Source organism: Siphateles boraxobius, unplaced genomic scaffold (genome assembly GCF_051911475.1).
Source record: "Siphateles boraxobius isolate OS27281-9 unplaced genomic scaffold, OSU_SipBor_1 119, whole genome shotgun sequence".
NCBI classification, from domain to species: domain Eukaryota; kingdom Metazoa; phylum Chordata; class Actinopteri; order Cypriniformes; family Leuciscidae; genus Siphateles; species Siphateles boraxobius.
In genome coordinates, this window is record NW_027508721.1 from 1049014 (window position 1) to 1109961 (window position 60948).

The window sequence follows — 60948 nt, forward strand, 5'->3', positions numbered from 1 at the left end:
GGTGATATAAAATTAAACATTTGGCCATTAAGTTTCCCGTAGACACTGGTCCCGCCCAGCTCTAAGTTTCCTGCGTCTATAATGGTCCAACCAAGAATCCCTCTCCTGCCTCCTCTACCAACGCCACCCAGTCCTTTGGCCCTGCCTCCGCTGACTCCCTTCAGTTCCTCGGCTCCTCTGTTTGCTTCACATACATCTGCCTCTGGTTTTCTGGTCTCCAGCTCCGCCATGGCATGTGGATCCCCTGGCCCGGCTGCCGAGATCCTCACTCCACCACGGCTCGCTGACCAGTCGGCTCCACCTTGGCTCCTCCCTCCCTCGCCTCCACCTAGAAACATCATCCTTACGGCTCCACTGGGCTCCCTCGTCCTTCCATCCTTACGGCTCCACTGGGCTCCCTCATCCTTCCGGCTCCACCTTGGTCAGTAGTAACTCTTCAGGACCTTCTGCTGCACTTTGCACTTCACCCCTTCGGCTCTGTCGTGCTCCATCTCAGTCCTCAGTCCCACAGGTTCCGCCTCGGTCATGTGACACCCTGGCTCCACATCGGACGCTTGTCGCTGTGGCTCCGCCTCTGTCTCCAGATCCGTCGGTGTCGCTCATCGGCTCTGCCCGGGTCTCCACTTCTTGTTCTGTCAGGTGAATGCTTTGATTCTGTTTAGTTTGAGTGTGTTTTAGTTTGGTTCTCCCTGTGCCCGTTTGCCTGTGTTCATGATCCGTGTTTGTTTCTATAGTTACTGATTACCTTCACATGTTGTTCTTTGAGTAACCTCATTACTCCCTGTGTATTTAAGGGTACATTTACACGACAATGATGTACTGAAAACAGACAACAAAGTTGTCAAAACAATCCCCGTTCACACGGATATGCGAAAATTTAAAAAAGGACTAGTTGGCAAAGTCACTTTGTGAATAAACAACCCGTGAACAGGTCTGCGTGAACACGTAATACGCATGCGCTTGACGTCACTGAGCCACAAGAAAGAATGCAAGGACAATATATATATATATATATATATATATATATACACTACAAAATTGGTTCACAGTTGGAAATTCCTCAAAAAAAAAATGTCACTTGTATTTTTGCTTTCAAATTGTATTATATCCAAGGTAAACATTTTTGGTAATTGTGTAGTTAATTCTCATACTGTATTTTCAGAAAGTTTTGGAAATGTATCCTCTCCCCCAAATTTGTCACTAATAAAACACAATAAAAATAATTTAAAGAGAAGGCTTATATTGACCTTTTAAGATACCTTGTAAATATTTTCTTTGCTATTTTATTAAAAAGGTTACAATTACAGCAACAATTAAAATAAAAATATTTCAAGTGTAATCTTTCTTTGTAAAAACTATGTATACATTTTATCATACGTATTTCAAAGTTAAGGATTCATTAGTTTGAATAAACCCTACATTGGAACAAACACTATAATAACATCTAAGTTGATTATTTTTGACAAAACATAATATATTTAACATATGAGCAGAAATTTGCAAACAAAAGCTTATTTGATGTGGCAGTAATATATTTTACAGTAAAAACTTTATAATCTATCTGTCACAGTGTTGGGTTTGTGTTCCCCTGATGTCCACTAGATGTCCTCCTTTCCCACGGTGTCCTTCACTTATGAACTACATTTCCCACGATCCTTTGTCTCATCATTGCACTCAGCTGTTTCTTATCACTGATCATTGCACTCAGCCAATTCCCCATTATCATTGTCGATTCCCTGTGTATATAACCCTGTCTGTTTCAGTATGTGTCACGGAGTCCTTGTATTATGTCCCCACACTTCCGTTATTTGTATCATTCTGGTTCTCGTTTGTATTTTATGTTTTGGATTGCCTTATTGGACTTTTGACCCCTGCCTGGATGACTAAGAGTTTGGATTGCCCTTTATATTAAACTACTGCTTTTGGATTTTCTGCCTCCAGTGTGTGTTCCGTGACAGAAGGACTCCGTCACACAAGATCCAGCGGTATGTTTCTCAATATCTCTTCCCCAGCCACCGAGCGGGAGAGAAGGGAGTTTTTTAAGGGGACCCGATTAGTTAAGTTTCGTGGAACCCGTGGAGGTCGCAGTGGAGGAGGTGGTCGAGAGCCTGTTCACGTCCCGTCTGCCCAGCGAGAGACTGTTCACGTCACGTCTGCCCAGCGAGAGACTGTTCACGTTCCGTCCGCCTTCCTGGGCCGGGACTATCTGGAGCGTCTGGCTCGGATCCTGGACATGCCCGTGTCTGCTGTTCCAGAGCCGGAACCAGTGTCTGCTGTTCCAGAGCCGGAGCCGGAGGCAGAGCCAATGGCCGTTCCAGAGCCGGAGGCAGAGCCAGTGCCCATTCCAGAGCCGGAGGCAGAGCCATTGCCGGTTCCAGAGCCGGAGGCAGAGCCATTGCCGGTTCCAGAGCCGGAGGCAGAGCCAATGCCTGTTCCAGAGCCGGAGGCAGAGCCAGTATCCGTTCCAGAGCCGGAGGCAGAGCCAGTGCCGTCTGCCTTCTTGGATCTGGACTATCTGGAGCGTCTGGTTCGGATCCTGGACATGCCCATGTCTGCTGTTCCAGAGCCGGAGCTAGTGTCTGCTGTTCCAGAGCTGGAGGCAGAGCCATTGCCCGTTCCAGATCCGGAGGCAGAGCCAATGCTTGTTCCAGAGCCTATGCCTGTTCCAGAGCCGGAGGCAGAGCCAATGCCTGTTCCAGAGCCGGAGACTGAGCCAATGCCTGTTCCAGAGCCGGAGGCTGAGCCAATGCCTGTTCCAGAGCCGGAGGCTGAGCCAATGCCTGTTCCAGAGCCGGAGGCTGAGCCAATGCCTGTTCCAGAGCCGGAGGCTGAGCCAATGCCTGTTCCAGAGCCAGTGTCTGTTCCAGAGCCAGTGTCTGTTCCAGAGCCAGTGTCTGTTCCAGAGCCAGTGTCTGTTCCAGAGCCAGTGTCTGTTCCAGAGCCAGTGTCTGTTCCAGAGCCAGTGTCTGTTCCAGAGCCAGTGTCTGTTCCAGAGCCAGTGTCTGTTCCAGAGCCAGTGTCTGTTCCAGAGCCAGTGTCTGTTCCAGAGCCAGTGTCTGTTCCAGAGCCAGTGTCTGTTCCAGAGCCAGTGTCTGTTCCAGAGCCAGTGTCTGTTCCAGAGCCAGTGTCTGTTCCAGAGCCAGTGTCTGTTCCAGAGCCAGTGTCTGTTCCAGAGCCAGTGTCTGTTCCAGAGCCAGTGTCTGTTCCAGAGCCAGTGTCTGTTCCAGAGCCAGTGTCTGTTCCAGAGCCAGTGTCTGTTCCAGAGCCAGTGTCTGTTCCAGAGCCAGTGTCTGTTCCAGAGCCAGTGTCTGTTCCAGAGCCAGTGTCTGTTCCAGAGCCAGTGTCTGTTCCAGAGCCAGTGTCTGTTCCAGAGCCAGTGTCTGTTCCAGAGCCAGTGCTTGTTTCTGTGTTTGTGTCTGTTTTTGTGACTATTACAGTTCTTGTGGCTGTTCCTGAGCCGGTGTCTGCTGTTCCTGAGCCGGTGTCTGCTGTTCCTGAGCCGGTGTCTGCTGTTCCTGAGCCGGTGTCTGCTGTTCCTGAGCCGGTGTCTGCTGTTCCTGAGCCGGTGTCTGCTGTTCCTGAGCCGGTGTCTGCTGTTCCTGAGCCGGTGTCTGCTGTTCCTGAGCCGGTGTCTGCTGTTCCTGAGCCGGTGTCTGCTGTTCCTGAGCCGGTGTCTGCTCCGCCCTGGCCGCCCGAGGGGTCTTCGCCGCCCTGGCCGCCCGAGGGGTCTTCGCCGCCCTGGCCGCCCGAGGGGTCTTCGCCGCCCTGGCCGCCCGAGGGGTCTTCGCCGCCCTGGCCGCCCGAGGGGTCTTCGCCGCCCTGGCCGCCCGAGGGGTCTTCGCCGCCCTGGCCGCCCGAGGGGTCTTCGCCGCCCTGGCCGCCCGAGGGGTCTTCGCCGCCCTGGCCGCCCGAGGGGTCTTCGCCGCCCTGGCCGCCCGAGGGGTCTTCGCCGCCCTGGCCGCCCGAGGGGTCTTCGCCGCCCTGGCCGCCCGAGGGGTCTTCGCCGCCCTGGCCGCCCGAGGGGTCTTCGCCGCCCTGGCCGCCCGAGGGGTCTTCGCCGCCCTGGCCGCCCGAGGGGTCTTCGCCGCCCTGGCCGCCCGAGGGGTCTTCGCCGCCCTGGCCGCCCGAGGGGTCTTCGCCGCCCTGGCCGCCCGAGGGGTCTTCGCCGCCCTGGCCGCCCGAGGGGTCTTCGCCGCCCTGGCCGCCCGAGGGGTCTTCGCCGCCCTGGCCGCCCGAGGGGTCTTCGCCGCCCTGGCCGCCCGAGGGGTCTTCGCCGCCCTGGCCGCCCGAGGGGTCTTCGCCGCCCTGGCCGCCCGAGGGGTCTTCGCCGCCCTGGCCGCCCGAGGGGTCTTCGCCGCCCTGGCCGCCCGAGAGGTCTTCTTCGCCCTGGCCGCCCGATGGACTTTACGTCTCGCCCTGGCCGCCCGATGGACTTTGCGTCTCGCCCTGGCCTCCCGATGAACTGTGCGTTTCGCCCTGGCATCCCGATAGACTTTGTGTTTACCCCTGGATGCCCGATAGATTTTTTGTTTTGCCCCGGTCCCCGGTTAAACCCTCACTCCTTGTTCCTGTCTCCCTTCATGGACCTGGCCCACCTTCCCTCCCCCTGATCCTCCACCGTTCCACCTCCCTCCTGAACCTCTTGTATTATATTGTGTTGTGTTTTCTGTGTTTCTTGTTGTTGTCATGGAGCGTCTGGTAGCCGCTCCGTAGAGGGGGGGTTATGTCACAGTGTTGGGTTTGTGTTCCCCTGATGTCCACTAGATGTCCTCCTTTCCCACGGTGTCCTTCACTTATGAACTACATTTCCCACGATCCTTTGTCTCATCATTGCACTCAGCTGTTTCTTATCACTGATCATTGCACTCAGCCAATTCCCCATTATCATTGTCGATTCCCTGTGTATATAACCCTGTCTGTTTCAGTATGTGTCACGGAGTCCTTGTATTATGTCCCCACACTTCCGTTATTTGTATCATTCTGGTTCTCGTTTGTATTTTATGTTTTGGATTGCCTTATTGGACTTTTGACCCCTGCCTGGATGACTAAGAGTTTGGATTGCCCTTTATATTAAACTACTGCTTTTGGATTTTCTGCCTCCAGTGTGTGTTCCGTGACACTATCCAAAAATAATCAACGAAATGTTGTCTTTCATATTTCGTCTGTAACATTGGCATATCATTTGTTGTTTTTATGATATGTTAGGGCATAAATGTTAATTTGCAGTTTAATACGTTGCTTATACAAAGACATTTTATTTCAACATAATTCAGTCGATTTTTACTCATCTCAGTATAGCAATATAGTTTGGTAAAAGCTATAGGCCTACACACAGTATGCGATTCATATTTTAAATAAATAGTTTAAACAGTCTTTTTGCGCCACATCTGTGCCATTCATTCACACACATACACGCGATTCATATTTAAACAGTCTTTTTGAGGTTTACATAAAGTTACACTAAGATATCTCGCGAGAACAATAATAAAAAACGTACTATTCTTCTCAGATGGATCCGTTGCTCCTCGAAATAAATTTAAACCAGCACTTCTGAGGTAAATTTCCCAGGATTATTCCTCACAGCCTCATACTGTAATCTGATTAAATTTGGTGTGTTTTATCGAGTTGTTGTGGGCGTTAACACGTTTGCATGGATCGCCTCAGATCATTTGCGTTTGAATAGCACTCGCTCTCCGCGGGTGTTTTAAAGGTCCCGTTCTTCGCGATTCCATTTTCCAAACTTTAGTTAGTGTGTAATGTTGCTGTTAGAGCATAATACCTGTGAAATTATAAAGCTCAAAGTTCAATGCCTAGCCAGATATTTTATTTAACAGAAGTCCCCTTTCAAAGCCTACAGGGAACGTCCGGTTTGGACTACATCCCTCTACTTCCTTTTTTAATGACGTAATTAGAACAGTTTTTTGACTAATCTCTGCCCACAGGAATACACAAACAAAGGGGGCGTGGTCTTGTTGAGCTCCCACAGAGAAGAGGAAGAGTATCGTTTGTAGAGTGTGTTTGTCGCCATATTGTCGAGACGCTGTTATCTTCATGCCGGAGTCAATTCACCTTTGTTTGGCCTTCCCAGGGACGCTGTGCTTAGAGATTAATGGTTACAATTTATGTTTAACTTGGTTCCCGAAAAATATAATCCTCATTTAAAACTATGTGCAGCACATTTTGCCGAGGACAGCTTCCTAAATCTCAATCAGTTTAATGTTTAAAGATTGTTCTTGAAAGATGGAGCAGTTCCGTCTTTGTCTGGAGAAGGCGTTGTTTATGGACCACAACCGGTAAGTGTATTTTATTATTTAAGTTGATGCGTTTAACCGTTTCTGTAACTAATTACACAAAGTGCAACGCTGTTTAGCTTTGTTAACTAGATGGGAATTGAAACTAATCCAACAAACCTTTTACTAATCAAAACTCGTGCACACGTGTAACTAAGGTAGGAATAAACAGTGGACTTATTTTAAAAATTCAACAACACCATCGTTAATTCGACAGACGGAAAAAACATATACCACAAGCTTTTATAACAGTTTGTAACATTTAACATTACATTTTAACCAATTAAAAGTACAACAGCTACTAAATAAACAGCTTAACACTCTGAAACATCCTGCAAAAGTCGTGTTTGAACAGGTTCTACTCGATTCTCTTCATCTATGTTCTCCGGGTCTGATTCAGGCTCAAATTGATATGGTAATATGTTTGACATTTTTACAATAACAATCAGCGCATGCATCTCCAATTTATGGTAAAATGCGTGACCTTTCCGGGCAACGTGTGATAAAATGCTATCGAATCACAACACAGGAACCGCTGGCACAATCAGAACTCGTTACGTATTTCTGAAGGAGGGGCATCATAGAACAAGGAAGTCATCGGCCCGTTTTTTGGACATTGAAAACAGTGGTATACAGATAAGTAAATTGTGTGAAAAATACTGTTTTTTTACACGCGAAACATGAACACATGTAATATTGCACACTGTAAACACAATCAAAGCTTCAAAAAAACATGAAGAAAGGGGACTTTAAAGATAATCTGCTATAATGAGCTGAAATGAGAATGACTGACATCGCTCTATTTTCATATAGATTACATAAACAGAGAATATTTGTTTTTATTATGAATTAGATCATTTAAAAGTACACACTTAAATGATTATAAAGATATATTGCTCATGCCTGGGTGAATAGTTTTCGCTGAGTTTTGTTTAAAGGGATAGTTCCCTTTGAAATTAATTTTTGATATGTTTTAGCTTACCTCAATGGCATCCAAGATGTAGGTGTCTTTGTTTCCACAGTATTTTCAATTTTGATATTTTTAGGTCAAACCGTTCTTGTCTGTCAGTCATATAATGCAGGTATATGGGGTCCACCTCAAGATTACAAGAGGTAAAAACGATATAAATACTGTTCGTTTTCTCACACAAACCGCTCGTTTCGTGTCTTAGCCCATCAATGTGTACTTACATTACGAGTCATTAAATCATGTTCAATTTGGACTTCTCTGTGCATGCTCTTTGAGGTGGACCCCATATACCTGCATTATATGACTGACAGACAAGAACGGTTTGACCTAAAAATATCAAAATTGAAAATACTGTGGAAACAAAGACACCAACATCTTGGATATTCAATTGTTTATTTTTTCATATTTCTTAAGTCTGTATGACCAAAAATGATGGAGTATTTTAAGTCTATTTTGCTACCATGTGAAAAAAATCTTGCAAAACGCATCGGCGCCTTAGCCCCGCTGTGACATTAGCAGTGCATGAATCAATTCAAAATGTTGATTCACTGATTCATTCGCATTATCACTGAAAATGTATCTGCTTTTCATATTTCATATGCAGTACAAAATATATATGCAGGTAAATATTGTCATTCATTTGAGCATATTTACATTCATTACATTAACATGTATTCATTAAGCAGATACAAATAACGAGCATATACACGCATATACGTTTGAAGTACTTGTGCTAAATGTTACGCTCTTAGATGCAAGAAACAAATCCATATTATCTCTAGCCTTGGCTACCCTATATAGACCTCCAGGGCCCTATGCTGATTTCCTAAAAGAGTTTGCATACTTTCTCTCAGATCTATTGGTCAATGTCGATAAAGCAATAATTGTTGGAGACTTTAACATACACGTAGATAATACAAATGATGCGTTAGGGACTGCGTTTACAGATCTATTAAACTCCTTTGGGGTCATGCAAAACGTCAGTGGTCCCACTCATCGTCTAAATCATACACTAGATTTAATTATATCATATGGAACCAATCCAACTGATATAAATATTGTACCGCAAAGTGATGATCTCACTGATCATTACATGGTAACTTGTATAATACGTACTGCTGAAATTTGTCACGTTGCGCAACGTTATCGACCAGGCAGAACAATCCTTCCAACCACTATAGATAGATTCTCAAATAGCTTACCTGATCTATCTCAGCTGCGCAGTGCACCCAAACAAACAGATGAACTAGAGGAAATGACTAGCAGTTTGAGCACCATGTTCTCTAGTACACTAGATATTGTTGCACCAATTAGATTAAAAAAGGTAAGAGAGAAAACTAAAGCACCATGGTACAACAGTGCTACGCATGCAATCAAGAGAGAAACTCGTAACTTAGAGCGTAAATGGAAACAAACTAATTTAGAGGTCTTTAGAATCGCGTGGAAAGACAGTATGTCACATTATAAAAAGGCTCTAAAAGCAGCAAGAGCTGAGCATCTCCGCAAACTAATAGAAAATAACCAAAATAATCCAAGGTTTTTATTCAACACCGTGGCTAGACTAACAAATAAACAAACATCACCAGAGCAAAATATTCCATTACAATATAGTAGTAATGATTTTATGAATTACTTCAATGAGAAAATAGAAAGCATCCGAAACACAATTGTAAATATACAATCCTCTATGATGTCTTATGATTCAGCCTCAATTATGGCCCCTCTAGAACAACTACACCGCTTTACAACTATAGGACAGGAAGAGCTAAATAAACTTATCATTGCATCGAAACCAACAACATGTTTATTAGATCCAATACCCACTAAACTACTGAAAGAAGTGTTACCTGTAGTCGAAGAGCCTCTTCTTAATATTATTAACTCGTCTTTATTTTTAGGTCATGTTCCAAAAATATTCAAGCTGGCAGTAATAAAACCTCTCATTAAGAAACCGCAATTAGATCCAAATAACTTAGCAAATTACAGACCCATCTCAAATCTTCCATTTATGTCTAAAATACTAGAAAAAATTGTGTCCGCTCAATTGTGCTCTTTCTTACAAGAAAATGATATCTATGAAAAATTCCAGTCGGGATTCAGACCGCATCATAGCACAGAAACTGCGCTAGTTAAAATTACAAATGATTTACTTTTAGCTTCTGACCAAGGCTGTATCTCAATACTAGTTCTACTCGATCTAAGCGCTGCGTTCGACTATCGATCATAAAATACTCCTGGATCGACTACAAAACTACACTGGTGTTCAGGGACAGGCATTAAGCTGGTTTAGATCTTACTTATCAGACCGTTACCATTTTGTCTGTCTAAATGGGGAAAAATCAAAGATAACGTCAGTAGACTATGGAGTACCGCAAGGATCGGTGTTAGGCCCTCTGCTATTCTCAATATATATGCTGCCACTTGGTAATATTATAAGAAAACATGGAATTAATTTCCACTGTTATGCTGATGACACTCAATTATATATCTCATCACGACCAGATGAAAACACTAACTTATCTAAATTGACAGAGTGTCTAAATGATATAAAATGCTGGATGACGTGTAATTTCCTGCTATTAAATTCAGATAAAACGGAGGTATTACTTATTGGTCCAAAAAACTACCCACAAATTCCCTTACAATACAACTTTAATTTAGAAGGATGTCCTGTTACTTTATCCACTACAGTAAAAGACCTGGGTGTTATACTAGACCGCAACTTGACTTTGGAAAATCATATTTCATATATTACAAGAACAGCCTTTTTCCACCTTAGAAACATTGCTAAGCTACGTAACATGCTATCTGTTTCTGATGCAGAAAAGTTAGTTCATGCATTCATGACCTCGAGACTAGATTACTGTAATGCTTTATTAGCTGGCTGTCCTACATCCTCAATCAACAAGCTACAGTTAGTGCAAAATGCAGCTGCTAGAGTTCTTACTAGATCAAGAAAATATGATCATATAACACCTATTTTATCATCTCTACACTGGTTACCTATTAAGTTACGTATCAATTACAAAGTATTCCTACTGACCTATAAAGCCCTAAATGGTTTAGCTCCTGTGTATTTAACAGACCTTCTATCGCCATACAATCCATCGCGCTCTTTAAGATCACTAAATTCGAGGCTTCTGGTCATTCCTAGGATACTTAAGTCCACTAAAGGAGGGAGGGCGTTCTCGCATTTAGCTCCTAAACTCTGGAATAGCCTTCCTGATATTGTACGAGACTCAGACTCGCTGTCCCAGTTTAAAACTAGATTAAAGACGCATCTCTTTAACCAAGCATTCACTTAATGCTTAACCTTTGATACTGCTGAATCAGTTCGAATGCATTAACATTATGAACATCAGCTATGCTAATTATTTCCCATCTGCCTTTCTGCTGTTATCTCGGGACGCTAGTCTCGTGAGACTAGCGCACAGAGGACGAGAGCACCTGTGCCCCAGGGGTAGAGCTTAAGTCTAGGTCATAGAACTTAATAAAAGTATGCGGTGAAGACCATCCAGCCGCATCACAAACATCACTCAGGGAAACCCCCGACAAAAGAGCTTTAGAAGCAGCCATACTCCTGGTAGAGTGAGCTCGGACAACCAAAGGTGAAGGCTGGCCAGCCGACTCATAAGCAAGTGAGATAGCCTCAACCACCCACTTGCTCATTCTCTGTTTAGACGCCGGACACCCTTTCCTGGGTGGCCCGAAACATACAAAAAGTTGTTCTGATTTCCTCCACAGGGCAGCTCTGTGGACATAAGCGTCTAATGCCCTAACAGGGCAGAGTGAATTAAGTTTCTCCTGGTCCGATGACATAAATGGAGGAGGACAGAAAGCCTGCAGAACCGTAGGTCTAACAATATTAGTAGGAACCTTAGGAACGTAACCTGGTCTAGGATGCAGAAAAGCTTTAACCATGCCAGGTGCAAATTCCAGGCACGAGGGTGAAACCGACAGAGCCTGCAAATCTCCGATTCTTTTTAGTGAAGAGATAGCAAGCAAAAAGATAGTCTTAAAAGTGAGAAACTTCTCGGGAACTTCTTCGATAGGTTCAAAAGGAGCTAGGGAAAGACCTTCTAATACAATGGCCAGATCCCAAGTCGGCACCCTCGTACGAACTGCTGGCCTCAGCCTCAAAGTCCCACGGAGGAAACGAGTTATAAGCGGGTGTCTCCCAAGAGAAACTCCACTGAAAGGGACGTGGTAAGCAGCTAGTGCCGCCACATACACCTTTAGTGTGGAGGGGGATAACCCTGTGGAGAAGCGCTCCTGCAGGAATTCCAGCACTGCACCCACTGGGCAGTTAACTGGGTCCTGCAGGTGTTCTCCACACCAAGAAGTGAAAAGTTTCCACTTCAAGGCATAAAGCTTCCTCGTGGATGGAGCTCTGGAGTTAAGAATGGTCTCAACAACCTCGGTTGAGAGACCGGAGTCTATGAGCTGGGCCCCCTCAGAGGCCAAGCCCACAGTTTCCACAATTCTGGGCGGGGGTGAAGTATCGTGCCCCCCGCCTGGGAGAGTAGATCCCTCCTGACCGGGAGCTCCAAAGGAGAACCGTCCAGGAGAGAAATCAGGTCCGCAAACCATACTCGGGCCGGCCAGAACGGGGCTACTAGTAGTAGACTGACCCCGTCCCGGCGGACCCTCTCCAGAACTCCTGGTAACAGAGCAATCGGGGGAAAGGCGTACAGACGTGACCTCGGCCACGGCTGCACCATAGCATCCAACCCCAGGGGGGCTGGAAGAGTGATGGAGAACCACCGATGACAATGAGTGGTCTCCTTGGAAGCGAATAGGTCCACCTCGGCGCGACCGAAACTCAACCAAAGGAGCTCCACCACCTCGGGGTGGAGTCTCCATTCCCCTGGCCTCGGCCCCTGCCTCGACAGGGAGTCTGCTACCACATTCAAATACCCAGGGAGATACATTGCTCTCAGAGATAGTAGCTTCCCTTGGGACCACAGGAGGATCTGACGGGCCAACTTGTAAAGCCGGCGAGACCGCAGGCCCCCCTGATGATTTATATAAGAGACCACCGACGTGTTGTCTGATTGAACTAACACATGATGGCCTCTCAGGTCTGTTAGGAAGTGTTTCAGAGCCTGAAACACAGCCAACATCTCTAGACAATTTATGTGCCACGAAAGATGATGATCCTGCCACAGACCTTGGGCTGGGCGACCACTCATGACCGCCCCCCACCCTGTGAGGGAAGCATCCGTCGTTAGCGTTATGCGACGACAAAGAGCCCCCAGCACAGGACCTTTGGATAGGAACCAAGTTTCTCTCCACATGACCAGAGCACGAAGGCAGCGCCGCGTGACTTTGAACGTGCGGAGCGGATTTCCCCTCGGGGAGAATCCCTTGGTCCTGAGCCACCACTGTAGCGGTCTCATGTACAACAGGCCGCAAGGTATAACGTTGGACGCTGCTGCCATCAGACCCAACAGTCTCTGAAACTGCTTGACAGTGAGTAGCTGGCCTAGCTTCACTTGTTTCACAGCTGAGAGAATCGAAGCGATGCGGGTCGGAGAGAGTCGCGCCCGCATCGATACCGAATCCCAAACGACACCCAGAAAAGTGGTCTTCTGGGAAGGAGATAATACACTTTTCTTTGCGTTCAGCCTCAACCCCAACTTTCTGATATGAGCTAGGACGACATCTCGATGCCGAACCGCCATCTGCTCGGTCTGGGCTAAAATCAACCAATCGTCGATGTAATTGAGAATACGAATGCCCTGAAGCCTCAGAGGCACTAGTGCTGCATCCATGCATTTCGTGAAAGTGCGGGGAGATAAAGCTAGGCCAAACGGAAGAACCCTGTACTGGTACGCCTCGCCCCCGAAGGCGAACCTCAGGAACTTCCTGTGTTGTGGAAGGATGGACACATGGAAGTATGCGTCCTTCAGATCTATCGTGACAAACCAGTCCTCGGACCTGATTTGAGACACGATCTGCTTGATAGTGAGCATCTTGAATTTTAGCTTCCCTACCGAGCGATTCAATATGCGCAGGTCTAAAATTGGACGCAACCCCCCATCCTTCTTTGGAACGATGAAATATCGGCTGTAATAACCTGACTCCAAACTGGGAGGAGGAACCCGTTCTATAGCCTCTTTTTGAAGGAGCGTTTTCACCTCTTGTTCCAATACCAGAGCCTGCTCGGGGCCCACCACTGTGTGCAGAACCCCTCTGAATTTTGGTGGACGACACCTGAACTGGATAGCATAACCCTTTTCTACTGTCTGCAGGACCCAATGAGATATTTTTGGAAGGCTTTTCCACTCTGCCAGAAATTCTACTAAGGGTACCAGCCTCTCGAGACTGGCCTCTGGTGTAACTTGAGCAGCAGACGCAGCGCCCTGTAACGGCGCACCGGCAGGGAACAACTGGTCTGACCGCTCTGAGACCCTCCTCAGAGGGAGCGAGCGTCCCTCGGGAAAGCGCTCGCTGGGATCGTCTGTGCCCCGGCATAAAGGCGGGGTTGGCAGAACGAGCCCCTGAGGGCACCGAGGAGGAATGGGCACCGTAAAAAGAGGTGAACACCTTTCCGCCTCGGTGGGGACCACCCTCAGCATCCTGAACGGCTTGGCGTCAGGACTTCTTCTTAGCCGAAGCCTTCTTAGCCAATATAACTGTCCTCAGATCAGTTCTACTGGGAGAAGGCTTCGGCTGAGAGTGTCGCGGCTGAGCCCACTGTCCAGCAGGGGGAGCACGAGACGCGACACTCTGCCTCTGCTGCGCTCTATGTGATGAGCTCGAAGACGGCCGGGGCTGCTCCCGCCCAGCAGCCCCAGGGACATGAACTTTAAGGGGAAGAAACTTTTTAAAAGCTGCAGTTTGTTTCTTTTCTTCTTGGAATTTATCGATAACTGAATTCACAGCATCACCAAACAACCCCATGGGAGAAAGAGGAGCATCTAAAAGAAAAGCTTTTTCTCTCTCTTTAATATTAGTCTGATTTAACCACAAATGTCTTTCTGCGGCCACCAGAGCTGCCATAGAACGACCCATTAATTTGGCCGATTCTCTGGTGGCACGCAGGGATAAATCAGCAGCCTGACGCAGTTCACGAACTACGTCAGTACTGACCTCCTCACTCTCACTCATGTCCCTTAGCAGATCAGCCTGGTATGCCTGCAAGATTGACATAGTATGCAGACATGACGCAGCCTGACCTGCTGCCGAATATGCTTTACCCACTAAAGCCGAAGTGTTTCTTAAAGGCTTGGTGGGTAATGCCGGTGCCTTAAAAGATGATGCTGCTTCGGGGGAGAGATGGCTCGCAAGCGTCTCTTCCACACGAGGCAAAGCACCATAACCATGAGCCTTGGCTCCCATAATATTAGCGTATGTTGAAGTCTGGGGACTAAACACTCTATATGACACCGGTTTTCTCCATGATTTCGACACCTCGGTGTGGAGATCATGGAAAAACGGCAGGCACCGGCGTGGAGGCTGCACACGTGACGGCAAAAATCTCTCATCCAACTTTGATTTAGAAACAGACTCCTGTCTAGTCACTGGCCATTCAATATTAAGTTTTTCAACAGCTCTTGTTAACACCTCCATAAGCTCATCACTCTCAGGAGTGTGGGGTGGCGAATCCTCCACATCTCCCTCAACACTAACAACATCAAGTTCCTCAGAACTGGATAGCTGCAGCATTGGTGCCTCAGCCCGAGCGGAAGAAACCGCAGCGCGTGCTTCCGAACCCGGGACTGAGGCACTGGATCTCACAGGTGAAGGGAGAGATAAGGCAGAGCCCGTCTCAAACCCCGCTGTGAGATCCATCTGCGATCCCCACGATAAGCGCCGCCGCTCTGCCTCGGCAGAAGCGGGACCCGAACCGCGGGGAGCGCGCACCGAACCGCTCTCCTCAAAGAGCGACCGGCGGGAGCGGAGCGTCCTTAACGGCAAACGCTCGCAATGCTCACAGTCTGCTCCCTCGAGAGCAAACTGGGCATGCTGAACTCCCAAACAAACAACACAAAGATCATGTGTATCCCCGCTCGTTAAATAACGCGAGCAGGGAGGAACACACTTTCTAAACTGCTGTTCGTCCGCCATAATCTCTCAATATATATATATATAGGGATAAATTGTTTGTGTGGTGCAGGGTATGTAAGACAGACAATATCACACAGGGACAGATTCACATGTAGCGCGACTGAAAGCACAGAAGCTAATGCGCTTGTGTTTTTGGGGTGCTTTATAGTTTCCTGGTCGATGACGTCACCCGCCTATGACGTTTCATCTCTCCATTGGGCTGATTCCATACGTGCTTCATGACGCACAACGCAGGGGCGTTCCCGCAGCGTTTGACGCAGCTCGAAGTTCCCTTGAAAGGGAACAGAGGAATTCTCACCCCAGAGCACAGGTCCTCAGGGAGAGCCTTATCTTCCTCCATATCTGAATCTAGTTTCTACAATTTAAAGTCAAGTTAATCTTCCCAGAATGCGAGAGAGAGAGAACTAAAATAAAAAAGTCGTTGAAGGGCTAATCATCTACCTTAAAGTCCCTGTAAAGGCAATTCAAAAAAAAAATTCTAAGCACATTATAAATGTTAGAAATGTATTGCTAAAACATATTACAAAGACTGTGAACCGTGAAGTTCTGAATTGTGGAGTTAGACCGTTAAACAGATTTTCACCATTGCTATTTTCCGGATTTTTTGGGCGGGTCTAAAACAGGGCTTGATGACGCACTGGAGCCCCTGAGCTCCTGGACACGCCCCTACTTGATGACGCACTAGAGCCCCTGAGGCTGGCCGCTCCACTAACAATCATAAATAGAGCACATTCGCATCAGTTTGGCGCTCAATCGCGAGTTACTGTCAGTACTATTATTAGTTGCTACAGCCTACAGTTTGCTAGTTAGCTATGTCTTCGTCACGGAAATGCGTACTACCTGGATGTGATCATGTACAAAACAAATCGGTGTCCTTATTTAAATTTCCGAAAAACAATCACATCAAGAAGGTGGATTAATTTTGTGAAGAGCCACCTTGATAGAGAGCTGAGGATCACAACTAACACTACTCTGTAGTGATCATTTTACACGGGATAGTTTTATAAACTTTCGTCGGAGACAACTGGGATTCACTGATAATCCGCCGTTACTAGTGAATGGACTATCTCCCGCCTCTGCCTTCATCCTCCCGTCGCGCAGTCAACTGGTGCCATCATCGGCAGTGCGTGCCCACCAATGAGTGTAAGTTGGCTTGTGTGGTGTGCTTATGTTATACAGTAATTATTGTAGGTAGTCCACAGTAACTCGATGGCAGCTTTCCCACGAGTGGGCGTGGTTACAGTGCAGCCAGTGGACACGCCCCCAGCGCTTGAGAGCAGAGACTACTGCTCATTTTTTCAAGATTTTGATAGCTTATTTTATGTACTTGCCGGCTTTTTTATCATTCAAATTTGGCTGGGTGGCTAATAACACATTTTTGTGTGGTGTGACAAACTCAGAACAACAGAGAAAACAACACATGAACTTCACTTCTTTGCTCATATGATTGAGATACTCTTGATCCCTGTCTTTTATGTCATGAGATCTGCCTCTGCTTTTCCTCTTCCCCCATCCCTCCTTCCATTGTTTTCTATCCTCTCATGCTGTGTTCAAATTCCAAAAACTCAATTAACCTTCATAAACCCAGGCATTTATATTGATGATGTCTTATGTTTCCTCTTTAAACTTGTTTTTAAGCCACTGCTATAAAACATGACTATTTTAAGAAGTCTTCCCATCAAAATAGGAGGCTGAAATTTGGATATGTTCATCTCAGAGAAGTCCTTTTATACTTGATCATTCTATAAACTTTAATCAGGCTACACTGAAAATGATATTTTTATTTTTGTATTGAATTATTTATTTAATGGGCCAAGGTGCCAAGCTTTGGCTTGTTAGCATGGTTATACCTTGCTGTTAGATGGCTGCAGCAAGCATCTTTTTCTTCATCAAACAATCCTGAAAATATGCATCACATTTTCCACAAAAATATTAAGCAGCGCAACTGTTTGCAACATTGATAATAATTGTGTCAGAACATTAGTGTCTGAACATTAGTGTCGTTTCTCGTTTCATTAGACCACCTGAACGCCGTTCTGGTGGAGGTCAAGGCGGTCAGAGGAGCGGCTAGTTGGCTGAAATTGCGAATAAAACGCCGGTAAAAAGACGTTCGAAGACATCAACGGCAAAGGATAAGTATTCTTTACCGTGATGTTGTTCAGCCCTAGGTAGTCAATACATGATCGCAGAGAACCATCCCTCTTCCCCACGAAAAAGAACCCCGTGCCAGCGGAAGACGAGGAAGGCAAATGAATCCGGCTGCCAGAGAATCAGAATTATATTTCTCCATGACCTCCCTTTCTGGAGCAGAAAGCGAATATAATTTCCCCTTAGGCGGAGACGTACCTGGTAATAAATCTATAGCACAGTCATAGGGACGGTGTGGAGGAAGAGAAGCAGCCCGGGACTTACTGAACACTTCCTTCAGGTCGAGATACTCCTGCGGCACGTTTGACAGGTTCACTGGCTCCTCCTACAACACAGAACAAGAGACAGATGGACAAGCAGACACAAGATAAAAGGCATAACACTGGTCACTCTATCCCGAAACAAAGTTCTGACCCCATTCAATCTTGGGTTCGTGCTTCACCAGCTACGGATGTCCCAACACAATCGGCGCGAATGGTGACTCGGTGATGAAAAAGGAAGTTCTCTCAGTGTGATTCCCCGCTGTGATAAGGGTGAGAAGACCGGTAGACTGTGTGATACGCGGGAGTTCCTGTCCGTTCAGGGCGTTAACCGAAATCCTGTGATTGAGGGAAGTGATAGGAATCTGAAGATGCCGAGCCAAGGAGTAGTGCATAAGATTTCCCTCCGCTCCAGAGTCCACCAACGCCTGGCAGGTGTGAGACTGGTCTGCCCATTGCAGTCTTACCGGGAGGAGAGTCATTGATGAGGATTTTGCCGAAGTATAATCCACCCAATAGTAACCTCCATACTACTGTTGGGCTTGGTCTTTTACTGGACAGTTAATCAGAAAGTGGCCAGCCCTGCCACAATAAAGACAGAGTCCTCTAGCTCTCCGACGCTCCCTCTCCTTCCGGGAAAGCCGAGCTCTACCAACCTGCATGGGTTCTTGATCGATCGGGGGGCTGACCGTGTTCTCACTCCTGAGACTGGAATGCACAGGGAATTCAGGAAAAATAGCTTGATGTAAACAATTCTCCCATTGCTGAAGGTCCGCCAGAGTCCGGAACTCGATGGAATAGTCGGAGACGGGTCTGATGTCCTGGTGAAGGTCAGCGAGTTTGCAGGCCGCCTCGCGAGCCGCTACCGGACGATCGAACACCCGTCTCATCTCCTCCTCTAGTGCGAGGAACAGCAGGGATGTTGGTTCTCCCACACCGGCGTTTCCCACAGAGCATCACGTCCGGACAGTAGTGTCATTACCAACGCCACCTTGGACTGCTCAGAAGCGAAGGTTAAGGGTTGGAGAAAGAAAAATATTGAACATTTATTTAAGAATGTTCTACAGAGGTTCGGCTCACCGTAATATCTCTCTGGTCTGGGAATGCGTGGCTCATGCTGGTTGACGATGTTAGGTGGATTGTGGGGAACAGGCGGCGGGAGTGGGACAGTGGGCAACCTCAGTTGTTGTAGCCGGGTGGTGAGCTCGGACGCCTGCATTACCAGAGCCTGTACTGCCCGACCAGTAATCTCGCTGAATCCATTGGTCAGATCATTCTGTCAGCGACTGTAACGTAAGAAGGCAATAGGATCCAAATTTAAGTAAATGAAGCAGTTTATTTGACAACAGTTAGAACAGAGTAGAAGATGCAGGTAAGACACGTCAGGAACAATGCTGGAAGGTGACTCAGTATGCAGGGACGCAATGGGAAGATGAAGTCCGGGCAGATCCAGTCAGGTACTCCAGGTACACGGGAAACGAGAATCAGAACAAACCAGGAAACGGAGAACCAGAGAAGCACAGAACAAACTCCTGATGAGATCCCAGGACAGCCTCAAATGATCTGACAAACACGGGACGAAATCACAGACAATAAATAGGACGCTACATGAGCAACAGCCGGCACTGATAAGCTCATCAGCAGCGATAACAAGCCACGACCACACACACGCACGCATATAAATACAGAGCGAGGGTGAGTCAGTTAACCCATGAACCCTGACAATTAGCTGTTGCTATTTGTTGTTTTACTCGTTTTTAATTGAAAAATTGTCATTAATTGCTTCAAAAAAGTAATGCAATTTTCCAACAGTGAGTCTCTGGGGATTAAAAGTTAATTCAAAAACAAACTCACTCATTTAATCAGCCGTTGACGGTTCTAGTTTCTGGGAACAAGGGCATAAATTCTTCAAACTCAAAGCCATGTCTTATTAGTTTTAGATATTTTCCTTCTAAAACCGCCTCACACACTCCAACTCAGACATTGGACTTAATGGTTTTTGTTCATGCCCACTGGGTCTGTGGTTAGCCACAAGCCAATCAAGGAATCAATGTAGTGCTGCCTCATAAGACAGACTGACAGGCACACACTCATCGTATGAACTGCACTGCTCAAGATAGCACAGACACAATGATTAAATACATTCTTATTGAACATCTCTGTGGCGAGCAGGACGAGGCCGAGGGACGTGAGAAAACGGCGAAAGGCCGGTGGCGTGAGTGATAAGGAACGTCACCTGTGAGACGCACCGGTCTCACATCTCTCACGGAGGAGCGGAAGCATAAAAGGAGGAGTGACGACTCTGATGATCGAGAGAGGAACAGGCCTGATTTTATGTTGTGTTTTGTTTCTGTTTTGTGTGGCCAGCAGTCGTCCGTGAGGGGCTGCAAGCTGATACTTTTGTTTTTGTATTTGTTTTATTTTATTATTAAAAATTGTTGATTGTTCACCGGTTCCCGCCTCTTCTTTCCTGAATCTTAAACCCCGTTACAATCTCATTCAACAATACACACTTTACAAATTGATATACACACATAATCATACTAAAGATGGAGTTAAATTTATCAACAAACAAATTGTAAAATTGCTGTAATGAAAATCCAACTCCAGTAATTATTTAGTCTCTGTCTCACACTCAAAGCTCTAAACTATAAACCAACATAATAATTTCCATATTTATAGTTTTAAATCAAAACTGTTTCTTTCTCTGTCTCTCCTCTTTTTTCTTATATCTTTTTTTGTTGCTTACTTTTTAAGGGGTTTTGAAAATCATAGGCACAATCACACTGTTTGTCTGCGTAATTTCAGCAATAATTGAAAAAAGGGAAAGAATAGGAGAGCGTTTTTTTCTGATACACACCTGCAGTCAGTGCTTGGATCCAATACATGTCTAATTTTGATTAATGAGATATTCGAATAGTTCTGAGTGTTGAATTTGTAGCTAAATACAAGGAACACACACATGGACAATTAAATGATGTTGATCAAATGTGGTCAGAGGTGACCGTGTGTGTGTGTGTGTGTGTGTGTGTGTGTGTGTGTGTGTGTGTGTGTGTGTGTGTGTGTGTGTGTGTGTGTGTGTGTGTGTGTGTGTGTGTGTGTGTGTGTGTGTGTGTGTGAGGCATTCCATAGGCGTAATGGTTTTTATACTGTACAAACTGTATATTCTATTCCCCTACCCTACCCTTAAATCACAGAAAACTTTATTCATGTTTACATTTTTAATAAAACACTGTTTAGTATGTTTTTAAAGCCAATTGAGATACGAGGACCCAGTAAATGTCCTCATAAATCACAAAGCACGTTCACGTTGTAATACCAGTGTAATACCCATGTCATTATACAAATTTCTGTCCTCGTAAATCAAAAAAACAAACAAACACAAACACACACACGTCTGTGGATTTCAGCATACCAATTTAATTGAATTAATTAATTATTTTTGGATTCCTCATACACACATAATAAATACACATATACATAGAGACATTAACCTTATTAGGTGACCATGTGTAGAGAAGCTGGCAGACTCGGCTGAGCTGAGGAGTTAAGATCGTTGTCGCCATCCAGTGGCCTCTTTATTTCAACTTGTTATAAAGAGTGTGACAGTTGGGTTCCGATGGTTTATGATGCTTAACCATCATACTATTAGCTAGCAAAGCATAAGCTATGTAATAAGATGATTTGAGTGGGTATTTTTAATAGCCTGAATGAAACTCTACAGTTCAAATAAGATTGCATAGCCTATGTGTTTTGGCTTGATGGACACTGATATTTTATGGGGGGGGGTTTGTTTTTGTTTTTTGCTGGACTGTGCTGGTCATGTATGGTCATTCGCTGGTCCAAACTGATTAAAATGATGGATCGGATAGATTAGTACCTGCTCTTGCTGAGATAAGGTAGGCCTTGATAACGCATTACTAAATTCAGATACAAATTTTCTTAGCATCTAATACTAATTTTATACAAACATTTTTGCAGTCACTGTCACTGTCAAACTTTTATTAATAATCTGTCCCACTTACACCTGAAACAGTTCATGTGAAACGCAAAGCCATCTAGGCTACATTTAAATCTATTATCACATACTGTAGAACATGCAATACATTAAACAAATAAAATCAAATTACATTTAAAGGATCACAAAGAATATTTAAGGGATAATCCACAGTTAGCTAATGATTTTAAAGCACGACATGGAGGCAAAGAACCAACCACCCGATACGAAGCGGATCTGTGTGCGAGTGACATCAGTGTGTGTGTGCTTCAATGAAAAAGGTGCATTAATATAGAGGTGATTAAACTGACTTGAAACTACCTGTGCATTAAAGGTTTTATTGCACACCTTCCAGCGAATCAGAATCGAGTATTCAGACAGACCATGGTATAAAAATCTTTAGTCAGTATTCTATCCTATAGTGAATCTACCCCCAAAAAATTATATTTTCTTAAACCAATTAAGCTTGGCAATACAATATTCTGTCTCTTGGATCAAATTTACTTGCCATGCAATTACTGTGTTCTTGGGTAAGGTTCTAGATTTGAGTTTTGTGTTTGAGCAGACTTGGATCATGTTCCTGAAACCAGTATGGCTTGTTTAATTTGTGGAATTTGTAAATTAGTGTGTAAACAGAGGCCCAGTTTACAGAGTTAGGACCAATATGAGGAAGGAGGTGGTGGGGTGCAGTCAAAATGGATGTAAATGAAAGGAGATGTCTGAAAGCTTTTCCTCAGACAACTCAATTACTTTCACTATAGGTCAAGACAGGACACAACAAGTTTTCGCAAACACGACACACACAAGTCATACATTAATCATGGGAGATCCATTCAAGAGTCAGTCTCTGAGAAAGAGAGAGAGGAAAGATGGTAAGATGTCCCGGTGCATAAAAAATACATACACAGATGAGTAATCAGGTTTTTTCATTTGAGTATTTCAATGTAATATGTGTGCATTTGTGTGTATAAGTTGAGTATGTGTTTCAAACTGGACTTTAACTGGACTTTAACTGCAGTGAAATGAAAACATAAAATGCTACTGGCTTTGGTCGCCTCACCAAACAGCATAACACAAACCAGGTGCCTGTGTCTCTTGTTCTCTCCCAGTGGCATCTTTAACCTAAAACATCTGTTTGCTTTCTCATTTTAAGGCTTTAATTTCAGTCAATATAAACCGAAACAGGCAAAAAAAAAAAATCTAAGCATAAAATTAAGCAATAACCCATTAAAAAGTCTTAGAGCTTCACACTTTGAAGATTATTTCACTGTTTTGATCTGTCAGAATCTGAGTCTGGACGTGTGAGCCAATTTCCACCACTTTTCTGAAATATCTGGAAAGCTCAGTGCCAGCACATGGGGGTCCTAATGAGAAAACATTGATTTTCTACAGGAAATGGAACAGAGGAGATTAAATGGTTTATTCCACCAGCGATGTTTGCACGTTCCTTCACACACCACAAAGTTCTTCTCTACTGCCAAACATTTTATCTATCCACAGCAGAGCTGTTGAGTGATTTATACCAATGTACCGAACCACCCCACCACCACGCCAAATAGAACCAAATTATTACTATTATAAAATACAACAACAGACTTGATATAGTACAAACATCTTCATTTTTTCTAACATGCATGAATCTGGATAGTGAGAGTTATCAAAACCTTTTGGAAAGCGTTAAGTTGCTTCATGGAAATGAGCCTGTTGTGCAGAGAGCTCTAGAGTCCTCGTGTGTTTGCCAGACGTTTTAAAAAAACCACTTAGCACTGAAAAAATGCAAGTGTTAATGGATTCACTGCCAGGGATAGTGCCTAAAAACCCGTTAGCAAGTATCCAATTACAACAGTGCCATTATTATTTTAACATACATCAGCAACCAAGTTTTTTTTTTAAAGTCAGAAAAATCATAAAGTCAGAATACAGCAAGACAATATTGTAATCGCCATATTCACTCTCTTATTATTTGTATGACTGACGCTATAGGCTGAGTTCTATAACGTCCTTGTTAAAGGCCTGATTAAAGGCTTAAGGCCTGATTAAATATCCTAATTACGACGGCTGAATTAATGACACGATAAAATTAGGCTTGTTTGAGATTAGCAAAATCTGCGCAGAACCGATCACCGGTGATCAGTGCGTAATGCATGCCGGTTAGAAATGTGTCCGAGTGCGGTCCGCCTTGCTGTGATGTCATGCTGACGTGTGTCAAAAAACTCTCGCGAGCGCAAGGCGCACGTGTCGGATTCTGCAGTCACGCGCAGTTGCTCTCCACCGACTGCGCTGATCAAAAGCATGATGGGAAACGACTTGCTGACGACACAGCTTAATGTTGATTGGTTTAAACAACCGTGATGTATTGTTCTCTTTTAAAATGTTTGATTTTAAAACTCGGATATCATGTTTTATGTGTATATCTTATGTGTGAATATTCCCAAACTCTCGGATAGTGTGATCTCTATGGGTTATGCAATGTCATTTTATTATATATATTAAAAAAAAACACAAAAAAAACACATAACCTATGTCTGTATTAAAGAAAAAAATGACTGATAAACACTAATTTGGAATGGAATTAAATCAGTACTTTGGGTGTCTTGTTCATTATATTTATTTTCATAAAAGCAACAGAACTTAAAATACATCCAGTTTATTAGCAACACTGTGCACTAGCGTGAATCCCGCGATATCCATCATTGATCTCGCAGGTGTCAGATCCACTGCGAGAAGAGAAAACTGTACGGCTTGCCTGCGCTTTTTTCACTCCTCCTCTCACTGCAGCCGCCTACTCTCGACTACATTTCAGGCGAGGCAAGGCGCATCTCAAACAAGCCTATTAACTGTGTTTGCCATGACGTTCAAGTTCAACTGGCCTCAACAACTCGCGAGATGTCCCAACAGTCTCTCTCGCTCTCGTTCTCTTTTATTTTTTATTTTTTAATCACATTTGATAAAGATATTAAAGTAGTGTTTCATTTTTTCTTGTTGTTCAAATTCAAAATTGTTTTCAAATATTATTTGTCACTTAATCTTAAAGATTTTTTATAGTGTATGTTTGTTCCCACCAATCGCTGCACAAGTGAAGGATACGTATGATGACGTAAGCACGTTAGTGCGAGCCCTCCCGGAAGCGTGATTTTTTTTCCCAAACCACTTCAGCGGAAATCCCGCCCTGCAGCCGATTCTAAAGTTTTCATTGGTCATGTCAATCACTGTACTGATTGCCTACACCAAACACTGATCCCTAAACCCACCCGTCACTGTAACCTAAACCAATGAAATCGGCTGCAGGGCGGGATTTCCGCTGAAGTGGTTTGGGGAAAAAAATCACGCCTCCCGGAACCCATAGAGAATAGGCTTGTTTGAGATGCGTAGTCGAGAGTAGGCGGCTGCAGTGAAGGGAGGAGTGAAAAAAGCGCAGGCAAAGCCGGACAGTTCTCGCTTCTCGCAGTGGATCCATAGACCTGCGAGATCAATGATGAATATCGCGGGATTCACGGGATTCACGCTCGTGCACAGTGTTGCTAATAAACTGGATGTAATTTAAGTTATGTTGCTTTTATATGAAAATAAATATAATGAACAAGACACCCAAAATACTTGTTATTTAATTCCATTCCAAATAAGTGTTTATCAATAATTTTTTTCTTTAATACAGACATAGGCTATGTGTTTTTTTTTATATTAAAATGACATTGCATAACCCATAGAGATCGCACTGTCCGAGAGTTTGGGAATATTCACACATAACATACACATAAAACATGATATCCGAGTTTTAAAATCAAACATTTTAAAAGAGAACAATACATCACGGTTGTTTAAACCAATCAACATTAAGCTGTGTCGTCAGCAAGTCGTTTCCCATCATGCTTTTGATCAGCGCAGTCCGTGGAGAGCAACTGCGCGCGACTGCAGAATCAAACACGTGCGCCTTGCGCTCGCGAGAGCTTTTTGACACACGTCAGCATGACATCAGAGCAAGGCGGACCGCACTCGGACACATTTCTTTTTTCTTTTTTTTCTTTTTTTTTTCTTTTTTTTAATTGACATTTTTGTATAACAATAACAAAAGGACATTCATAGATTAATCTTACAAACAAACCTGAGCTTACATACAAATATTACAACACAATATACATATCATTCTCATCAGTAGGCTAAGTAAATTAAAGAAAAAGGTAAAATAACAAAGATAATATAATAATAAAAAAATATATAATTTTTTTTTTTTAAAAGTAGGGGAGTAGGAAGTTTTTCAAATTATAAAACCAAAATCTTCCAATAAGGAGTACAAATACACTGCTTTAGGGCTTTTCATCCTTTTCACTGTCTCCAAATATATACTAAATTCCTTCATAAAAACCAATAACCGTGGAGGGATTTTGAAAAATTTACATTTATGTATATAAAATTTCAACTGCAGCAACAAATTATTAGTTACAAAAGATACCTTTTTATCCTCAATTACTAGTCCAAACTTAACAAGTTCCCATGACAGTATCAGCCTTACAGGTATTCTTTGTTGCAACCAGCTCAATGCATCCTTCCAGAATTTGTTTACCAAAATGCACTGAAAAAACAAGTGTTCAACCGTTTCTATCTCTACCTTGCATATTTGACATAAATTTGAGTCCCCAACATTAAATCTTACTCTTAAAAATTCTTTTGTTGGATATATATGATTCAGAATTTTAAAGTGCACCTCTTTACATTTAGGATTAACAGGAAATGAAAGAAAATTAGTCCTAATTTTACACACTTCTTTCTTCTTATAACGACGAAAAATATAATTTCTCAATACCGGTCCTGGGAAACATTGATGTACTAAACAGACTCTTAAGAATTTGTTAGAACAATTTCTGTCAACAAAGCTTACATTTCCAATACTAAGTTCTTGTAGTTTAGGTATTATCATTGAATATTTCAAATGTTCACTTACTAATGTAAACATTGGTAATGGAATATTCTTAATAATTTTTTCATATATTTTAGAGGAGCAGCTTAAATTGTATTTATTTACCACAAAAAGTAGCATGACTCAGTACATTTCCAGCATTGTCCATTACATGTGTTAGTGACCATATGCCTTTCTGCCACCACTCATCAATAAACAAAGATTTTCTGTTCACAGTTATACATCTGTTGTTCCAGATTGACATATTATGAGGGCTAAAATTATGCTTGAAAATCAATTTCCAGTATAATAATACTTGTTGATGGAAAGCAGAAAGTTTTACAGGGAGTTTGGAAAGTTCGAAGTCACATTGCAGCAAAAAACTTATGCCACCACATTTATTGAATACGATAGAAGGAATCTCAAACCAGAAAGAGGACTTATCATTAATGAAAGACTGCAACCATCTAAGTTTAATGACCCCATTCATAATATCAAAGTCAATCGTTTTAAGACCACCTTCTTCATAATCTTTAATCATATCGCTTTTACGTATATAATGACACTTCATTTTCCATATAAAATCAAAGTTTAATTTGTTAACTGCCTTTATCTTTTTTGCAGAAACAGCTAAAGAGAAACAAGGATAGATTAATCTAGAAAGTATCTCTACTTTTGTCAACAAAATTCTTCCAAAAATCGTTATGTCTCTCTGCAGCCAAGTATTCATTATTGATTTACAATTTTCCAAAGATTTATCAAAATTTAAATGTTCTAAATTGTCCAACCTCTTAGATAACCAGATACCTAAATATTTGACTTCATTTTTAACTGGGATATTGTATAATGTTAAATTAGGATGATCATGAATGGCCAATAACTCACATTTTGACATATTTAGCATTAGACCTGAAGCTTCTGAAAAAAACTTGATTGACTGAAGTGCAAGGGGTATTTGCTGTTCATTTCTTAAAAAAAGAGTAGTGTCGTCAGCAAATTGACTGACAATAAAATTATTACCTTCAAGATCAATGCCAGATATAGTTCCCATTTTGAGTAAGATAGACAACACTTCTGCTACCATTATAAATAATAAAGGTGAGCACCCACATCCTTGCCTGATGCCTCTTCTAATCTCGAATCTTGGACATGTGCCTTGGGTAAGAGCTACAGAACTGTTTATGTCTTTATAAAGCATCCCAACAATACTACTCGGACACTTTTCTAACCGGCATGCATTACGCGCTGATCACCGGTGATCGGTTCTGCGCAGATTTTGCTCATCTCAAACAAGCCTAATGCATTGCAGTGCTTGCAGTTCGAAAAAAACGTCTTTGAATGTAAGTCTATGGGAACACTCTGGGCGATTCTCAGCCAGAGTGAAATCGCCCAAAAAGAGGCGATACTCCACAGAACGTGACATGACGCTGGTTGGACTATATCCGTACACGGACCCTATTTTTTTACGGTCTATGAGCGTAACTCTGTGGTTGAATGTGATTGAAAAAGTCACTTTCGAACTTTGGTGGTGCGTCGCCCAATCGCCCTAATGAAGAAACCGCCCCTGCTCTGTTGTAAAAAAGCCAAACAGGCATGAGCAGTACATGGCGGAACAAGTGATTGAGACGCACTGAATGAAAGTGCACATTCACTCTCTGACAGCAGATGGCGATGATGGAACAGCAGAAATGTTAGGATTACCCCGGTAACCCCCAGACAAAGCATCTGGCCAGCTGCCCTACTTTTCTCTGAACAGTGTTTAATGTTTTCAAACAGCTATTCAGATTTTTGTAATTGCAGTGGTGTTCATGACAGCACCAAATACTTAAAGACTTAAAAGGTTATTTATTTTCAAACTTATTTTTTTTATATTTTAATCTGGACTACAACATGCCCTAGATGTTGATTGCAAATGTTATGATTCTTTATTATATAGTTCGGTAGCACTTTGCAATAAGGCTACATTAGTTAACATTAGTTATTTGATTATTTAACATAAACTGACAATGAAAAATACTTCTAAAACATTCATTAATCTTAGTTCATTTCAACATTTAATAACAAATTATTTATCATCAGTTGTATTGTTTAACTAATGTTCACAAATAATAATACCTTTAGTAGCAAATGTAGCTATTGCTCATTGTTAATGTTAGTTCAATACATTAACTAAAATGAACTAATGGGACCTTATTGTAAAGTGTTACCTATTGTTCTTTGTAATTCTTTTGCACTATAATCTGTTTGAAACATTTGTATTGCTTTATTGTATATATATAATTTTATTTTTTTGCATATTGGGAATTATTCTAATGTTGTTTCATGATTTTATTTACATATATATTTGGCCGGATTTACATATCTTATATACATAGGATCTTTCTGTCACCACGAAATCAAAATTGATGATTCTTATTTTTTATGGAATATTGCAGTTCTTATCATAAGTAATTAATTTGTACACATCTTTTTTTTTCAACCTGTCACTCACATGAGATCACAGCAAGGATGAGGATGTGGTGAACGAATGGTGAGAGGCAGACGACACAAAAGGATGGTACTGGCAGGACGACACAGAAGGATGGTGATGGTAGGACGATGATCCACTGGCGGCGACGATGGTGGTTGGCCGATGGCACAGACCCAGAGCTCCCCAGTGCTGACAGCCCATGGTGGAGTCGAAGGTGGGAGGAGCCAGGATGGTGTTAAGGTGGCTGACGGCATTTGGAGGACGACCAGAGACAGAGCCGGTAGATCCAGACTGAGGGTTGAGGGAGCTGAGCGATATCCCTGGTGCAGGAGACCGAGGCGATGTCGCAGCAACGAGCGTTGAAGGTGGAGCCAGAGTACCCAAGGGCTGGGGCGACGACGGTGTGAGCGAGGACAGAGGCGATGCCGACTCGGAAGAAGGAACGGGTGGAGGGATGGAGCACAGCGGATGGCCCGCAAGTCCATGGCGGAAATGATGAGACGACTAACCGTGGGGGAGCCGGTGGGACAAGGGAATCCGCTGGTGTCTCGGGCTCACACCCCTGGTCAGATCCACACTTCTTCCGGGGCGATGGTAAGCTCTATCCTCGGGCTCTGACTCACTCGGCGTGGCGGGTGGTGCTGCTCGGTCTGCGGGGGGCTCATGTGACTTCTCTGCGCTCAAAGGTGGTGAAACTGGCTTTGGGACGTTCTCCAGACACCTGATGACGGTCTCCTTCCATTTCAGATCTGTGGTGTCTGGGATGTCGATAGGATGGTGGAAGGTTGCCCGGATCCAAAATAGGGTCTTTATTGTTTCGTCGTCCAGGGAGCTGGTGACAGCCAAACAAAGAAAATTCTGGACAAAAGAAAAGAATTCATGGCTCTCCTAAGCCTGGACGATAAACTTTGCCCGTTCCTCCATTTTAGGCGGTCCGGTCATCTGTCATGTTGTGTTTTAGGCAGGAATATGAAGACAGTCTATTTCAGAAAACGTCTCCGGATACTATCGTAACCTCGGTTCTTTGAGAGGCGGGAACGAGACATTGCATAGCTACGCTGCGGGAACTCTTCCCTTCTCCACTTTTGTTGAAATCTAAATAGGCTAACGCCAGCTTGGAACAGCTGGCCAATTGTCGCAAAGTATGCAAATACTGACAGGCTGGCGGGCAGAATGAAAATGCATGGGCAATTGCCCATGGGCATGGGAAAATGCAATTGCGTCAGAATCACGACTGAACCCTGCACAGCTGAGCGAACAGCGAACATGGCAGCTAACGCAATGTCTCGTTCCCGCCTCTCAGGGAACCGAGGTTACGATAGTAACCAGAGACAATTTCTGAACTACACTGTCTTCATCTTCCTGCGTAAAACACAACGTGACAGATGATCGGACAGCCCAAAATGGACGAATGGGCAAAGTTAGAGAGAGCGGTTACTCTACATTGTGTAGCTAAGCTGCGGGAACTGTATTAAATCCCACCATGAGAGTAGTGAAGATAAGCCCAGGGAAAGGGGGCCAAGCTACACCAGCCACGGAAGAGACAGACAGTCAGCCAATAGCCACACCGGTAAGAGTGCTCGCATCTGATAGGCGGAACTAGACCAATGAGACATCATCCCCGTCCCTATCAAAATTTGCATATACAAAAACAATGAAAGCGAAGGCTGCACTGATCCCGGGCAGGCACAACACAATAAGCACTTAAGCATGAAAGTAAACCCAGTGTAGATGGCGTTAGCGGTAACAGCTGTATTAAACAATAGTATATACACAGAGTCAACAGCATAGCGGTAACCACTGCGTACAATTAGAACAGTTCACAATATGAGTAAGGAACTTAACTCACCGAAAGCACTTGAGACGCTACAGACGGTACATCCAGCTTGTAAAATCTGGCAATTTGTATTCTGAGAAGACCAGCCAGCAGCAAAACATAAATCCCTGAAGACATACCTCTAGACTAGACCCACAAAGAGACTTAGGCACGTAGTCCCGTCTCGGCCGGAGAGTAACACTGCAGTTGCCGTGTCTGAAACTGATAATATCACCATCCATGAGAACACATGTAAGTCTCAAATGCGCTTAACTGAATCAAGGGCATGGAGCAGAGACGTTTTCTTTTTTCTTTTTTTTTCAGGGAGAGCTCCTTAATAGCAATCGAAACCAAGAGCTTTAAAGGCGGTAGAGAATGAGCCCTCAAAACTAGAGCTAGGTCCCACGGCGGTACTGAAGGCGGCCGTGAAGGACATAATCTCCTCGCTCCCCTGAGAATCTGACCACCAGAGCATGCCTTCATTATGACATATCAGTATGTACAGAAGCAAAGCGTCAGCAGCCATTGTGGTGACAACTGTGGATATACGCAGTTAGATCAGTATAGCCCAGGGATGGGCAACTTTGATGATAGTGAGGGCCACAAATATTTTATCGTCACTATCAGAAGGCCAAAAACTGTGCACTTCCACCAATGGGATATTGGAAAATTAGAAGAATTTTAGAAGAATTTTAGAAGAAAACATATGTATGCCTATGTATGTCTGTATTACAGACTCTGCTTAGTGAATCAACCTGCATGTCCATATTCAATTAATTTTTTCTGCTTCTTTTCATGAATGAACTTTTAACATAAACAAAAACACATTACTGTGGCAAATATTTTTTATTATTATTCCAGTGCAAACATGTTGGACTCTCAAAAAACATTCAATGATGGCATAAAACTGAAAAGTAGCCTATTAAGAGAAAACCTTTATGGGATATTGGAAAATTAGACGTACCATTTTAAAAGAACAAAACATATGCATGTCTGTATTACAGACTCTGTAATGTTTAATGAACCAACCTGCATTTCCATACTCAATTATTTTTTTCTGCTTCTATTCATTAATTAACTTTTAACATAAACAAACAAAACACATTACTGAGTAGCAAACATTTATTTCTATTTTTGTATTATTATTCCAGTGCAAACATTGTGGGCTCTCAAAAAACATTCAATGATGGCACAAAACTAAAAAAGCAGACTTTCCACCATAGGCTATATCACACCGACAGGGGGGGGGGGGGGGGGAGTTTAAAGGTAATGAGATACTTGTGGTTTCTCCTGCTGGCGTACAATAGACTCGATGTCAATGTTAGTGCAGCCAATCCTCATGAGCTGAAACAGAACGTCATCGCGGATCCTGTTTTTCTCTTTCGACTCTTTATGTTTCATTGTGGAGAAGCTGCTCTCGCAAATGTAAATGCCACCAAACATGCTGGCCATCGACAGTGCAAAATCCCTGAGAAGTCGAAAGCGGGACTCTGCTAGTAACCTCCAAAATGAAACTCCCCTCTCACTGTGCTTTCCTTGAAAAAAACAGGTCTGACTGAATTTCGCAGAGTTCAAGCTTCAACTCGGAGGGTTGCTCGCTGACAGCAGCAGAGAGGGGGTCAGTGAATAACGCTATTCGTGGCTGCATGGCATGGAAATCATGGAAGCGGAACTTAAACTGCTGCTGCAGTGTTTCGATGTCGGCTCTGTATTTGTGAAAAATGTTATTGCATTCGGGGACATCTCTCCGCAACTCTTCACAAGCGGGAAAGTGTGCCAAATTTTGACGATTGGATGAAAATCCTTCTTTGAAAAGCTCTAATTTACCCCGAAATGCATTCATGTGTGCGTTTTTCCATCGGAAAGCCACTATAGGCACGGACTGCGACTCCGCGCTGCTCTGGGTAGGGCGAGTGACACAGTGTTGAGTGTATGAGGAGGAAACGGCGCTTTGTGTGAAGGGATATGTGCTCTTATTGTGGAGCTCACACAAACAGCACACAAACATTGTAAATGTCACCTACAGGAACAGAGGGGACATGATGCAGAACTTGGCGCTTGGCAGCCGAGGACGGTGCTTTCCAGTTTTTTTTTAAAGTTTTTTATTTACAATACATAATTAAAAATTATGTTTTGTTATAGCTTTTGGAGCAAGGCCGCCACCATATTGCAATACCACAGTGTAACGTCATGAGGCTTGTTTGCAATCAGAAGTTTACTTGCACCCTGGCCCCATGCCAAATAACCGATTTCAATATTTCTGCTCCAGATTTTGAGAGAGATCATGCTTTTTGGCCACTTGGCATCAAATACTGTACCTGCTTGTTACTTAGAAACTAGAAAGCCTGATGTAAGTCTTCTTTTTCAGTTTAAGCATTCAAATGATTTTAAACTGTTCAAGTGTGATAAGATGCAAAAGAGAACTTGTGTGCTGTTTTCTCTGCGAATACACCCAAAGCGTGCAGAGAGCCGCATCTGGACAGTTCTCTTTTGTGTCTCATATGTTCCCGGTTTATTTCTTTACAGAGACAGATCATTTCTGTTATCTTTTCACTAAATAATGCGATCTGAAGAGTTTTGAGCGCTCTCTCCTGTCTCACTGCCATCACACTATAGCGGGGTAGAAATTTTAGACATAGATTTTTCATTTAATGAGTTCCTGCTTTTTTATATGTAACATAAGCATATGACTTATCTTCTCTCAGGTGAGATAGCACATCGCCTATTTTATTGTATTATAATGACTATTTAACATTACCTCTAAACTTTGACTAAGCCCAGCATGTTGCATAATTGTTCTAGTAACCTCAAAGCATATTTTAATTTATTTTTTTGTGCTACTGCATAATGATGTTCTAGGTGAGGACATTTGTAGCGTATTTGGCTCAAGCATAAACTCAAGCCCCCCCAGCCCCATCAGTCCTGCCCTGATTGTATTTATTTGTGCTATTGCTCATTTGTTCTTATCTTATTACTGATTGTTTACTTTGTTTATTAAAAAACTAATAAGACTTATTCTGGCTAGTGAAAATTTTTGCAGGGCAAGTAAATATCTGAACCAGAATGAACCTGTTGCAAATGTGCTTAGCATTTAGCCCTATAAATATAGAGAGTCCCTTTCAAGAACTGACTCTTTTGTTATAAAATAAAGTTTTGTTACATGAAAAAATAAAATAATTTCAAAATAAAATAATGTTAAAACTCGGGACCCACCAGGAATTCCACTTGGCCCACCCTACATCTTGGAGCTGGAGCCGGGCCTAACTCACATTCGAGTAAAGCAAACGCCCCTATTCTACATACACTCACCTAAAGGATTATTAGGAACACCATACTAATACTGTGTTTGACCCCCTTTCGCCTTCAAAACTGCCTTAATTCTACGTGGCATTGATTCAACAAGGTGCTGAAAGCATTCTTTAGAAATGTTGGCCCATATTGATAGGATAGCGTCTTGCAGTTGATGGAGATTTATGGGATGCACATCCAGGGCACGAAGCTCCCGTTCCACCACATTCCAAAGATGCTCTATTGGGTTGAGATCTGGTGACTGTGGGGGCCATTTTAGTACAGTGAACTCATTGTCATGTTCAAGAAACCAATTTGAAATGATTCGAGTTTTGTGACATGGTGCATTATCCTGCTGGAAGTAGCCATCAGAGGATGGGTACATGGTGGCCATAAAGGGATGGACATGGTCAGAAACAATGCTCAGGTAGGCCGTGGCATTTAAACGATGCCCAGTTGGCACTAAGGGGCCTAAAGTGTGCCAAGAAAACATCCTCCGCACCATTACACCATCACCACCAGCCTGCACATTGGTAACAAGGCATGATGGATCCATGTTCTCATTCTGTTTACACCAAATTCTGACTCTACCATCTGAATGTCTCAACAGAAATCAAGACTCATCAGACCAGGCAACATTTTTCCAGTCTTCAACTGTCCAATTTTGGTGAGCTCTTGCAAATTGTAGCCTCTTTTTCCTATTTGTAGTGGAGATGAGTGGTACCCGGTGGGGTCTTCTGCTGTTGTAGCCCATCCGCCTCAAGGTTGTGCGTGTTGTGGCTTCACAAATGCTTTGCTGCATACCTCGGGTGTAACGAGTGGTTATTTCAGTCAAAGTTTAAAAATGTCTATTAATTTGTGCATTTAAATGTGATTTATTTATATACATTTTTATGTTTGAATTATTAAATTGATATATTGAATCTTCATTTTATTTTTAAGTGGCACTCCTGGTCCTCCATACTAAATGCATTGAAGCAACTGCCATGTGATTGGTTGATTAGATAATTGCATTAATGAGAAATTGAACAGGTGTTCCTAATAATCCTTTAGGTGAATGTATACACACTCAAATATGGTATTGCAGTGGCTAAACATCTGTTTCAGAAATTATATATGAGAAGATCTTGAGCTTTGCTTTACACAAAATTTGTGTAAACAAATCTGTTTCTCAAAGGATAAGTACTGTATATGTCACGGTACATCTCATTCTGCCCACATATCAGTGTGTGTGTGTGTGTGTGTGTGTGTGTGTGTGGGTGACTGGTTGCCGATCACCCCTGGGGTCCTTCTTTTCAGGGTCACACTCAGGACCTTCGGGTCCAAATGGGCCGGAGGGGTGGGATTAATATTTATTAAAAGAAAATCATCATTTTTTTTTTTACTTGTTTTTTATAATATTTTTCTTTTCTTTTTTGGTGTTTTGAGATAATTTTATGATTTATAATTAATATTTATGCAATAAATATGACCCATTTTCCCCCAATACCCCCCCCCCCCCCCCCCCCCCATTGAATATAATAGAAAATTATAAAAAATATATATATATTTTTTTATTTTTTTAAGGCTGTATTTCATTTTAGTGTCAAGCCTAGACCTCATGAAAGCAATTTTTGAAATGAGATGGATGCCATCTGGTGGACAAACTGAGCATTTAAAAATGCAAAAAAATTTTTAGTTTGTTTATGTATAAAAGTGTGTTTGTGTGTGTGTGTGTGTGTGTGTGTGTGGATGTGTCTGTTTTGCACTCTTGATGTTTTATAGATTCACCCCTTCACTGTTGTGTGCTTTTTTTCTGGATCGTGGCTGATTTGTAGATTGTAAGCACAAAAAAACTCGGTATTTTCACATTTTTGCCAATTTCCCATTCATTTCCTATGCCGGGTCCATTTGGGCCGAAGGTCCTGAGTGTGACAATTTTTTTTACAACCACTTAGATTATTCAAATCCTGTCCCCAATTTTTTTGGATGTTCATATACCAAGTACCAAAAAAGTCACCAAATTTCAGACCATTCCGATGAAGCTATGATTTTTAAAAAATAAATATTTAAATTTTTCGGGTCCATTTGGGCCGAAGGACCCCAGAGGGTTTTATCTGTGCCAGCTGCTGTCTATCAGTCAGGCCTATTTATGTAGCCTATAAGTGCCACTTCCAAATATAGCTCTTGAGCGTACCGCCTCCTCTCCGTGCGCCCAGAACGTGCTTTTAGCGTACCGGTACGCTCATTTGCACATCTGTTTTAATCATTTGGCTGCGCTGCCGCTTTTCATAGCGCCCTTCACAATGCACGCTTCCTAATTCGTCCCACCGAGAGCAGAGACTACATTACCCATACACCCTTGAGTTTTACAAGTGAAAAGAGCATGCGTCGCTTTTGCCGCTGTCAGTAGCTACGTTTACATGGACACAATCGGAATGAAATCAATACGATTGATGAATCTGAACAAGGTGTTTACATGAATGATAAAGTAATCAGGTTGATGTGCGCGTTTATATGTCACAAGTTTCAAATCGGATCTGATTTTTTGACATGCACAAACGAATATAGCCTACAGAGTTTCCCGCTGTTCGCGCATAAATATTCTCCTCTTCTTTATTTGTTTTAAACAGCAGACGTATAAATTCGTCTCTGGTCATAATGTAGACTAGAGCATATTAACCGTTTTGCCGTGCTGATCACGCAGTAAAAATGCCCCTCCCCGCGGCCAAAACCAGGCGTCTGTGGATGAGAATCCACAACAAGGACTGGTGGGACGTTGTCCTGCTTCACTTCACATACGCGCGAGTAAAATGAGAATTTTAGAATGACGGGAGACTTATTAATATGACACTTTATTCAACAGGAAAAACAGCTCGTTCCGCGCGTTATACTCATTATGTTTATTTAACGTCCTTGCACATGTGAAGTCCTTTCAGTTTCGGTTTCCAATCAAGTGTTTACATGTTCTCTCGATCGGATTACATAAGGGATAAACCACCCCTTTCAATCCGATCGATATGTCATTCGGATCGAGCTCAATCGGATCGATTAAGGTGTTTACATGAGGGTTTTTTAGTCCAATGGAGCCGTCAATCCGATTAAGTGTCCATGTGTCAACCGGTGTCAACTCAACATGGGCCGGAGAGGGTGTGTGAAACGGGAAAAGAAATGAATGAACCATAGCAAGACTCATGTTTATGTTCAACTGTTCTATGGTTATTATGTTTTATAATTTATTTTATGTACAATTTTGTTCAAAATGTTTTCAATACCCTTTTGCACATTTTATTTATGTTCAGTAGCTCTTTCTAGCTCAAGCAAATCCATAATTAAATTATTTTTTATAAGGTCGTCTGTTGACTGCTGTATATAAAACCCCTTCAAGAGACAACAAGCGTTGTTGTTACCTCAGGGGAGGAGGGGAGTCAGCAAAAAAATAAAAAATAATAATAATAGAGTACTGGCACCTCTTTTAGGCCACTTAAAGCACTGTGTTCACTGTTTCATGTCTTGCGTTGTCAGAATGTTGTGAAAGTTCCCGGTGTCCTGGCCTGATTCCTGTTCACCTTGCCACCGTTGGATTCTATTTCCTTTTGTTCTGCCCTGGGATTACTGCTCATCTGGAGGTTATTGCTTCATGCTGGATTTCGAACGGTTAGTCTGAGTGACGCAGGGACCAAACACCAAACTGCACCAAACTGTTTGGACTTTGCCCTACACTTTATTTACCAATAAACTGTTGTTACTTGCACCTTGTATTCTCCATTTAAGATGACAGTATATGGCAATTGGTACCACATTTTAATTAAATTATTTGTTAAATATTGATTTAGCATGTTAAAAAAAAAGATTGTTCAATTCTCCTTGGTTGGAATCTTTTACTCAAACACCCACACATAAACATACTGTTCATACATTTATGCATCCTCACCACTTTATTCTCTGGTTATATTCAAATCAGTACAACCTATGTCAAGTCACATGAATATTTATTACAGATACAAGGGTCTGTCTGTATAATTTGGCATACTTAAGATTGTCATTACAGCTATGGTTCAGGTACTACTATTAAAACTCAACAGTAGGAATACAGATCATTAGCTAATTTGAGAGTAATTAATTGTATTATTATTGTATTAGTTAAATCATAACACAAGAAGAGAGAGTTATTTCACAAATTCCTCAGAAAGGATTGTGTTTCATATCAAACATGTTTTGTTTATTCGGTTTTGCTCTTTGGATCTCATCTCCAAATCCCCCTTGTCCCTTTATTTTCTCTCTTCTTTTGTTCACCCCATCTTTCTTCTTAAATGCATCAAGAAAATGACTGGTTTGAATATCTAGGCCACTTTTTCCATTCCCCAGTACCTTAAAGTGCCCCTGTTATGGTTTTTCAAACATTCCCTTTCATGCAGTGTGTAAATTTAGCTGTTTTTGAATGTAAACATCCTGCAAACTTGTAAAGTCTATAATAGTCTTTTATAATGCCCGCCTATGTTGTGTGTTGTCCACCCACGAACCCACATACGTCATTTTACTGACAGCTGCTTCTCAAATCTCAGAGTTCAAAGCGGAATTCGTAAAATGCTTGCTCTTGAAAGATGGGTCAGTACCCACTTTATTTGGACCAGCTTGCTCTTAAGAATCACAACCTGTAAGTATGAATAATTATAGATGTGTATATTTTCTACTAAGTGTTCAAAATATATAGTACTATAACTCGCGTTAATACTGTCTTACTGAAATACTTCTGCTAAGCAGCAGTGGGCCACTATTACCTTAAACGCTTTTCCACTGCATGGTACGGCTCGGCGCGGCACGGTTCGGCTCGCTTTGCTTTTCCACTGCATGGTACGGCTCGGCGCGGCACGGTTCGGCTCGCTTTGCTTTTCCACTGCGTGGTACGACTCGGCGCGGCGCGGCACGGCACGGCTCGGTTCGCTTTAGCTCGGTTGCTTTTCCACTGCAGTTAGTACCGCTTCAAAGTGGGTGGGATTATGACTGATCATTAGTTTATCCGCTCCTCGGCAACCAACAAGAGGAACGTCTGCACTTCTAGTCCACTGACCATGATTCAGCCATTTCTTTTTTGGAAGTTTTTTTTCTTCAAGCAAGTAGTTTTAAAACAGGTGCTACAGCGGTGGCTGTTACTGGCATAGACAGTAAAATAAATGGACACAGCGACCCCATTGATTTCAACGGAGAAGACTGAAGCCCGATTATTGCAATTCCTTCCTGATGGCTGAGCGACTGTGCAGGCTCAAACTGAGCGTGACGACAGTCTGACGGTTGTACATCATCTAGTAGCGGTGGCAAAACATTCTGAATCACCTAATTCCTCGAAAACGTTGTTGAATATTTTGTCCCGTTGTTTATGGACTCTCTATCTATGGGCTTCTCCCTTGACTTTATGCCTCTATGTCCCCCCGATTGCCTCATGGACAGTAAAAGATTGCCTGCGAGCTTCTCCTCCTGTCTATACGGTAATGTCTCTATTGTGCGACATAAAGTCACATGGTTATGACGCAATCGTTAGCCTGTTTTTAACAAAAACGGCTTCTACGGGGCCATAACGTAAGATACAAAGTAATGGAGCCTTTTATATATTGTCGTGTTTATTTAGAAATAAATAATGGACAAATGAAGTCTTTGGACATCTCAGATGTTAAGTTATTCGCTGTCAAAGTGACGCCAAAATGAATGGGAGTCAATGGAATGCTAACAGCAGGTGAAGTTCTGCTACAATCGCGGCTCCCGCGAGGCTTCAACTTCCGGCTGATGGATTACCCCCTTGGTTAATGGCTATTTAAATCTAGCGGGTTTGATGTCTCGCAAATACAATGACGCTGGTAGTGACGATTCTGTCTGTCTGACCAATCAGAGATCTACAGTGTTTACGGTACGCTTGGAACCTCAACAGAGGTGGTACCATTTAAAGCGAGCCGAACCGTACCGTACAATGCTGTGGAAAAGCGCCACAAGTGAACCGTACCGAGCCGAGCCGTACCGTACCATGCATTGAAAAAGCGTCAAATTGCGCTTTTCCACTGCATGGTACCGTACGGTTCGGTTCGGTACGGCACGCTTTGACGCTTTTCAACTGCAGGGTACGGTACGGCTCGGCTCGGTACGGTCACTTGTGGCGCTTTTCCACTGCATGGTACGGTACGGTTCGTTTCGGCTCGCTTTAAATGGTACCACCTCTGTTGAGGTTCCAAGCGTACCATACCGATACTAAAATGTGACGTGAAAACACTGCAGATCTCTGATTGGTCAGACAGACAGAATCGTCACTACCAGCGTCATTGTATTTGCGAGACATCAAACCTGCTAGATTTAAATAGCCAGTAACAGTCACCGCTGTAGCACCTGTTTTAAAACTACTTGCTTGAAGAAAAAAAACTTCCAAAAAATAAATGGCTGAATCATGGTCAGTGGACTAGAAGTGCAGACGTTCCTCTTGTTGGTTCCAGAGGAGCGGATAACGATCAGTCATAATCCCACCCACTTTGAGCGAACCGAGCCGTGCCGAGCCGAGTCGTACCACGCAGTGGAAAATCAAAGGGAGCCGAACCGTACTGGGTGTACCGAGCCGTACCATGCAGTGGAAAAGCGCCAATAGCATGCCGTACCGAACCAAACCGTACCATGCAGTGGAAAAGCGCCATATCAGTGTAGATTGCCTGTCGTTTTTACTTCTTTGAGTAAATATAAAGGATTGAGTAAAATTTGTGATATCGGTCATTCATGTTAGTGCTCGCTAATGCACGCACTGTTCCCTTTCGAGAGGTCTCTCCTACTGCGTAAGTAGCTTACGCTATGGGAAAACTCCTTTTCTCGAGAATATTGAAGTCTTTATGTAAAACGCATTGCAGCTGCACAGCAGACAGCAATGAGCGAAGGAGCTCGGTCATTGGCTGTGCTGCGACTTGCTCGAACCAATGACGGGGCGACTCTGAATGCGCGACCAATGAGCGCGCCTCGCGCCCGCGCGCGTCAGAGCCCGCCAAGATGGGCGTGGCCAAGAGCTATATATTGGGCGCCCCGTCATGAGAGTTCTTTAGATTTAATCTCCTTCAGCGAACACCTTCTTCGCTGGATCCTCCGGATTATTGAAAGCCTTCGTCGCCGTGGAAAAGCATACTAGCGGGATTGCTACGATGACGTTGGCATCTTCAGCCGCCTTCGAACGCCATCCTACTGAACCATCCGGCGCGCTACACGCAAGTATTTACATCTGTTCGCCCCGCGACATTTGTAAAAGAGCAATTTTCTGAGGCGTTGTTTCAAATGCCTTCCTGCGGGTCGTGCAGAGACCTTCTTCCAGACGGGGATCGTCACATCATCTGCGCTCGCTGCCTGGGCTGGGACCACGCAGAAGCTGCTTTGACCAAGGGCGGATGCCCGGAATGTGACGACCTGGGTCTCTCCGCACTGCGGGCTCGCTTCGCCGCGAGCGAGCCCATCGCCGACACCCCTCTGTTCACAGAGGCTTCCTGACCTGAGCTCAGTGACGTCACGCCAAGCAAATCTGCGCGTGCTTCACCGCCACTCTTGTCTTCCCCACCGCCGGTTCAGTTCACTCAGCCGGACCCACACCCCTCTAGCAGAGCGGTGGGCCTTGTGACTTTCGGCGCGTCCGAGGACGACGGGGGAGTAGATGACTCTTTGTCCATCGACGCTGCATCTGACGACTGGCCGGGCTCCACTTTCGACCCCGCCCCGTCGACGCTAACTAACACGAGTGGGGGCTCCTCTATGGATACAGAGATTGTCCGCATCCTCTCGAAGGCCGTGGAGGACCTCAGGCTCGATTGGTCTTCTCCCGAAGAACCAACCCGAAGCCGACTGGACGAGTGGTTTCTGCAGGGGCGCCAGCAGGCCCCTCGGCAAAGGCCTTCTCCTTTCTTCCCGGAAGTTCACAACGAACTCACCAAGTCATGGAAAGCCCCCAACTCTGCGCGTCTGAAGCCTTCTTTTTCTTCGTCGCTCTCCTCTGTGGACGGCGCGAAGGAAAGAGGCTACGAGGGAACGCCGCCCCTCAAGGAGGCCGTGGCCAATCATCTCTGCCCGCCCTCCACCACCGGATGGAAAGCCAAGGCTTCTCACCCCTCGAAGCCCTGCCGCACTACTTCGGCTCTCGCTGGTCGTGCTTACACCGCCGCCGGCCAAGCTGCGTCAGCGCTTCACTCAATGGCGGTACTTCAAGTGTTCCAAGCCAAGCTTCTCCGCTCCCTGGTCGAGTCTGGCCCCGAACCCGAAGCCTTCAAGGACCTACGCAGCGCGACTGACATAGCCCTGCGAGCCACGAAGGCCACCGCCCAGTCTATTGGCCGCGCCATGGCTAATTTGACTGTTCTCGAGCGCCATTTGTGGCTGACTCTGACGGAGATGAAGGACGCGGATAAGGCCCCGTTTCTCGACGCGCCTATCTCCACCAGCGGGCTGTTTGGACCGGCAGTTAAAGGTTTCGCCGAACGCTTCACTGAGGCCCAGAACGCTTCACAAGCTATGAAGCTATGCGCCATTTCCTGCCTAAACGCTCCAGCTCATCGCAGAGCAGACAGAGGCCACCACAGCCGCAGCGGGCTAGAGCAGCCCCCACCCCCTCTCAGCCCGCGTCTCAGACTGACGCACGACGCCGCTCGCGCTCCCACAACCGCAAGCCGCCTCCTGAGCGACGGGGTCCTCGGCCCAAGATTGTGCTGAACCCTGACCCTCGAAAGCCTTCCTAGCCACAGGAATGAGTAGAGAGGGTGCGTGTCTCGCAAAAGCCGAACCACTCTCTCTGCAAAATCTCAAACATTACCCAGTCCCCGCACAGGCGGCTGGAAATGTCTGTACAGCAGTCAATGGGCCAGTCACAGACCTCGCTCACCTGCAAACAAACGCCGTTTTTACACAGAAAACACAAAAATAGTATTTTTCTGCCTGTGTCACTAAGGGTTCACATATCCACAAAGTGTGCATTCCCAGATACAAAACAGTGCCAAATTCATTCCCAGCTCATGCTGCACGCCCCATGAATGTAGATCACGTGCATACGGTCATGTACGCACCACTACACACAAGCACCGTTCACACAGTTATGAATTCATCCCCAGTAAAAGCGGGAAACATTATAAAAGTGACGCGTGTGCCTACCACTGTCTATGCACCCCCACTTATAAACACTGTCCCTACAGTGTCAAACACAACCCCAGCTCAGGCTGCGAGTCTTACAGACATAGCGCGCGCTGTTGTAATCACACACGCGCCCATTCACTCAGCTGCTCACCGCACTCCCGCGCCTCTGAGAGCTACGAGCTCAGACGATTCGCTGGCCGGGTCCCTACGTCACAGCGGCCCGCCCCTAGCCTGTATTCAGCCCATATCTGTACACGCTGCGGCATGGGAAAACATTCCAGATATGCCGAAATGGGTGTTGAATATAATAAAGCATGGATACTCGCTCCAGTTCGCTCGCAGACCACCACGTTTTACGACTGTGGTCGAGACGAAAGTGAGAAAGGAGTGTTCGCATGTTCTACGCACCGAGGTGCGCAAATTAATAGAAAAGGGCGCTGTGGAAACTGTTTCCCCCTCTATGAGCGGGGCAGGTTTTTACAGCCGCTATTTTCTCATCCTGAAAAATGATGGCGGTCTCCGCCCCATCCTAGATCTCAGACACCTGAACAAAGCACTAATGATTCGCTCGTTCAGAATGTTAACAACCAAACATATCCTCGCGCAAGTACGCCCAGGAGATTGGTTTCTCTCAGTGGATCTGAAAGATGCTTACTTTCACATTCCAATAGCGCCTCATCACAGGCCTTTTCTGAGATTCGCTTTCGAGGGACAGTCTTACCAGTACACAGTACTTTCGTTCGGCCTGTCCCTGGCTCCCCGTACATTCACGAAATGTATGGATGCAGCACTTTCCCCCTTGAGACGAAGGGGAGTGCGAATACTGAATTATCTCGACGATTGGCTGGTCCTAGCACAATCAGAGAGTCAGTTAATAACACACAGATCTTGGATTATCAGCCATCTAGAATGCCTTGGTCTAAGAATCAATTTTGCAAAAAGTATACTATCTCCCAGCCAGAAGATTTCTTTCCTGGGAATAGTTCTAGACTCGATGCAAATGACAGCTCGTCTCTCATCAGAGCGCGCACTCACCATCCGGCGCCTTGCAACATCATTCAGGGCGGGCGCGTGCGCCCCCGTCAAGCGGTTTCAGAGGATGCTGGGTCTCATGGCTTCAGCATCGGCCGTACTCCAGCTAGGATTGTTGCATATGCGTCCTCTCCAACGCTGGCTCAAGAGCCGCGTCCCTGCTCACGCGTGGCGTTCGGGCCACCTTTTAATCAGAGCGAACCACGGCTGTATAAAAGCCCTGACGCACTGGAAAGCCGCTGACTGGTACCAGTCAGGCGTGAGTCTGGGTGTGAACACAAGGAGAAAGATGATCACAACAGATGCCTCCAAAATAGGTTGGGGGACCCTTTACGAGGGCAGACCTGTCTCCGGCTTTTGGTCAAACCCGGAGAAGCGCCTGCACATAAACTGTCTGGATATGAAAGCGGTCTCAGAGCCCTGCTTCCACATCTAAAAAACGAACACGTCCTGGTCCGAACGGACAACATGACGGTAGTGTCGTACATAAATCGCCAGGGTGGACTCAGGTCGAGCTCCATGCATTCAATGGCCAGGAGACTCATCTTATGGTCCCAGCACAACTTGCGCTCGCTGAGAGAAGCGCATGTGCCAGGCGCGCTGAACCAAGGGGCAGACATGCTATCCAGAGACAAGATTCTCCCAGGAGAATGGGCTCTCAACCCGCTGACGATTCAGTGGTTATGGAAAATCTTTGGCGAGGCGGAGGTAGACCTCTTCGCCTCCAAGGAGAATGCACACTGCTGTCTTTTCTTCACGAAAAGCACGGACGCGCTCGCCCAGAGCTGGCCGAGCCGCCCCTTATATGCTTTTCCCCCGATCGCGATGCTGCCACAGGTCATCAGTCGGGTCAAAGAGGAGAAAAACGCAGTGCTCCTGATAGCCCCACTCTGGAAGAACCAAGCATGGTTTCCAGAATTGATGCAAATACAATCTGCACCACGGCCGATTCCACTGAGGCCAGACCTCCTAAGTCAGGCCAGCGGGATGATATTTCATCCCCGCCCTGATCTGTGGGCCCTTCATGCATGGCCCCTCAACGGGGTTCCCAGGAACCTCATGAGTGGAGCGCTAAAAACAATCGCTGAGGCGCGGGCGCCCTCCACGAGACGCTTATATGCCCAGAAATGAAAAGTGTTCAGTGACTGGTGTAACGCCGAGGGCCTGAACCCTGAAACATGCGAGATTACGAACGTACTCGCTTTTCTACAAGGGCTTCTGGAGGCGGGCCGCTCCCCCTCCACACTCAAAGTATATGTGGCGGCCATCACAGCGTCACACGACCCTGTGATGGAACGTCCATTGGGAAGAAACGACCTAATTATTCGTTTCCTAAGGGGCGCTAGGAGGATGAACCCTTCACGCCCCCCCTCAGTGCCGATCTGGGACCTAGCTACTGTCCTAGACGCTCTTAAAGGGCCCCCGTTCGAACCACTCCGAACCGTGCACCTTAAGCAGCTCTCGCTCAAAACTGCGCTCTTGCTGGCACTCGCCTCGGTCAAGAGAGTGGGCGATCTTCACGCGCTTTCGGCAAGCGCTGCCTGCCTGCAGGGTCGTCCTTAGGCCAAAACATGGTTATATTGCTAAAGTGCTCACCACTCCCTTCAGAGCACAGGTTATCTCCCTAACTGCGCTATCGTCTCCAGCAGACGAACACGACGCTAACCTACTCTGCCCCGTTAGGGCTCTCAGAGTGTATTTGGAGCGTTCTGCCCTATTCAGACAGACAGAACAACTGTTTGTATGCTTTGGCGGCCGTACGAAGGGTTCCGCCGTTTCAAAGCAGAGAATCTCTCACTGGAAAGTTGAGGCTATAGCTCTGGCATATGAAGCCAAGGGACTTCAATGTCCCTGGGGAGTCAAAGCACACTCCATCACGAGTGTGGCTTCTTCCTGGGCGTGGTCGAGCGGGATACTGATCGAGGATATTTGTGCGGCGGCAGGCTGGGCCTCACCGTCCACATTTATCAGGTTTTACAACCTACAGGTCCCGACATTGCATTCCAATGTACTATCAGCATGATGCTAGTAGAACTATGAGTTCGTATCTAGATTATGTATGTGCTTGTGTCACACTGAGCGCCTTCTAGCCGCTCTTTACTTTTTCCCCACTATAAAGCTCGCCACTGCCGGCTAGTTGGATGATACCTTTGCTTTTTAGCTCAGGCACCTGCCTCTGGCTATCATAAGGCGAAGTTCAGCACGCACGGCGTTTTGCATGGTGTTCCCATAGCGTAAGCTACTTACGCAATAGGAGAGACCTCTCGAAAGGGAACGACTCGGTTACTAACGTAACCTCGGTTCCCTGAGAGGAGGGAACGAGTATTGCGTAAGCTGCCGTGCTTGTGCTTGGTTAGTTCGCTTCAGATGTTTTAACCCAGGTAACTCACCTGCGTGAAGTTGGCCCCCCACCCAACGCAAAACGTCGTCAAACTATACTCAATCGTTTGTGCTCCGTTTGTGCTGGTTTGTGCTGTAAAAAGTTTCGTTTGTGCTGTTTCGGTTTTTTAGATATTAAAAGAATATTTTTAGGTCATTCTGAGGTCACTCAGCCCCCCACATGCTCCAAATTCACCCAAAATAGGCTCGTTCGTTTGTGCTTCGTTTGTGCTGGTTTGTGCCGGTACAATTTTCGTTTGTGCTGCGTTGGGTTTTAAAATATCGGAAAATTGAATTATAGACGATGACGTCACCAGCCCCCCACATGCTCCAAATTCACCCAAAATAGACGCAATTGTTTGTGCTCCGTTTGTGCTGGTTTGTGCTGTAAAAAGTTTCGTTTGAGCTGCTTCAGTTTTTTAGATATTAAAATAATATTAGGTGGTCATTTTGAGGTCACTCAGCCCCCCACATGCTCCAAATTCACCCAAAATAGTCTCGTTCGTTTGTGCTTCGTTTGTGCTGGTTTGTGCCGGTAAAATTTTCGTTTGTGCTGTGTCAGGTTTTAAAATATTAGACGTTCAATTATTGTTGATGACGTCACCAGCCCCCCACATGCTCCAAATTCACCCAAAATAGTCTCGTTCGTTTGTGCTGGTTTGTGCTGTAAAAGGTTTCGTTTGAGCTGCTTCAGTTTTTTAGATATTAAAATAATATTAGGTGGTCATTCTGAGGTCACTAAGCCCCCAAGAGGCCAAGAGAACAGCAAAACTATCCTCGAGGTGAGCACACTTTTAAAGTAGAATTGACGAAGACGTTCTGTCATTACATAATTTGTTCAATAAACAATTATCTTCACTTCAGTCTCTTCTGATTGTATTTTATTTTTACGAGTCTCATCTGCTACACTTCACTGCCACCACTAGGGGCAAGTGACACTTCTGTTCAAGAATGCTCTTGTGTAAAATGCTGTAGAGTTGGTGGAGAAAAGGTCGATATAAATCAAACTACAAAAGTCGTTACTAATCCAAATTTCTGGCCAATGTAAGTATACATTGTTTTAAAACTGTCAGTTACAATATTAGTAGCTTCAAGAATAATTGTACAGCATTCAAGAGAGCTTGTTACTTGTTATTGAACAGAAACCTCATTAATAACACTTATGTTACTAATTTAGCTATGAAATGCTGATTACAATTGCAGAAATGTGCCTTTTAGTATTAAAAAACGACCATGGGTCACATGTGCAACTGTATTTAACATTTCATAGCTAAATTAGTGATATTAGTGTTAGCAATGAGTTTTCGGTTCAATACTGACAATCTAGGTGTCAACATACCATATTGGTCCTAATATAAGGTATATTATCCATCTACATTATCCTTACTATATTATATTATCCTATTATTCTTATATTCAGACCAATACAGTAATATATTAAAACAAATTTATGCTGTACATGATATTTTTTGGAGTCAGGATAATTGAGGGTAATTATGTTGTGCTTATGCCAGATGCCCAAGAAACCAGCAGTCGACAGGGATTCCATTTTCACAGTCCTGTGTTCATCAAAAGAGGCCATAGTCCAAAATGGCAACATAGCTACTCCTAATCAGAGCATCTGGACAGAGCTTAGTAAACAGCTAGACAACAAGATCACTGCAAAGGCACTATACACTTTTGTTAAATTAAACAGACACAATATCTGGACTGCTTTAGGGTTTACTCATGAAAGTGATCATGAAACAAGTGGCAGTAGTGATGACACTGATTTTGAGCCAGGGTCCCTTTCCTCCAGTCCAAAAGATTGCTGCAATTTTGATTTTGAAGTTCCATTTCAGAAATGGATTGAATTTATGCCTGAAACAGTAACATACAAAAACAAGTTCTCTAAAACAAAAAAAAGGGAATACACAATTTTGAAGCCTGGTATCTGGACGCATGTGATAAATCATCACATTTGGCAAGAAGTGAAATGCCCCTGCACATTTGCTTTTAAAAGAGCCAAGGTCTATCCATCAGTCACAGACAAATTTATTGTAATCAGAGGCAGCTGTAAGGAGTGTCGTGGCCACATTCACATAAAATGTGACAAAAAGCCTGAAATAAACAGCAAAATGAAGTTCAGGTGTTCACTTAAAAACACTGATGACTCCCTGCACACTGGCTGTTCCAAACGTGCGATGTCTGGTAACTTGCGTGTGCAGATATCCAAAGAACTGTGTGAGGGTAGAAAGGAACCCCATGTATGGAGGGCATCAGAGGCAACAAAGCTGATGGATTTTGGAGATCCTGAGCCAAGTCATCTGCCTAATTTGGCCACCCTGCGCAAAGCAAAGCAAGAGAGAAATGATTTAGAATTAAGCGACAAGGATCCTATTCTGTCATTGCAGATGCTAAAATACAGTGCACCTCACAGTGGTAGCATTAAAGACATTGGACTAGACAAGTTTTTCTGTCACTATTGGAGTCAAACACAAATGTATATGTACAAGACATTATCAAAGACATCTACTAACCCGACTGTGAGTTTTGATGCAACTGGCTCAGTGGTGAGGAAACTACAGAGACCAAATGGCAAGTCTGGCCATATATTCCTATATCAGGGTGTTGTGGCAGGGGGTGAGAGCTCAAGTGTCCCAGTGGTGCAAATGCTGTCAGAGAGACATGATGTTAATGCCATAACACATTGGCTGACAGAATGGATACGCGCAGGTGCACCTACTCCAAAAGAGGTTGTGAGTGACTTTTCTCTGGCTTTGCTCGGAGCTTTGGTCAAGGCTTTTACTTCTCATCCTGATCTTAAGACCTACATCAATGAGTGTTGTGGTGTCTTACTCGGTAGACAGTCAGCAAAAGTCCCACCTTGTTTCGTGCGGGTTGATGTTGCACACTGCATCAAGATGATCTGCCGGTGGGACTGCTTGAAAAAAAAAACACATCGCATTAAAGATTTCTTTGTTAGGTCAATAGCTCAGCTTCTCATGTCACAATCCATGGACGATGCAAGAGAGCTACTAAGATGCATTACTATTGTGGCTCTCAGCGAAACAGAGGGTAGTGACAGCTCTGGAGCCCCCCTCATTTCTGAAAGGTGCAAGAAATACCTAAAAGCCCGAATTGCAGAAGAGCGTGTCATCATTCCAGATGTAGAGGGTGCGGACCTGGAAGAAGTGGATCCATGTGACCAAACACAGACAGACCTGCGGCAGTGGGTAACAGACATATGTGAGGAGAGCAGATCACTTGCCACATCTAATGGTGATCATGACAATATGCACTTCCTCCCTGAGATTATTCCAAATATAATCTGGCTTGCAAATTACTTACCTCTCTGGACAGGGGTAATGATCCCTCACTTCCGGAGCTCCAACATCACCGCAAGTTCAGCCAATGTCGAAGCTGAGTTCAAAAACATCAAACGCGGCCTTTTCAAGCATGAACACTTGCCTATTCGAGTGGATCGATTCATTGCTCGACATCTGTCCTTCATTGAAGGCAACATGCGTATTTTTTCTGCAAAACAAAAGAGTGTGGAAAAAGGTGAAGAGGATGAGGCTGTTGCGACAGTGATCGACACAGGAGTCAATCCACTACCCACCGCAACCTGCAGGATAGATGGAAGGCCAGAGATGGATGCTTCCTGCTCTGGGAAGTCTGACACCGTCACAAACATCCATCCAGCAGATGAAGAAGCTGTTGAAAACTGGAGAGGCTTAGCGGTTCCACCCAAAAAGAGGAAGAGGAGTTCATACCTCTCTCCTTGTCCTGAATGGCTCCATGCAGATCCATCTGTGAGAGGGAAAAGACTAAAAGTGGACCTGTTGAAAAATGGAAACAATCAACAGCCTGTTAAACTCAGGAAATCAAGAATATCTGTGCTTAACACATGTGCATTTGATGCTTTTTGTCAATGCTTATGTTGTGCTTACTGTGATAGTGTCACTTTTGAAAATATTGTTTGCAATGAGGATTCCAACAACCTCCTCCAGCTAGTGAAATCCATCACCACAAAGGGTCTGAATGCACAGGCCTACATACAGAGGGCAGAACAGCTGAGCGAAATATTCAAAGCTGTCCGACTGAAGTCGGGTGCTCTCCAAATCGATGCACAATGCCACATCTCCACTATCATTGAAAAGTCAATGACAAAACGCACTTGTGTTTCATTAACAAAACAGTGCTCCTCACAGTATTGTGGTCTCAGCAAACAAGTCACAAGGGAAATTGCATTTGTTTGTACTTCTGTTGCTGTACTGCAGGCTTCTGGCATGGCTCATCTTCAGACCGCAGTGGAAGAAGGCCTTGACCTTCCGGAGTCCCCCTGCCTCAGGCCGATCCAAAGTCTGTCACAGTGTCCCTCTGCAATCAAGACAGATACCTCAGAAAAAGTGCTCTGTGCAGGGAAAGTTTCACACAGTTACAGTTTGGGAGAACTTATGTGGATTGACACTGACCTGGGAAGCAACTCCACAGAATTTCCTTTGAGTGAATTTCCCTCCAATCTGATGCTCCAGGGAAAGAGATTTACTCTACGGGCAGTCATTGCTTTTAGAGGAGGCTTAACCCAGGATGCTCTTGGGCATTATGTGGCCTACTGCAGGAGGTCTCCATGTGTCTGGGAGATGTATGATGACCTGAGAAGTGGAGTGACAGCAGCGTCAGATAAAAACAAAATATGCCCACATGCTGTATTATACACAAAAGACTGATTGCACTATTTATATTTAATTTCACAAGTTAAATTATTTTGGTTGAACTTTTTATGCCACATACCCTTGTTTTCCTACTCCTGTGCTATTTTATGGAAGTTTGCACTCAAGTCTATTATTTTGTGTGGTATCTTTGGTTTGAAGACAGATTTAAACTTGTCAGTATTAAGTGTTTTTAAGTTTAAGTTTTTAAAGTTTTTTTGTTTTTTTGTTAATGGATGTTCGATAGTAAATAATTAAATTTCAAAAGTTAAATCATTTTGACTTAATTGAGTAATGAGTTTCCTCATACATAATAATAATAATAGTAGTAATTAAATGATATACACACAGACACATAAATACACAGACAGCAGCCTAGTCAAAAGATTTAAAAGGTTTATTTTTTAATGTTTCTCAAAGTTTAATGTTCCCTTATGCTCACTAAGGCTATATTTATTTTATCAAAAATACAGTAATATTGTGAAATATTATTCCAATGTAATACTGCAGGTTTATATGTGAATATATAGTAAAGTGTAATTTATTCCTGTAATCAAAGCTGAATTTTAGCATCATTAGTTCAGTGTCACATGATCCTTCAGAAAACAGTTGTGCTGCTTATTGTTGTTCTTTTCTTCTTCTGAAAACCAATGACAACAATTCAAAGATTTTGGTTAAGTGATATAAAATAATACTTTTATATAGCAAGGAAGTAATAAATTAATAAAAAGTTGATCAACATTGATCAAAATTAAGAACCTTTCTTAACTGAGCATGCACGAATAATAATTGAGCATACAATCAACATTTTACTATGATTTCTAAAGAATCATGTGATATCGAAAACTGGAGTAGGTCTAATGATACATAAAATTCAGCTTTTACATCAGTCTAAATGACATTGTAATTATATTAAAACCGAAAATAGCTACTTTAAATTGTAATAATATATATGTTTCATCAAAAAAGTGAGCTTAAGAGACATAAAAAAGAAGAATCCAAACTTTTGACGCCATAGCCAATAGGCCTTTACACACATAAACACAGCAAACAGATTATGGTGCGTGTATTTGTGACAATTTTCATATATGTTATAAACAAAACACAACATACAGTAAGTAAAAACACTAACCTTGAAGTTGCATCCACATCCTGTATCCGCAGTGTTCGTTAAAAGTTGAAAACGCACAGGATAACATAACCTAAGTGAATATTGTGATTTGGTTTGCCGATTCTTTAGGTCTTACCTTGTTACTTTAACTAGCCTACTGTTAAAAAAAAGTGGGCTGGTGCACTGTCTATAATTCTCTGTCATTCAGTGTCTCGCCCAAACGGAGCACAAACGAACGAGACTATTTTGGGTGAATTTGGAGCATGTGAGGGGGCTGGTGACGTCATCAACAATAATTGAACGTCTAATATTTTAAAACCTGACACAGCACAAACGAAAATTTTACCGGCACAAACCAGCACAAACGAAGCACAAACGAACGAGACTATTTTGGGTGAATTTGGAGCATGTGGGGGGCTGAGTGACCTCAAAATGACCACCTAATATTATTTTAATATCTAAAAAACTGAAGCAGCTCAAACGAAACTTTTTACAGCACAAACCAGCACAAACGGAGCACAAACGATTGCGTCTATTTTGGGTGAATTTGGAGCATGTGGGGGGCTGGTGACGTCATCGTCTATAATTCAATTTTCCGATATTTTAAAACCCAACGCAGCACAAACCAGCACAAACGAACGAGCCTATTTTGGGTGAATTTGGAGCATGTGGGGGGCTGAGTGACCTCAGAATGACCTAAAAATATTCTTTTAATATCTAAAAAACCGAAACAGCACAAACGAAACTTTTTACAGCACAAACAAGCACAAACGGAGCACAAACGATTGAGTATAGTTTGACGACGTTTTGCGTTGGGTGGGGGGCCAACTTCACGCAGGTAAAGAACCCTCATGACGGGGCGCCCAATATATAGCTCTTGGCCACGCCCATCTTGGCGGGCTCTGATGCGCGCGAGCACGAGGCGCGCTCATTGGTCGCGCATTCAGAGTCGCCCCGTCATTGGTTCGAGCAAGTTGCCGCAGCACAGCCAATGACCGAGCTCCTTCGCTCATTGCTGTCTGCTGTGCAGCTGCAATGCGTTTTACATAAAAGGCTTGTTCGACTTGAACCGGCGCTGCGCAGACCGATCGGTTGATGACATCAAAGTACCGCGAGAGCGATTCAAAAGCATAAGGAGCCGTCTGCTCTCTAATCGCTCTCGCGGTACTTTGATGTCATCAACCGATCGGTCTGTGCAGCGCCGGTTCAAGTCGAACAAGCCTAAAGACTTCAATATTCTAGAGAAAAGGAGTTTTCCCATAGCGTAAGCTACTTACGCAATACTCGTTCCCTCCTCTCAGGGAACCGAGGTTACGTTAGTAACCGAGTCGTTATTGATACAATTCCTGCTAGTGCACCGTAATAAATTAGAAATATACACATCAATTTGTTGATGAACACTCTTGTTTATGTTGATGGTGAGGAATTACAATTGCAACATCTTGATGTACCTCAAACTGTGTAGCGTATCCTGCTCAAGTTATCCTTACGATGGAGGTTTGGATTGAATAACTAGTTCTTCTAATGTTTCATCATCGGACTCGCGCTCGGATTGAATTTGATAAGGTGAAATTCGCTGAGCTGAAATTCAATTATGGTAATGAGCATTTAGGTTCAGGCACGCGCTGTACGCGGTAGACCAATCACAACAGACTGGGCCGTCTGGCCAATCAAAGCAGAGTAGGCTCTCGGAAAAGGAAGGATTTGAGACTGAAGATATGTACGTTGAAAAACGGCTCTGGTTTATACGTCAACGTTATGCTTAAAACGGAAACGTTTTCCCCTTGAGTTTTCCTCATAAAGCCGACACCATTGTCAAAACATCAACATTGTCCAAACCAGTGCTTTAAGTGGCCCAAAAGAGGTGCCGCTACTCTATTTTTTTATTTTTTTATTTTTTTATTTTTTGCTGACTTTTATATACAGCAGTCAACAGACGACCTTATTAAAAATAATAAATCCTTTTATTAGTTTATGGATCTGCTTGAGCTAGAAAGAGCTACTGAACATAAATAAAATGTGCAAAAGGGTATTGGAAAAAATACCCTTAGAAAGAGCTACAGTAGAATGAGCTACTGAACTTAAATAAAATGTGCAAAAGGGTATTGGAAAAAATAACCTTAGAAAGAGCTACTGTAGAAAGAGCTACTGAACTTAAATAAAATGTGCAAAAGGTTATTGGAAAAAATAACCCTAGAAAGAGCTACTGTAGAAAGAGCTAATGAACATAAATAAAATGTGCAAAAGGGTATTGGAAAAAATAACCTTAGAAAGAGCTACTGTAGAAAGAGCTACTGAACTTAAATAAAATGTGCAAAAGGTTATTGGAAAAAATAACCTTAGAAAGAGCTACTGTAGAAAGAGCTACTGAACTTAAATAAAATGTGCAAAAGGTTATTGGAAAAAATAACCCTAGAAAGAGCTACTGTAGAAAGAGCTAATGAACATAAATAAAATGTGCAAAAGGGTATTGGAAAAAATAACCTTAGAAAGAGCTACTGTAGAAAGAGCTACTGAACTTAAATAAAATGTGCAAAAGGTTATTGGAAAAAATAACCCTAGAAAGAGCTACTGTAGAAAGAGCTAATGAACATAAATAAAATGTGCAAAAGGGTATTGAAAAAATTTTGAACAAAATGTACATAAAATAAATTATTTTACTTTAATTATTTTGCTTTAAGTGGGCGCCTTACCGGCCCACTTAAAGCACTGGCCCAAACCATTATCAAAATCCTCATTATTTATAATCATTCACACACATCTGCGAAAACGACTAAAAACACTGTATGCTGCTGCCAAGCCATTAGATGGTGAAGAAACCCTATAGATTGAACACGTAATATGCATGTGCTTGACTTACAGAAATTCCAGTTTTTGTTGTTTACACGGAGACCGTTTTCAGTTTGCATTTCAGGCTCCCAAAACGCAGTTGTCTTGTAATTGAATGGCCAAAACGCATAAGAAGTCTTACGTTTTTAGTTGAAATCGTGTAAAGTTTAAACAGCCCCTGATTCATCCGTCGAGTCATTTGAGAATCACTGAAAAATGTGATGATGTTTAGTATATATTATGATTTTTTTATTATTATTTTTTTTTTACATTTTTTTTTACATTTGATGCATGTAAACCTGTTATATGAGACCTCCAAAACAATATTAGGAGCCTTTAAAATGGCATAATAGGGGCAGTTTATTGTAAACCACACTAGGGCAACTGTAAAGAGACATTTTAATGCTGCAGATGTGGTTACCAAGGAGATAAGGGAACTGGAGATCAAAAGAACCCGTCCAGAGGGAGAATCTGTTTTTATCTGTGAAGATATCAGACAAACCGTGGGGCTCTATATGAATTTCACAGAGAGTGAGTGGATGAGGAGATCGAAAAAAATTATTAATGTAAGAATGCATGTAAGGTAATGACATAGTATCTTTTCCATTGCTCCCTCACTCCAGTATACTCTGTTTTTGATTTTGAATTATTGCATGTTATAACACTCATTCTTCCTTTCACAGTGTAAATGTCTATTTCTTTTTGTCCACCTGTATACCCTTCTCTTGGCAGGGCAAATGGTTTGCTGCGTATCCACATTTTAAATAGTACAAAAAGTATTCAAATGTATATATTTATTATTATTTTATGAGTCTGAATTAAATTACTGAATTAAACAGGGGAATATGCACATGCATGCATACACTGACAAACAATGAAAAAGCTCATACATATCACATCCATATCATCCATAAAATGTACAATACAACAAAAAATAAAGGGATACAACCTGTCCTGTTCAATGTCAAGTCAATGAACCTCTGTTTCCGAATAAATGACAAAATAACACAAAAACTTTACATAAATTAAATGACTAAATACTAATAAACAGCACGAAGGATGTCCTTTTCCGTCAATGAATCAAATACAATGCCATATTATGCAACAGAATCTAAGAAAACACAAAATTTTATTAGGTGTTCAAGCACGAAGTGCTGAAAACCTATTGTAATTGCTATTTGAAAAAAAAAAAAAAAACTAAAACGCATCGTGCAGCCCAAACCGTAAGGCCTAGAGACTTGAAACTCGGCCAGATGGTAGGCCACACTTTTGGGGAGAACCTATCAGAGTATGACCCCGATTGGCCCATAGGTGGCGCTACAGCAACCAAAAGTACTAAATTGCTCATAACTCATAGACCGTTGGTCCAAAAGCCTCAAGCTTTTTACACCACTGTGATCCTTGGCTCAAGACGGACAATATGTATATCTCCGATCTCGATTTAAGCAAAAAGAAAAAAAGTTATGTCGGATTTTGTCCAAAACCTACTTTTGCGAACTAGTCCCTGGTTTTTCGCCCGATCGGAACCAGACCAGTCTAGGACAATTCTCTGGACTCTCTAGATCAATAATTATCAAAAAAAAGTTGAAATTTGGCATTTGATTGGCTATAACAGGGTCATTTATAAAATGGGTGTGGCAAAATATAGTCAAAAGCCTATAAATCCTATACGAAAACTCAGAACTTCACAAAAATTAGTGAGCATATGTGACATAACATCCTTAAAAAGCATGCCAAATTTTATGGAGATCGGACCATAGGTGGCGCTATAACTGTTAAAAAGCTTTGAAACAATGTATTTCCTATGGTAAATTGCCTGTATTTGCTGTAAATGGTGTTTTCCATTTATTATCATGTAATGTTCATATCATAATGTTCAAAACCAGTGCAGTACAATTATCTGGACTCTCTAGATCAATAATTATCAGAAAAAGTTGAACAACTTCGTTTGGATGGCTATAATAGGGTCACTTCACAATGTAGCCATGACCTAGTGTCCCCAAAAGCCTATATCTCTTTAATGAATGCTCAGATCTTCCTAAAAACAAGTCAGAACATGTGCCATATGACTCCAAGTAATCATGAAAAATTTCAGACAGATCGGACAAAATTTGCCTCTATAACAGTTAAAAAGGAGAAAATTAAATGAATATAATGGCATATTAAGCCAATAAGTAGTATTTTACTGCCCCCTGCTGTTTAAAATATGAATTATACTTGAGTAGTGTGACAAAATTACTATTTAGACTTTATAAAATTACTATTTTTAACATTTACAATCACATTAAGTCAAATTTCATCTATTGAAGTATCACTATTGACAATTCTGTCACATTGACAAATGTGAATCCTGAATGAGACATAGTTCAAATCTCTGTATCTACAACAGAATGTGTGTGTAGTCCTATGTTTCTGAATAAATTCTGAATAATCTGATTAATAGTTTGCAAAGACATGTATGAAATACCATTCAAATATATTTTCATAATGATTTTGTTTGTGTGTGTGTAAGCTTGCATAAAGGAGTTAAAATGGAAAAACTGGTTTGCTTTAGTGCAGAACAATGTGTTATATTGTGGTAAACCATGCTAGAAGAGGGTAAATCATAGTGAATCATACTAGAACTTGAGATATCATGGTAAACTATGGTAAATCATGCTATATTCATGGTAAATCATACTGGAACATGGTAAATCATGAAAAACCACACTAAAATGTGGTATATCATGGTAAATCATGCTAAAACATGGTCTATTCCATCTATGATGTCAGTGGTTAAATGCTTGCTACATAAAACTTAATGTCTTTTGATGCCTGTGTGGTTAAAAATCTTAAATGCCTTAACTGCTTGAACACCGCTAAATGCTGCTTGCAGCTTTAATTTTGTATACATTTAGTTTTCCATTTTTTAACACAACAAAATTAACCAAATTTGAGTTGGTTATATTTCACACAAGCACTACTAGTTCTGAGAATGTCCTTCCCCAGCCCCTTCCATCCATACCCACCTCTCCTCACTTGAACAATTCTAGTCTGATAATCTTCATGACCACCACACCCAACTCATGGCTACTGAGAAGAAGTCAAATGAGCTGTGCAGGTATCAATCTTTCCTATCCTCTTTTGCTGTCACTTTCTATTGCAACAAGATCAGCAACACTATTCACAACATTCTTCTCTCTCCTCCTCTCACCACTGCTCTCACTGCTGATGACCTTGCCACTTTTTCACTGAAAAAGTCAGAAACTGTCAACCGTCCTCCTTTTCTCTCTTCTTGTGGAGACTGATGCCTTCAAAGTTTTCCTATACTCTTATATCTAGACCTCATTTTGCAAAGTCATGAAGGTGCATGGCTTTTTTCCACCCTGGTAATAATCAATAATCTCTGCCTTTCAGGCATCTCGACCTGGATGCAAAAACACCACATTCAGGAGAGAGATCATCTTGTAATCCCAGCAAACACATCAGTCAACCTCAACATCACTGTACAACTGGCTTCTTCAACCCTCAAGCCAGTTTATGACAGGAATCAGGAACCATCACCAGTTAAACTTCTCTGCTCATGTCTTGATGGCCGCATGTCTAAGCTTATACCATCCTCAATGACTCCTAGTCGTTCTATATCAACGATGCACTAAACTGGTCTCCAAATCCATCACATCCATAGAAAGAACAAAATTAACACCAAAATCCTTATTATGCCGTAACTGTTTTTTTCCGTAATGTAATTTCTGGGCTTTAAAGGACAGTATATAGAGCAGAATGAAACAAGTTGAAAGACAGGGAGGATTGAGTTCTGAGCTCATTTGTACGCTTTGTACAATCTGCTTACGCCCCACTGATGGTTAGGTTCAGGGGTGGGGCTAGGGGTGGACCTTCATGCTTGTGTTTATTCTTAAAACCTAACATTTCTGTTCAAATTCTTATTAAAACGCCACTATGTAAAATAGTTACGTTTTCTCATGAGATCAGGTTGGGCTGTATGCATATTGCATATTGGACTGTATGGTTGTTGCAATCTTATTTTTGGACTATTCAACAAGTGAATGTTACATAGACACAATCCTTTATGATAATGAATGTGCCTGTCAGTGGAACAATGAAGCTGTCCTTACCTCCCCCTCACATACACATAGACCTTTAGCCATGGTTGCTATCGGGGTATGGTTGCCACCACCCTAAGAGCTCTTTGCCTCAGGGACTCATATGAGCAATTAGAGAATATGTTGTTGCAGAGAGTCAGCAGTGTGTTTAACAAGACTGAGATGAATCAGATGACTTTGTCTGACTTCAAAGCAAGCACAGTTATTGTCAGACGAGAGACTTCAAAATTAGGAATGGACTTACACAATGCATGGGCACGTCTAAATGTTCCTATTAACAAAATAAGTGTGTACAATAAATCAGTTTCTTTTTAAATTATGCACTATTTGATTTACTGTTAAATAAAATGGCTTTCTGTAATTTAAAACAGGCCTGAATACATACAAGTAGTCATTCCAACAAATGTGTTATTCTCAAATAGCAAACCACAAAATTACGAGGTCTTTCCAATACAGAATAACAACAACAAAAAAAAGATTCAAGATGAAAAAGAAAACACACTACACCTCCTCCACCATATTCAACCCATTTGATTACTTTATTTGTTGTACTCAGACAGAATTTATTACAATCATTAAATCATAATCAGAACTGGGGAGTTAGTGGTTAATATTACCAAGAGCAAATAAAGACAATGGAGAGAGATTTTTTATTCGTAAGTCTGAGATTTGCTTTTTTCCATTTGTTTGTCTTGTTCCAGATCTGACCAAATTCAATGATTCTTGTTGAGATTTGAAATTCTAGCTGAGAGCATGAAGTATTGAACACATGCAATGTGAAGGCTGTATTGCAGATATCAAAGAAGTTCAAATGATTTCAAAAGATTACACTCTGATATCAGCATGGATTTTACAGACACTTTGTAAAATCAAAATGAACACGCCTATTAATGCTTTATTATATAACCTGTATATTGATCCAAAATGGAGAACGAGAATATAAAATCAGTGCATGTGCATCTGAATTAGACAGACAAGGGTGTGTGTGTGTGTGTGTGTGTGTGTGTGTGTGTGTGTGTGTGTGTGTGTGTGTGTGTGCGCGTGCGTGCGCGCGCTTGATAGATGCTCAGCTGGGAATTATCTCCATCTGTTCTCTCGGAATGCCTTCCTCTTTCTGGACAGTTGGACTTCACTCGTTAATGAATGTGTGTGTGTGTGTGTGTGTGTGTGTGTGTGTGTGTGTGTGTGTGTGTGTGTGTGTGTGTGTGTGTGTGTGTGTGTGTGTGTGTGTGTGTGTGTGTGTGTGTGTGTGTGTGTGTGTCACTTTAGTGACATGGGGGGGAGGGGCCCACATTGTGTTGATGTTAAATTATGGAAATGTATAGACAAAAGAACATATAGCCTACATATATTTATCATTCCTGATTCGCTGTAGTTAAACGCTAGAGCACAATTAAGTGAGGAAAATAATGTAATGTTATTTTTACCTTTTAGAATTTAATTGACCTACAGTTTGGGGTGGTGATGGCGCAGTGGATAAGACACA

General features: G+C 43.1%; 2 long non-coding RNA genes across 2 annotated transcripts; one reads left to right on the forward strand and one right to left on the reverse strand.

The window, feature by feature from the left end:
• Positions 1-38699: 38699 nt before the first annotated feature.
• LOC143711499 (uncharacterized) lies at positions 38700-59032 on the forward strand. The gene is made up of 3 exons (XR_013194860.1): positions 38700-38842; positions 55771-55942; positions 58756-59032. It is a non-coding gene; the product is annotated as an uncharacterized LOC143711499 (long non-coding RNA).
• Positions 49286-49909, reverse strand: LOC143711497 (uncharacterized). The gene is made up of 3 exons (XR_013194859.1): positions 49833-49909; positions 49451-49645; positions 49286-49379 (listed from the first exon to the last, which is right to left on the reverse strand). It is a non-coding gene; the product is annotated as an uncharacterized LOC143711497 (long non-coding RNA).
• Positions 59033-60948: the final 1916 nt, after the last annotated feature.